The sequence below is a fragment of the Juglans microcarpa x Juglans regia genome, chromosome 5S (assembly GCF_004785595.1).
Source record: "Juglans microcarpa x Juglans regia isolate MS1-56 chromosome 5S, Jm3101_v1.0, whole genome shotgun sequence".
NCBI classification, from domain to species: domain Eukaryota; kingdom Viridiplantae; phylum Streptophyta; class Magnoliopsida; order Fagales; family Juglandaceae; genus Juglans; species Juglans microcarpa x Juglans regia.
Genome location: NC_054603.1, coordinates 279,498 through 341,041, shown reverse-complemented (window position 1 = coordinate 341,041; position 61,544 = coordinate 279,498). Strand labels below are relative to the sequence as shown.

At 38.5% G+C, this 61,544-nt stretch overlaps 8 protein-coding genes and 1 non-coding gene across 13 annotated transcripts; 5 read left to right on the top strand and 4 right to left on the bottom strand.

Annotated features, from left to right (window-relative positions):
- Positions 1 to 3,012: 3,012 nt before the first annotated feature.
- Positions 3,013 to 10,334, top strand: LOC121268020 (pyruvate kinase 1, cytosolic-like). The gene is made up of 16 exons (XM_041172120.1): positions 3,013 to 3,203; positions 3,354 to 3,450; positions 3,532 to 3,629; positions 4,255 to 4,410; positions 5,014 to 5,091; positions 5,265 to 5,396; positions 5,518 to 5,598; positions 5,699 to 5,770; positions 5,886 to 5,975; positions 7,148 to 7,292; positions 7,543 to 7,631; positions 8,117 to 8,212; positions 8,307 to 8,374; positions 8,715 to 8,814; positions 9,698 to 9,757; positions 9,964 to 10,334. The coding sequence occupies exons 1-16, from the start codon at positions 3,135 to 3,137 to the stop codon at positions 10,114 to 10,116; spliced, it is 1,584 nt and encodes a 527-aa protein (XP_041028054.1). The 5' UTR covers positions 3,013 to 3,134; the 3' UTR covers positions 10,117 to 10,334.
- Positions 10,335 to 10,521: 187 nt separating this feature from the next.
- Positions 10,522 to 10,594, top strand: TRNAR-UCU. The gene has a single exon. It is a non-coding gene; the product is annotated as a tRNA-Arg (tRNA).
- Positions 10,595 to 12,115: 1,521 nt separating this feature from the next.
- On the bottom strand, positions 12,116 to 14,212 carry LOC121268592 (trichohyalin-like). Its single transcript, XM_041172916.1, has one exon. The coding sequence runs from the start codon at positions 13,716 to 13,718 to the stop codon at positions 12,288 to 12,290; it is 1,431 nt and encodes a 476-aa protein (XP_041028850.1). The 5' UTR covers positions 13,719 to 14,212; the 3' UTR covers positions 12,116 to 12,287.
- Positions 14,213 to 15,183: 971 nt separating this feature from the next.
- On the top strand, positions 15,184 to 19,346 carry LOC121267804 (F-box protein PP2-A15). The gene is made up of 3 exons (XM_041171869.1): positions 15,184 to 15,738; positions 15,827 to 15,945; positions 18,633 to 19,346. Exons 1-3 carry the CDS (start codon positions 15,427 to 15,429, stop codon positions 19,075 to 19,077), a joined length of 876 nt encoding a protein of 291 aa, XP_041027803.1. The 5' UTR covers positions 15,184 to 15,426; the 3' UTR covers positions 19,078 to 19,346.
- A 9,184-nt stretch (positions 19,347 to 28,530) lies between these two features.
- Positions 28,531 to 31,291, top strand: LOC121267323 (putative homeobox-leucine zipper protein ATHB-51). The gene is made up of 3 exons (XM_041171181.1): positions 28,531 to 29,080; positions 29,568 to 29,902; positions 30,757 to 31,291. The coding sequence occupies exons 1-3, from the start codon at positions 28,990 to 28,992 to the stop codon at positions 31,006 to 31,008; spliced, it is 678 nt and encodes a 225-aa protein (XP_041027115.1). The 5' UTR covers positions 28,531 to 28,989; the 3' UTR covers positions 31,009 to 31,291.
- Positions 31,292 to 35,116: 3,825 nt separating this feature from the next.
- LOC121268483 (60S ribosomal protein L24) lies at positions 35,117 to 36,742 on the bottom strand. The gene is made up of 5 exons (XM_041172790.1): positions 36,590 to 36,742; positions 36,233 to 36,308; positions 36,041 to 36,142; positions 35,611 to 35,759; positions 35,117 to 35,436 (listed from the first exon to the last, which is right to left on the bottom strand). Exons 1-5 carry the CDS (start codon positions 36,598 to 36,600, stop codon positions 35,280 to 35,282), a joined length of 495 nt encoding a protein of 164 aa, XP_041028724.1. The 5' UTR covers positions 36,601 to 36,742; the 3' UTR covers positions 35,117 to 35,279.
- An 11,398-nt stretch (positions 36,743 to 48,140) lies between these two features.
- Positions 48,141 to 51,850, top strand: LOC121267974 (SRSF protein kinase 2-like). Of its 2 annotated transcripts, XM_041172067.1 has the most exons (6): positions 48,141 to 48,582; positions 48,780 to 49,757; positions 50,663 to 50,710; positions 50,793 to 51,226; positions 51,411 to 51,463; positions 51,614 to 51,850. In XM_041172067.1, the coding sequence occupies exons 1-5, from the start codon at positions 48,358 to 48,360 to the stop codon at positions 51,421 to 51,423; spliced, it is 1,698 nt and encodes a 565-aa protein (XP_041028001.1). In that variant the 5' UTR covers positions 48,141 to 48,357; the 3' UTR covers positions 51,424 to 51,463; positions 51,614 to 51,850. The 2 variants fall into 2 exon arrangements, with proteins under 2 accessions (XP_041028001.1, XP_041028000.1); XM_041172066.1 differs by having other exon boundaries at positions 51,411 to 51,850.
- A 453-nt stretch (positions 51,851 to 52,303) lies between these two features.
- On the bottom strand, positions 52,304 to 55,909 carry LOC121267378 (sulfite exporter TauE/SafE family protein 4-like). The gene is made up of 12 exons (XM_041171249.1): positions 55,654 to 55,909; positions 55,388 to 55,547; positions 54,793 to 54,993; positions 54,600 to 54,661; positions 54,455 to 54,503; positions 54,297 to 54,352; positions 54,125 to 54,211; positions 53,978 to 54,028; positions 53,623 to 53,862; positions 53,222 to 53,315; positions 52,974 to 53,114; positions 52,304 to 52,830 (listed from the first exon to the last, which is right to left on the bottom strand). The coding sequence occupies exons 1-12, from the start codon at positions 55,825 to 55,827 to the stop codon at positions 52,748 to 52,750; spliced, it is 1,398 nt and encodes a 465-aa protein (XP_041027183.1). The 5' UTR covers positions 55,828 to 55,909; the 3' UTR covers positions 52,304 to 52,747.
- A 2,524-nt stretch (positions 55,910 to 58,433) lies between these two features.
- LOC121268615 (late embryogenesis abundant protein ECP63-like) lies at positions 58,434 to 60,639 on the bottom strand. Of its 4 annotated transcripts, none has more exons than XM_041172939.1 (3): positions 59,364 to 60,636; positions 59,171 to 59,298; positions 58,434 to 58,834 (listed from the first exon to the last, which is right to left on the bottom strand). In XM_041172939.1, the coding sequence occupies exons 1-3, from the start codon at positions 60,555 to 60,557 to the stop codon at positions 58,540 to 58,542; spliced, it is 1,617 nt and encodes a 538-aa protein (XP_041028873.1). In that variant the 5' UTR covers positions 60,558 to 60,636; the 3' UTR covers positions 58,434 to 58,539. The 4 variants fall into 4 exon arrangements, with proteins under 4 accessions (XP_041028873.1, XP_041028874.1, XP_041028875.1 ...); XM_041172940.1 differs by having other exon boundaries at positions 59,171 to 59,286; positions 59,364 to 60,635; XM_041172941.1 differs by having other exon boundaries at positions 58,829 to 58,969; positions 59,364 to 60,639.
- Positions 60,640 to 61,544: the final 905 nt, after the last annotated feature.

The following is a 61,544-nucleotide window of genomic DNA, read 5'->3' as shown; positions in this document are numbered from 1 at the left end:
AAATTTGTTTCTAAACAAAAGTAACATGTTTGAAATAGATTTAAACATATAATTATCAAATAGTAAATAATCTTTTCATAATATAACTTATTACTTAATTTATAAGATATAAATCTTAAAATTATAAACTATATTTTCCATCGCATCCCAAACATGCACTTAGAGTCATCGTATAAGAGAAAAATAGCTTCAAAACTTGGAATTACGGACGTGCAAATTGTGCAGATATACGAGAGTAATTCAAATATAAACGCGGTTTAGTTGGATTGAAGGAGTGTGCAGTGTTAAGTCAAGTTTGGGCCAAACCAAACTTGTTCTGTTAGGCTTCTTTTACATTTATTTCGGATATTTTTTTTCCTTGAAAACTCAAGATCTTATACATGTTTGGATACAATACGCATTTATTTAATCTAATCTCATCTCATTATTATAATTTTTTCAAATATTCATACAAAATATAATAAATAAGTCAACTCTAAATACCTTAATTTGTACAACAGATCAGAAATAAGGAAAGGATTATCCGGCTCACGATAATGATTTAGGCGTCGATACGGTAGTCTTCGCATTCATTCATAAAATAAATAAAAAATAAGCAAATGGGAATAAATAAAGAGAAATAAAAAGATTTACGTGGTTCGGCATAAAAACTTACGCTCACGAATTGTTTGGGGGCGACATACATTATAATGAGTGATTTCACAATTTATCATGCCTCACACATCTCACAATACCGTGGAAGCTTGTGTGGTGGAATTTGGCATATGAAGCTTGTGTGGAGAGTGTTAACATTATGTTTCGTAAACCTTTGGGTCAAGTTCTAGCAACTCGAGTCTTCAGACTTTCATCTGTATGCTTAAATAAACACGGAGAGTGGGGGTCCTTGGTGGTGGCCAGTGAGTCTCAGATGCCAAAGTCAGTATATCTCTTTAATAGTTTGTGCATAAGTTTGGAAAAATCAGAAAGAGTTTTTCTTACCTGGGGACACACTTTTATACTAATTTTCGGGTGGAACACCTCGTTCCTGACTTTGAAGAACTTATGTCATTTCTACTGTTTATTTATCAGAAGTCATTAATGCGGCGTGAAGTCTAGGTAGTCGTGACTAGGGGTGTAACCGGTCCGGTTTTGGATAAAATTTAGGACCGAACCGGTATGTACCGGTTTTACATTTTTCAAAACCGATTACGCCTTGGTTACCCTCCTAAACCGGTATCTCCGGTCCGATTTTCCGGCTTTTTTAAAATGTAAAAATATATAATAAAGTGTTACCTCTTATGATAAAATGTTATTAATAATTTAATATATATTTTTCATGTTTAAAGCATATGATCAATTAAATTTTCATCTTTAAGATTAAACTTTTATTTTATAAATTATAATAACATTATCGTATATATAATTATATTAATAACATATAATCAAACAAGTTATAATGTTCATATTTAAAATTAACATTTCATGTTATAATTTATAAATTATAATATGAAATTATTTCATATATGATATATAATTATATATAAAAATTTAATATATAATTATATATTATAAATAAAACTTATATATATAATATTTTGTATAATATATAAAATTAATTTTTATATATATATTTTTTCAACCGGTCTGGTTCGGTCCGGTCCGGTCCGTTTTTCCGGTTTAAATTTACAACCCTAGTCATGACATTAATGCAGCGTGATTTCCTGACTCACTTTACCTTGTTGATGTTCCTTGTTAAGTCTCTTCAAATTTGTTGTTAGGAGATTGAAGATTCTCCATATTTCTAGTCTACCTGCTTGTGCAGGTTCCAGAGGGCAAGGTGTCATCGGGATGATGTCAAGGCGGTGAGTTCCCATTGCCCCTATCGTCCACTTTCTCTGTGCTTGGGTTATTTTGGGGGCAATTTTTGCTCGTGGACAAAGTATTATATAGATATTCATTGACTCCTTTGGAGAATAATCATATATATTGATTGGGTTTGAATGGGCTCTCCGACTTATTTCTAAGTGGCCATTTGTGGGCTTGCTTTAAGAATCGATGGGGGGAAGCCCCTTACAAAGAGTTCTCTTAATTTTCAAAGATCTCTTAATTTTATAGAGATCTATTTTCTTCATTTGAGTTATATAGTCCAATTTGTTTTACAAAACCTTTTCCTTTTAAGAGTATGGGACAACTTCTTTCAATTTATCTCTTCCTTATCTTATCTATTTCCTTATTATTAGTGATAGTTTTTCAATTAATTGGAGTCAGTTAATTTTATCCCTAATATTAACTTTTTAAAATTCTAAAATAATAATATTATTAAAAAATAATATTTAATTTAATTTTTAACTTTTATCTCAATTCAGTATGTGAAAAGTATAATGTAATCCAAAAACAAAAATTGAATAAAATAAAGATGAATTAAATAAAATAAAGATGAAAAACTACTTAATTGAATAAAAATAAAATGAGTAAAAATAAGGATAGACCGTAGTTAAGCGACAGCCCATTGGACTTTTATTTTTTTCAAAATTAAATTGTGGGTGTCAGCCCACAGGAATTGACCCACGTAAAGTTAGTTAAAACCACGTACTTTTTGACGGCCTTTACGAACAAACCAGTTGGCCGAAAAACGAACAGCAGCAGCCAACAGAACAGAACAGAACAGAACAGAACATGCCTTTGCCTCCAGTCCACTTCCAGAAAGCCACCCTACTGTCTCCAACATCCCTCCAATACATGCACGTGCACCGCACTCGTACAATACCATCCTCATTTTCAACTTACCCCCGTCCTCTACCTCCCCACCACGCGCGCTCTCCAAGTGGTTTGGTGGGGCTCATTCCCAAATTCACAATTTCAGGTGACTGCCACGTGTCCCAGTTAATTATATTATAGTCGCTCCTTTCGGTAGAATCTCTTTAATTAATTAATTATTTATTTATTTTTTTCTAATCATAATTAATTAATTAATTAATACGAGCAAAAGCATATTCCACAAGGTTCGTGAAATTAAAAAAAACTTACCTAACAACACAAAACCCTTCCGTACCCATCCCTCCCCTCAAAGCGCAGCTGCTCTCGCCTCACTCGGTCTTCTCCTCTTTTTAACATTTGCTCTCTGCGTTTCCAGAGCCACCGCTGTCTGATACAATATGCATTCCAATCACTTGCTTCTCGAGGAGCCCATTAGGATGGCTACTGTTCTGGAGCCATCCAAGGCCGTATGCTTCTTCTCTTTTTCTCCTTCTTCTTTGTCTTCAATTGAATCAATTTTCCTGGCCTGTTTCAAACTGAATCTATAAATTTCGAATTCAGTGTGTGATTATTTATCTGTTGATTTCTTTATGTTTTTTTTTTAATTTTTGTTGCAGACTTTCTTTCCTGCAATGACAAAGATCGTGGGGACGCTGGGCCCCAAGTCTCGATCCGTTGAGGTTCTTTCCGGCTGCCTCAAGGCTGGAATGTCAGGTACAAGGCTCTTGCTTTCGCGGAATTTTTGTTCGACTATATTAATGCTCTTGTAATTGGTTGGTGTTGTTTATTTGGCAGTGGCCCGCTTCGACTTCTCGTGGGGCGACCCGAAGTATCATCAGGAGACTCTCGAGAATCTGAGGGCCGCTGTGAAGACTACTAAGAAGCTTTGTGCCGTATGTTATGATATTTCTTTTTTCGTTTCTAAGGGTTCTGAATAACGAATTATTCATCGATTTCTTTTTGTATCTCTCTGTTTCGATGCTGAACAGATAGGCTCGAGTAGTTTATGAGAAAGCTATATATATTTAAAAGTAGAGAAAGCAAGATACTTTGTCTTGATTTATTTATTGTATAAGACTTTATAGAGGCCAATACATTGACCTCATTAGTTTTTTTTTTTTCCTTCTCTTTCGAAATTGCGTTTGTTTGTCGTGACTTTTTTGTGGATCTCTCTCTCTCTCTCTCTCTCTCTCTCTCTCTCTCTCCCCCCCCCCCCCCCCCCCCCCCCCCCCCCCCCCTTTTCCATTTTTTTGAAATAAAAAGAGAGACTCTTTGTTTAGTATTTTTTAAGTACTTCTATTTCAAAATATTCCGGGCATGTGCAATGCTAACCAAAATCGAGAATTTAGTTGTTTTCTAAGTGTTAGTTTTAAATAGCATTTGTTTATATCTGTTGAGTGAAAGATAGAAAACAATGGTTTTTCTCCCTTAAGCAGTATGCTGCCATGCATTTCATGTTAAATATATAATATAATCTCAGAAAAGGAATTGAGCAAACTATTATCCCTTGCGTTTCAGGTTATGCTGGACACGGTGGGACCTGAGTTGCAAGCTGTTAATAAAAGTGGAAAATCTATTTCGCTTCTGATGGACGCTTCTGTTGTTCTGACACCTAATCAAGATTTAGAAGCCTCTTCAGATGTATTGCCCATTAATTTTGATGGGCTGTCAAAGGTTTGATAAAATTTTTGACCTTATTATCACATAGTTGTTCTGTATTCTGGAAGTTTTTATTGTCACAACTATTTCTTATTTTGTGTATCTTTATATTTAACAAGAAAACAACCTAAACATTAGCAAATGCTTATCGTGGATATCCTATAGAACCGAAATACAGAATTTTGGGTTTTTAGAGGGATTGAGAGTTTGTGAAAGTTTTATTTGCAGTTTATATATTTAAGCTTGCAATGCATTAAGGTGCTTCCGGGAATGACAGAACATTCTTAAATCGAAGAATAGCGTATTTTTTACCAGAATCTGTTGAGAATCTTACATGTCCTTGTTTTGGACAGTGCAGCCTGCTTATAGTGAATAAAACACTGAATTGTAAATCTGAATGGATTCTTTAGCATCTACAGTGTGTTCATTTATTAACCAATGCCCATATTTAAAACCCTGCACGTGCTCCCAAGATTTCATTATACTCGAAATAGCAAGTCACTTTTATCTTCAAATAGATGAACTCTGTAATTACATTGTAACGTTGTCTCTTTGTAGTTATGCTCTTTCTTAGTACTTCTAGAATTTGAAACTAAGCCTTGAATTTGGTTTTTGCAGGCAGTGAAGAAAGGAGACACCATTTTTATGGGTCAATACCTGTTCACTGGAAGTGAAACTACTTCTGTTTGGCTGGAGGTGAGAGATAGATAACCTAGAGGGCTAATGTCATTTAAAAAGCTCCTTATTTTTCACCCCTTTTTGAATGTTCTCCCATCTTCTCTTATGAGGATAAGTATAACATATGGCACACTAACCATTGAACTGAATAACTCATGCACAACTGATTAGTTATATCTGAAGTTGAGCAGGTTTCTGAAGTGAATGGGGAGGATGTTGTTTGCATTATAAAGAACTCAGCGACACTGTCTGGCTCATTGTTCACTTTGCATGCCTCTCAAATTTGCATCGAACTGCCTACTCTCTCTGATCAAGATAAGGAGGTAAGTTCTGAACATGCTCTGTCTAGTGATTGTTGTATGGACTGCAGTGATCCTCCCCTCTCTATCATGTTTTTCAGTAACGTTAAAAGTGCATTTCATCATATTTTGTTGCTCATTTCAGGTTATAAGCACCTGGGGCGTGCAAAATAAAATTGATTTTCTCTCACTATCATATACCCGGCATGCAGAAGATGTTCGCCAGGCAAGTATTTTTTTCCTTGATGCAGTATCCTTTTACTGTGGTTTTCTGGTTTCTTTGTATTTGAGTTATTGTGGTTGTTTGATTTTTCTTCTGATATCAGGCCCGTGAGCTCCTTTCTAAGTTGGGTGAACTCAGTCAGACACAAATTTTTGCAAAGATTGAAAATATAGAGGTGAGTTGATCTTAGTAGCTCATAATATTGTCTCTGTTTTTTAGACAAGTTTAATTTGGTTTTGATAGCAATGCCAAGTGAATTTATATGGGTTCATTTATGTTTCTCTTTTTAGGGGTTAACCCATTTTGATGAGATCCTACAAGAAGCAGATGGAATTATCCTTTCCCGTGGGAATTTGGGCATAGATCTTCCACCTGAGAAGGTCAGTTTACCAACATGGACGAAATATTCTTTTTTAAGGTGTCAAGCTTTCATAGTACAAGTTTAAGCTTTTAAAATTAACAATTAGGTTTTCTTTACCTTATCAAAAATATTTACAATTAGGTAGCTTCTTGGGATGTGTAGATGTGCTTCAGTTTTGCTCATGGAAAAATTGCCTACATATGTAGATCAGAATTCATATACTTATCTTTACCTCTGTTATAATAATTTCATTTATGTAAACCCCTAGAGACTTCTTTTTTCATACATTTTTGCTTTGGGCTTTGGTTATTGTAATGGATGGGACTAGTCTTAATGACTTTTGTGCTGTTTTCCAGCTTTAGCTTGTAATTAGGGCCCGTTTGGATAGTGAGATGAGATGAGATAGTTTTAGATGTAAGTTGAAAGTTGAATAAAATATTATTAGAATATTATTTTTTAATATTATTATTGTTTTAGGATTTGAAAAAGTTGAATTGTTTATTATATTTTGTGTGGGAATTTGGGAAAGTTGTAATGATAAGATGAGTTGAGATGAGATCAACCACTTTCACTATCCAAACGGGGCCTAGATGTTTTTTCTCTTGTATACTTTTTGTGTACTTGGGCTATGCCTAGTTATGGGGGTTGGCTTAAGTGGTAAGGGCCTTGGTTTTGGTGCTGTGTTCCCTCCATGTCTAAGATTCGAACCCTTGAGTGCAAATAATTTTTAGGCGCAATGCCCAATTGGTTAAAATTTGATGATTTACTGGATTCGCGTGATGGGGACGCACTACATGGGTCTGAGGTTTAACCAGATAAAAGATTTGTTTGCATGGTCTCCAAGATACCTTGTCATCAAGAAAAAAAACTTTATTTATATACTTTTCTATTCCCCAATTATATTTATTCGTTCTTTTAATATTCCAATGTTTTGTTTTTAGCTTATCTTTTTGGTTCCAAGCCCTGTTTTGATAGTACCAGGATTATGAAAGCTTATCTTCCATACAAAATATATCTAGTTTCTTGCAATGTGCTATGATATTTCCTTCTAACCCTAAAAATCTGTAACTGAAGAAGCTTCATGTGAATCATGTCATAATTTCTAATTGTTTGTGTTGGCCCGTTTAGTTGCTGCTAATACTTCTTGTGTACCTTACTTATTAAAAAAATTATTTCTTGTGTACCTTGTAGGTATTTTTATTTCAAAAAGCTGCCCTTTACAAGTGTAACATGGCTGGAAAGCCTGCAGTGCTTACTCGTGTTGTGGACAGCATGACTGACAACTTGAGACCAACTCGTGCAGAAGCAACTGATGTTGCCAATGCTGTATTGGATGGTGTGTCTCTATTTCTATGTTTTAACACGTTTTGATTTATAGACATTGAGGCCAAAGCCATGAATTTCCTTCTTGTGGAATTGCATGTAATATTTGATTGTATGTGAAATACTACTAGTATGTCTGTAGGATTAAGTTAGTTTTTCGGTTCCACTACTCTCCTCTTAATATATGGTTTCTGTTTGACATTTTTACAAGTATCTCATGCAAAATGGACTTTCTTGTCTAACTCGTTTTCTAATGAGTATAGGAAGTGATGCAATTTTGCTGGGTGCTGAGACTCTACGTGGGTTGTACCCTGTTGAGACTATTTCTATTGTGGGCAAAATTTCTGCTGAGGTACATTGACAGATTTTTTGTTGATCAAGTAATTTGCTTTTGAATGTGAGCTTTAATTTTTAAACTTATGCAAGTTTTGAATCTGGAAGAATATTTTTCTCACTGTGCCTTCTACCGAGTTGAATTCTGAGCATTGGCATATGGAAAGTTTGGCTTTTATAGATAAATGTACAGTTACACTTACATGGTCCATCGAGGATTCTGTGGCACCGGTTATGTAAAACACTGAAGTCAGTTTGGTTTTTTACTGGTTGAATTGGTCTGAAAAAAAAAAAAAAAACCATGAATAGATGTGTTATCAGAAAGCATTTCTGTTTGGATACTTTTTGTATTGCTGTTATCTCAAGGAGTGATTAGGTTTGATTAATTATGGTTGACTTCCCAATATATATCCATTATTAGTTCTCCCAAGATTAAAAATAATAATATCATGCATCTTGAGGGTTTCCATAATGTATTTTTCCCCTCTGAAATTATCATTGCAGGCAGAGAAGGTTTTCAATCAAGACCTTTATTTCAAGAAGACTGTCAAATATGTTGGAGAGCCAATGACCCACCTGGAATCTATTGCTTCCTCTGCAGTAATTACTTTTCAATATTCCTCTTTATTCATTAATGCATTTCCTTGATAATTATATTAGGGATTACAGTTATGGTTGCTAATCACTTGTCTAGGTAAGAGCTGCTATTAAGGTGAAAGCATCTGCTATTATTTGTTTCACTTCTTCAGGAAGGGCTGCGAGGTACTTTCTTGGTGGATGGTTAAATACATATGTGCATTTAACTGGTATCCTTGAACATTGAATGTATATGTTTGTTCTTTCGTGAAGGGCATGCTCTTGTTTATTGTATATGGCTATGCCTATTCTTTGATCAATAAAATTTGTTTACTTATCCAAAAACAAAATATGTTTGTTCTTTTGTCTTATAAAAAAAAAAAAAGTTTGTTCTTCCAATTTTTAACCTGCAAGCTTGGAATTGTTTTTTGGTTGGGGGTGTGCGTCAATAATAGCATTCACATTGTAAGTACCTGTGCAGCTTTTCGTTTGATTCTTTCTAAATAAATTGTGTGAAAATGCACAGATTGATCGCCAAGTATAGGCCAACAATGCCAGTTCTATCTGTTGTCATCCCCCGGCTTAAGACAAATCAGCTGAAATGGAGCTTTAGTGGAGCCTTTGAGGTATTTTCTTGACTCTACTTTATATAGTGTCCCTTTGCTTCAACGAAGTTCCTCTTTTTTCTTTTTCTTTTTTTTTTAATTATTATTTTGCAGTGCACGAGCTCTGTTAAAAAATGGTTTTCACTTGTAATTCTTTTGACAATTTGAAAGAAGCCTTTTGTTTTATTCTAGTACATGAGGAGATTCCTTCTAGTAACTGTATTCTTCTTTTTCAAATAGTTTCTTGACTTGAGGCTTGGAAGGATAAATTTTGTTTGTTACCCTTGGGGTTTTTTTAGGACCGATAACTTATAATGCTCGGCATCTAAGTGTAAGCCAGATAGAACTATTTCAATGGCCATGTAGGGGAAGGAATGCTTAATCAAAATTTAAGTGGTATGCAGCTTTTGATGCTTATGTCATCTTCCCCTCATATTATTGATAAAAAAAAAAAAAAATGTTATCTTCCCCTTATATTGTTGGTTTGAAGCTCAGGATGTTATCCTCGTTTTTCTTACCCAGGACTAACTGTGTAGTCTGTAATATCCTATTTCAGAAACCTTTATCCCTTGAATGTAATATTCCTTTTTATGTAATTTTATTTAGTTGTCATTATGAATTATCACTATCAAGAATTTGTAGCTAAATCTAACATTGCCATGTTTTACTATTAATATTGCCTAAATTTACGCTAGAACTAGGATGTTTCGTCATCCATGCTTTTATACTGACTAATTTCCAGAAACACGTTGCTTTTTTTGTGAGGAGATTCAGTACAATTTTTTCAACTCTTTTTTTCCCCTTTAAATTATAATAATTTATTGGAATTTCATGGTCATTTTACTCTGTTCCTCCCTCTCTATATCCAAGCTAATGAATCTTTATATGTTTGCTTCATTGTTAGGCAAGACAATCACTTATTGTCAGAGGGCTCTTCCCCATGCTTGCGGATCCAAGACATCCTGTAAGTTCTCATTTTGCTTTATTTATTGTATTTTGGTAAATCGTTTTGTTGAAATCTAGCCCCAAAAAAAAAAAAAGTAATCGCTGTTGTTGGAGGAAGGAAATGCTATAATTTTTCTATGGTAGGATTCTCCTTCAGGATCACGATAAACTAGTATTGAAGTTCATATATTCGCTAAAACTCTGAATTTCGTTTTGACTTTGCAGGCGGAGTCAACAAGTGCTACGAATGAGTCAGTTCTAAAGGTTGCACTTGATCATGGAAAGACAGCGGGAGTCATTAAGTCACACGATCGAATTGTAGTGTGCCAGAAAGTTGGGGATGCATCTGTGGTGAAGATCATCGAGCTTGAGGATTAAATATGCATCTCTTCTCCTCAGTTTTGGGGTATAACTTATAATTTTGTTTTTAAGAAAAATGGTGCTGCATTGTTGGCTTGCTGTCACCCAATTAAGTGATGTATATCCATCCAGGTCACGGGAGACGTAACTGGCTTGTGCCCAGACATGTATTAAGAATGTTGTACACTCGGGGCAATTATTTTGGTTTATTGGAAGTTAGTCGTGGAACTGGAAAATATGCCTATGCTTTCCATTTTTACTTTATTGTCGATGGCATTCACATCTCATGCTCAGTTGGATTCAACTTCAAATAATCAATGTTTTTATTTTTATTTTTATTTTTTAATGTGAGAGGAACGTATTGGATGACAAGGAGAAAATGTTTGTTAAAATAATTAAAGATCATCACTGCAAGAGAAAACAGCGCCCGTGGCCTAATGGATAAGGCGTCTGACTTCTAATCAGGCGATTGTGGGTTCGAGTCCCACCGGGCGTGCGTCTTTAGCTACCAGAAGCCTTTTTGGCACAGAACAGCAGCTATAACAGCCCAGACAATCCGCGTCGAATGATGCGGGCTAGCGTTCTTCTTCTTCTTCTTCTTGTTTTTTTTTTTTTTTTTTTGAAGTATAAAAAAATTCATAATATCATCGCAAAGTAAAATTTTTTAATAATTTTTATTATTTTCTAATTAAGAAAGTGTTAAAAAAAATATATGTAAAAAATAATTTTAAAATAAAACACATAAAAAAACATATATTAGAGCGAGCGAGAGTTCAAGCGGTGGCTCTAGTATTGTCCCTCTCCGTCACCTACACTAGGAATAAAACAATGGAAAAATCTAAACGGAGTCAACCTGGCATACCACACGTGACTCGAAACTTGCACTAAAACAAAAGGAATCATGGTGAAGCTGCACACGACTAAAAAGAAATAACAGAATACTCATATTTCAACTGGAGATCTCTCTCAGTAATGGTAATAAAAAGATCATACAAACATTCAAATTTCACACATTTTAAGATTTAGTCATTTCAGAATATGCTACTGAAAAAGAATTTGTTCCTCATCTCTCTCGTCTGCAAAGAGACTTTATAAGAAATTAAGGAACTACAAACAACTAGCATACACAAAAAGGTTCATGGTAAACAACAAACATCATGCATACTTCATAAGTTCCAATATTCATACATCACCCAAAATATTAGATTATTGATTTCAAACGTGTGCTCACGTCGAGATTTGTAGCAGAGAGCCAATATTTCTCAGAAAAAAGCTTCAGGGCACAAGAAGTATTGTCTCGAAAAAGTTTCTAGCTAAACAAATCAAGAAAAATGAGGGTTCGAGGCCAGTAACAAAAGAAATAGGAAGATATCAATTGCAGAAAATGAATTCTAACAAACTCCGAGAATTTGTTGATATTTCAATTCGTATTTTCGAGAAAAAAGAAGAGCCAAGCTCGTATAGAGGTAGTAGGTCTGATCATGATCAATAAATACCACTCACTTGCATGCAATTTTAGTTCCAAGACTGTATTTTTATTTTGTAGGTAACAAGGAAGGATATATGCTCTCGGATCTCACCAACAATATCACCTCAGCCACTACAGATGGCGTAACTCTTTCCACACAGCTGTCTTTGGTTCCACCTCTTTATCGGCCATATTAAAACCAAATGCAGTCAAACTTCTTGCGGAGACGTGCCAGCAGAGACAAGAGCTTTTTCGTGGGCGGTGGGAAAAAATGAAAGTTTTTTTGTGGACATTTGTCAACTGTTTACGCATTTTCTCTATCCTTTTCTTTTTTTTTTTAATAAAATTATCTTGCCACGTCAGCAAGGGTGTGTTAAGCCGTCCAAACTTGCTGCGGCATTTCTTTGGTTCAAACAACTAGGCTGGTTTGAATGGTGAGATAAATTGAATTGTAAATAGTAACATTTTATGGATTTTATTGAAATGTGTTTAATTTTTTTTAGGTTGGATGACTTTTAACTTTTTTTTTTTTATGAGAAATTAAAAAAGTAATAAATTAGTTTGGGATGAGTTGAATTATTGAAAGGTTTTGCTGAATTGTTAAACGGCAAAGAGGAGAGCCTCAACAAAAATTAACCAAAAATCAAACAAAAGTGAACAAGAAAAACGCAACCTTTTGAACCATCTAATCTCTATCTTGTCAATTAACCTATCACACATATCAACCAGTGACGGAGGATGGTTCACCCCTCTTATTAGAAGAATGCTGCAGTTGCTGCAACTGCTGCTGCTGCTGATGAAGATCAAGCAGCTCCATCTCTTTCTGGCGAAGAAGCAGCGCCATTCTCTCGTTCTCAAGCCTTCTCCGCTCGTTCTCCAGCTTAGCTCTCTCCATTTCCCTCTCCTTCTTGCCGCTGAACTTTACCCACTTCAACCGCTGCTTCTCTAGCTCAAACGCTTGGCCTTGGTAGCTCACTTGCTGCTCCTCCAATTGTATCAACCGGGTCCTCAGCCACTGCTTTTTTTCCCACTGGCTTTTCTCCCCATCTTGCAGCACGCTCATCACCTCACAGCTCAGTTGCTGCACCAACTGCGATGACGCAGGAAACCCTACTTGTCTTGCTCTTTTCCTCCAAGTCCTTTCATCATTGTCGTCCTCATCCTCATGTCCATGCCCGCTGAGACCCCTCGAACCGCTCTCCACTCCATCCTCATCTTCATCCTCATCAGAATCATCATCAACATCCTCATCATCTTCCTCCTCCTCTTCACCACTTTCTCCTTTCAACATTTTCGAACCGTCACCACCCATACCAGGATTCTCCGATGAATGAAAGCAGTACTGTTGCTGTTGTGCTTGCTGCTGCTGAGTGTGAGATGCCTCGGCGGCCACCTCTGGGGATCGGTTTGCTCCTCCAGCAGCCCCGTCAGCAACTCCATGACCACAACTATTGTGATAAGCACACATTTCCCTAAAGAACAAGTGCTTAGAATTCAGCAATTTCCGAACTTCTTCTTTCATCTTAGGCGACAACTCCATTGTCTCAAGCAAGCTCTGATTCTCCACAACCTTGCAAGCCGTACCTTTCCCAAGAATATCATTCACTCTCTTATACCTCTTGTTCAAGTCATTGAACTTGTCCTCGCATTGCTGGGGAGACACATAGAATCCTTTCTCCATCATAGCGCGAGATACCGATTTCCACTTCCCTTTCTTCTGTAACAAGCCTGCAGACTTCTTACTACCCGTAGGATCGGTGATCCCTTCGGACCCGGCTTCGTCGCCCATGTAATAGACCGCCATTATGAGCAGCCTGACCATGGTGTCTGTCCACTTCATTCTCTGCCAAGGTGACATTTTTCTCTTGGCATCCCCCGAGTTGTCACCGTCCTCATCACTGAGAGCTATAGCTTGCTTGGGTTTGACCAGAGGGTATGGATGTTTTACGGATTGTTGAGACTGTGGAGGGTTGTGATCGGTTTCATGGTGCGGATAAGAAACACTAATTTGGAGGTGGTGGCGGTGGAGGTTTTGAGGGTTTGCAGGGCTCTTTTGTCGTTGTGGTAGTTGCTGTTGTAGAGGCAATTCTAGACCTAGCATTCCAGAATCTATGTTAGGAAACATTCCGCCGCCCACTCCATTTGGTTCCATCAGAAATTAAAATTGGTCACACAGGTTCTCTTTGAAGACAAAAAAGCGAAGGGCCGGTTGAAAAAACTGTCATCACCTACTAATTTCACATTCAGGAAGTAGTAACGGAAGATACCCAAATAACAGAACTGCCCAAAGCGCCAAATTATGGCATGATCACCAGGTCCCGAGCTGCTGAGACAGATATTAGTCCTTGTCGAGCTTTTACAGATATAGATGCAAGAAGGTATAGAGAAAGAAAGAAAGAGAGGAAGAGCAAGAGAGGGAGATGGTGGAAGTGCGTTAGATTGGGTGCATGATGATGGGATAGGTAAGGATGGAGTATATACGGAGCAGCCGGTGTTAGATTGGCAGATTTTGTTTGGGATGACAGAAAACTGCCCATGGTTTTGCTTCTTCCTTCTTAAGACGGAGAAACCCACAGGATTCTCAAAACCAAAACTGGAAGCCACCTAAAAGCATAATCAAATACTTTGGGAGACACTATGTTTGAATAAAATTTTCAAAATAATATCATGTTGGGATTTGATGTTTTTGTTAATTGGGCTTCCGTGGAGGGCGCATTTTGATATAATGGCTCTAGTTTAATGGAAAGTTGAGGCGCACGCGCATACAACTTTTAGGCTTGAGAGTTACAGGGACCCCACACCAGAGAAAGAGGACAACATTGACTTGGGCTTTTGGTTTGAGCCTTGAGATTTGTACTGTCTTGCAAGCTTTCATACCAAGCCCACAACTCCTCCTTTTCGACACCACGATTCACGAAGGAGGATTTGCAAGCGTAGGCGGTAGACTTGAATCATTCTCTACATCATATATTAATATATAATTTATTATTTTATTTAAATATATATACATTTAAATATTAATGTCTAAATATATACATTTAAATAAAATGATAAAAATGAGACATGTGATGTTAATATGTGGTATGACAACGACGAGTAGCATCTTCGAAAGATTTTTTGGGTGCAAAGATGAAGTTTGATGCAAGCACAGACAGGCCCACATGCTTAATTATCCAACTTCCGGAATTTTTTTTTCCTTTTTATCGAGTAAATAAATTCCTTTAACGGAGAAATTTTATTTATAATCTTAAATAAGAAACTACGTGTGCAATTTTATTAACAAATAAAGATAAAAAAATATTTTTAAAAAGATATTATTATAATTTTAATTTTTTTTAAAATATTATATGAGCAATCCCAAATGGAGGCGGTAAGACTAACTCATTAATTAGACTCTTCTATCTCGGAAAAATCGTATAATTTAAAAACGGAGTTGATGGTTTTGTTTAGGTGGGGTAGGGTGCAGCAAACCAATGTAATTGCCCAATAATAATAATAAAGCACAAACAAGCGGGCCCCTTGGTTTTTTAATCCACAAAGTTGGGTGGACTTTTTTGAGCAACCATGATCGGTTCCCCCGTATTACACGTGGACACATCCCTTCATTTCTGGACTTTACCTACTCATCATCTCGCACATCCTGACCCACAACATTTTCCCGGAAAATACGAGGGAAAATCGAATTACAGAATCCAGCCAATACTCACTTTCGCACTAACCAAACGGTTTAAATTAATCCCACTCTTGGAACAGACACGTAAGCAGCCTGCTACCATTTTCTCTTCTTTACCATCTGCCATGACTAACTGCGATACCATTTCCTAAGCGAAAGCGCATAAGTAAGCGAGTAAAGTTCGAAGATGGGGGCGACGCTATCGGGCTTGGAGTATGGGACGAACGGGTCGGGCATGGGTCCGGGGTTGGGGGACATACCGGAGAGCTGCGTGGCGTGCGTGTTTCTGTACCTGACCCCGCCGGAGATTTGTAACCTGGCTAGGCTGAACCGGGCGTTTCGCGGCGCGGCGTCCTCGGATTCGGTCTGGGAAAGGAAGCTGCCCCCTAACTACCAAGATCTGCTCGATCTGCTGCCCCCCGAGAGGTACCAGAACTTGTCCAAGAAGGACATCTTCGCTCTGCTTTCCCACCCCGTGCCCTTCGATCATGGCAATAAGGTTTGGACAAAATTCTAGATTGTCAAATTTAGGGTTTTAGAGAGGATCGGATGTTCAATTTTTTTGAAGGAATTTTGGGGTTTTACAGGAAGTGTGGCTGGATAGGGTCACGGGAAGGGTTTGCATGGCTATATCCGCTAGAGGCATGGCGATAACTGGAATTGAGGACCGGAGATACTGGAATTGGGTTTCTACAGAAGAATCTAGGTTAGAAATTCATTTACAAGCTTTCGAAGTTCACTTAAGATCGCATTTTATGCAGGTTTGTAGCACAAAATTGCAGTTTGAAATATTTTGGGAAAGTCGGTTATGTTCAATACATGGTGGTTTTTTTAATCTTCATTGTACTTGGTTAACTTGCAAAGAATTAGGGTTTAATCTTCTTGATATGGTCTGCTCAATAACTTCGTCTTATCAACATTGCATAATATCTATTTGTTTGTTAATAGATATGTGTTACTTATTAAATGTCCCCATGGAAGTTGTGTAGCCTTTTGATTTTATTAGAGGAGTATTATATTCTAGAACAGGGGAGAGTTTGCATATTTGACGTTATCAGGTTATGTTGGAGTGCTCTACGTCGGCTTTTCGAATGCCAATCTGACTTTCAAAGCTCTGGAAGAATATAATTATGCTTCTTGTTTTTACGGGCAGTTTGCACTTGGATTCTTTTGGTAAGAGGTTTGGAATCAGTGAACAGTTTCTGTGCAAGCTTTTCAATGTATAAAAACTAAGCAGCAGCAAATAATTGGCAGGATTTAATAGCCATTTAATTTTCCCTTGAAGACTTGCTATAAAAGGTGAAATGCATTTGTGAAATTTGCCAACTTTCTTGGCTACTTTGGATCTAAGTGTTCCTTTAAATTGGGACGAAGCCTGCTTATAAAAGGTGCCCTGAGTGGGGGACAAGTGGTGGTTTTGGGGGACAAAAGCCTTTTTAATAGGTAAATTAGAGAATGGAAACCCATGCTTCCGAAAAGATCAAACAGTTTTGTTTTTTGGGAAAACATTTTTTTTTTCATTGGCACCGCCACACTTGGTGTCCGAGAATAGCGTCCTGACTAATTCCGAGGGTGCACAGGCCCTCGGTAAGGAGTTTTCCGCAAGTGCACCTCGGGTAATTCAAGGGGAATATCCCCCAATTCGATGGCTCCTAAAGATTGTTTGCACCCAAGGGGATTTGAACCTTAGACTTGGGGGGAGCATACCCCCAAGCCCAAGGCCTTTACCATGCACATATGACAGTACCATAGTCTTTTTTTATTTATTTATCAGATTTCGTTCTTGCACATAGCCTAGCTGCTAAGATTGGGAGTTTTGGAGAGACGAGAAGAAAGGACATTGTCTATTCTTAGGAAAAGAAGAGAAACAGATGCATGTTGATTTCCCTTATTTTTTTGAGTGATTGATAGCAAAGAACGCAAAACAATTGGTTTATTGCTATGCCCTCTCCTTTACATTGTTTGAGTCAGCCAACCTCATTGGGCTTGACATTCCCAAAAATTTGTGTTACTTCTCAGAATGGTGGTGACAATGCTGCTGCTTAGGGGTGAATTTAACTTTTGAAGAGATTTGTAATATTTATTATATATATCGATGTGTGTGTGTGTGTGTGTGTGTGTGTGTGTGTAATATCGATTTGGAAAAGCATAATATTATTGTGGAAGGTGGTTTGTTGTGATTGAGAACAGTTATTAATCTGTTATCCTTTTAAAGTTCGCAGGTTAGTCTGTCTTATGATCTGGGCCTGCTTTGTAGTTGCCTTCTGTAATGATGACATGATGGCCGGCAGATTTGTTTTGTTGGATCTACTGAAGTATCTGTACAATAGAACTATATTCGCAAATGAATTTCAGAGGGGAGAAAAATAAATTTTGCATTCTGAATTGCTCACTTGAATTGGTCCTGATTTTAAGTTGGATGAGCTCTGAAAATGACCATTATGCCCCTTCTTGCAATATGGATTGCCTACTTTTGTACTCAATGGCATCTAAAATATTTCATGTAAAAGAAACATTAGCATTAAAGAGTTCGGTACTGCTTTTTGGAACTAGAAGAGGGCTTTCATATTTTCTCTCTTTAAAATCATTTTATTGAGATTTTGCTTGAGCTTACATCTGAATGAAGTTGATACTCATGACAATCAGTCCTTGTTCGGTTATTATGTTTGCTAACGAGAGTTTTGCATCATTTGAACCTGCTATTGTGGTTTACCTTGGTACTTTTGATTAGGAAAATCATTTTTTCCCTTATTAAAAAAATGTTTTTCTTGTCCTAAATGACTTTAATTGTAAAGTCATATGTGGTACTAGTGTCACTTCATGAATCCAATGTTTATTTATCATTTGCTTGACAGATTTTTGTTTTAGTTTTTCTTTGTTATTGTCATTGTTGATTTTTCTGTTTTTGGGATTGCCTCCTTAGACAAAGAAAATAAGTGAGTTGAAAATCCACATTTTATATACATTTCATGGGCAGTGGTTTCATGCACACTGTTGGCTTGCAACAACTCATTTCCCATCAACATTTTCTGCTTTGGGGAATATCTTGCTTAGTCCTTCTAAATGGGTTGGGAGGCCCGGTTTTACAATTAATGAGGATATTTTACTATATTATTTAGGAAACAGAGTTTTTTATTCTTGGGGCGCCTGTCGTTGACAAAAAACCATGCACTACTGGTCCTCACTAGCATTTTGAAAGATTTGATGAGAGTCAAGTTCTCACATGCCAATAATCTGTAATTAAATTCCTCTATTTTCTTCATTCCTAAAACTGTGCTGAAAGTGTCAGTACCTGCCTAGATTTTGAATTTCCGCTTATCCGTCCTTTGGTTGTATTGTTTTGGCTTGATTTTGCATGGTCTTATGCACTATGGTGCACCTGCTGGTTTGCAGGTTTCATATTGTGGCCTATTTGCAGCAAATATGGTGGTTTGAAGTCGATGGGGTGGTGAAGTTCCCTTTTCCCGCTGATATCTATACCCTGTCATTCAGGCTTCATCTTGGAAGGTTTAGCAAAAGGCTGGGACGACGTGTGTGTACCTTTGAGCACACGCATGGTTGGGATATAAAGCCAGTACGATTGGATTTTTCTACTTCGGATGGCCAGGTGGCATCATCTCAGTGCTGTTTAGATGACACCGAGCATGACAATCATAAGCGGGGATGTTGGATAGATTACAAGGTCGGTGAATTCATTGTTAGTGATTCCGAGCCTGCGACTGAAGTAAAATTTTCCATGAAACAGATAGATTGCACGCATTCTAAAGGTGGGCTTTGTGTGGATTCTGTATTTATTATTCCTACTGATTTAAAAAACAAAAAAGAAGAGGGGTTTTGAAGTAGCCATATACTCGACAGTGAGGTTGTTTAGTGGCGTCAGTGATCCCAAGAGGACTTTAGATGTGATTTAATCATACAGCTTATACATCTGAAAGGGCATTTGTTGTTTTAAAGAATGTCATCTTTTGTAGGTTTTTGTAGTACGTACGTGTTCTCTATCACTGTAAGTCTAACTTGTGTATTCCATTTTTTGTCTACTCTGTATACCTTTGCCCAGCTCAAAGATAATTGTGATGCGTCTCATGATGAGGTAGATAGCTTCCTTCAGAACGTACGGTTTTTGCATTCATTACTTTTCTTTTCTTGTCCTGGGAAAATACACAACTTTAGAATAATGTTTATTTATTTTTATCATGTTATAAATAATTGGCTTAATTTACGCGTAATAAATAGAACGTCGTCGTCGTCGTCGTGGTGGTGTGAACATATTGATTCTATAGAGTGACGCATGCATGCATGCATGGGGTAATGCCTTTTTTTTTTTTTTTTTTTTTCTTTTTTAGTTTCTGTGCACAATTCACAATTAATCACCTGCGTATATGGATCGGATCGGAGTTAGTTTAGAAGAAAAACAGAGGCAGAATTTGAGCATATTTCAACACCACCTGTGACTATTTGACGTACTCATGTGGTGTTCTACAGACTACCAGCTCGTTTTCAGATCTAGAATCATATATACATTTTAAATTTCTACCTGTAAAAGCAGCGGAATTAAGCGCTGTGCCGTTAATCATCATAACAATGTACGCACTAGCCTACGTTCTAACTTCTCCGCAAACATTGATTGATTTAGGTTGACTTGATGTATAGTTAATAGAATAGAGCAGCTAGCGGGTGACCTCCCTTTCTTTAGGGATCGATTTGGTTGAATTCTCCATCATGTTTTCCCCTCATTTACTGTTGGACATGGCCTGTATCAACAGGCTAGGAATTAGCTCTTCCTTCTACCAAATATTTAATGCCTTCATTTATAACCGTAATTTCAAAACATCTTAAATAAATAAATATATATATATAAATATATAGAACAGTACTAGTGAGTAGATCTCTGGTCTAAATAAATATTCATGTAGATACGCGCAGATGGTGAGTTAAATATCAGTTGGTCCGGATCCGGCGCCGCCTACGTACAGTTACCGCCATCTTTTGCAGCCACCTCTCATGATCTAATTAATTATATTAGGCTCTACATGTAGAGCGTCTTATATTCCATTTTCATTTAGTACTCTAGCGCTGGAAATTAATTAACATGTTCATTTTTACAAGATTCAAATTCAAAGCTTTACCCGCATCGATATTGGACCACCACTCATATATATATATATATATATATATATATATATATTAAAAGATTTTTATCTCTAACCTAAAGCTTTCTTTATATATAGGCCTCGCGGGCTTTACCAACGCCTTGTATAAATAACTGTCATGATCCTTGGCTGGTTAATTAAGCCGAGTTAATACTTTGCAACCTAATCAAATCAGGACCAGTTCTACTGGCTAGATCGATTGATGTATAAAAATATTCAAATTCCAATGTGTAAATGCTGCAATCTCGAGTTATGCATGCATTAGAGGTCAGTAACGCTGCTGAGAACAGAGAGAAAAAAGAAAAAGTCTTCTTATAAATGAGTTCACATACACATGTAAATTATCTGTTTAATAAAATTATGTGAATTGAAGACGAAAATAATTTTTGTGAAATAGAAAATCTTCTATTCTCTCAAAAAACTTAAAAAAAAAAAAGATAAATCAATATGCCTACGCGATTTGATCCGTGAAACCTTCTACCTAAGAGGACTCGAGAAAAAACCTTTTATGTTCTGGTTCGGCTTGTCGATCCAAAAGAATAATTGAGATTCAACTTATAAGGTTGAACTTGAGTTGAGTCTGAGTTTTAAATATCAATTTCCAGTCTCATCATCCAAACTATAACAAAAAACAAAAAAAAGAGGGGGCCACAATCTCTGTGACTTACCCTTTAAGTTTTCAGAACCAGTTCAACGTACCAGTCGATCAGTCCAAATCAGCTTTTGAAAGCAGTAGAATGGACGCTTTCATGAAATGACACAATTGGATGGATCGATGGTCCAAGATGCATCTGAGAATTTGATATATATATATATAGGTGGTCCAATTAATTAGCTCATTGTCCTGATGATCTGGATCATTCGTATACCTTTCGTGGACTCGACTCTTGCCGTGTCGGGGGCCATTTATCTCCGACAGCAGTAAGTACTTAAGCTGGAGTGACTTTTGTCATAAATAATCAGCTAGATATATAGAACTTGAGCAGGATATATATATATATATATATATAAGCTAGACGGTTTCCAACTAGGCCAGCTTAATTTTCGATCGGCTCTCATAAATGATTCTGGCCTTAATCACAAATTAGTACTACACGAGGAGGCCTCCTGCGCTGCAGATATGCCCACTACTCGATGCTTTTCACGCACATATATAATTATTTACTTTATTTATAAGATGCTATCTCCAGTAATTGATCATGATCTATCTACCTACGCACATCATCATCATGATAATCATCGATCCACTGCTACATACATATATACTTACAAACACTACTGCTGCTTGTATTGGGAATAAGTATAGTTAAAACTAACTCGAAATATAGTAGTGAAACTAAACGAAAGAAATTGATGACAATCAAACAGAAAGAACACCAAGAATTAAGTAGTTCGACTCAAAATGAGCCTACGTCCACTGGTGGGGTCGGTATCGAAGATTTCACTATCAACAGAGATGGAGTACAGATCAATACAACAAAACTTCACAAGGAAGTTATCTCTCAAACTCTCTCTAGACTTCTCTCTCAAGAAAACACTAAAACAAGAGCAAAAATGAATTCTGAAGTCCCAAGGGCAAGAAGAGGCGCCGTTTGATATTTATAAGAAAAGTGAGAATTCACTTTTGTGAACATTGACTCGAGCGAACGTCGAGCGAGTGTCGAGCGAACGTAGATATTCTGCACTTCGCTCAAGCCAATAGTTGTGCGAGAGTCGAGCGAAGCTCTCTGCCTGAACTCGCTCGAGCTGGGTGTCGAGCGAAGGTCGAGCGAAGCTCTCTGACTTGGATATTGCTCGAGCTGAATGTCAAGCGATACTTGAGCGAAGCTCTCTGTCTGAATTCGCTCGAGCTGAATGTCGAGCGAATGTCGAGCGAAGCTCTCTGTCTGAATTCGCTCGAGCTGAGTGTCGAGCGAATGTTGAGCGAAACTCTCTGTCTGACTTCGCTAGAGCTGAGTGAACCTCCGCTCGAGCGAACCTACGACACATGCACTGTTCAATCAGAATTCAAGCCACCTCATAACAAATCTCCACCTTGGCTTGAACTCTGCCAAAACACAAAAAACCTCCGACCACAAAACCAATCCCCACCACCAAATCCCTTACGGGAATAACAAAATGCGAACACCAATTAAGTCCAAACAAAGTTTGAACTTGTATACTGCAACTGGCTTAGTCATCATATCTGCTGGATTCTCTATAGTAGCAATCTTCAGAATCTGTATAGCACCCTCTATAACAATCTCTCTGAGAAAATGGTACCTGACATCAATGTGCTTCGTTCTTTCATGATACATTTGATTTTTGGTCAAATGTATTGCACTCTGACTGTCACAGAATACTGAGATCCCATCTTGTTGTAAACCCAAATCATTGACCAAGCCTTTCAACCAAATGGCCTCCTTAACAGTCTCTGCTGCTGCCATGTACTCTGCCTCAGTAGTTGATAAAGCAACAGTGGATTGCAGTGTTACTTTCCAACTGATAGCTGACCTACACAGAGTGAAAACATAACCTGTCAATGATTTTCTTTTATCTAAGTCTCCAGCATAATCTGAATCAACAAAACCAGTAACTTTGGAACTGAGATCGACATCTCTATCAAATATTAACCCAAAGTTCAGGGTTCCCCTCAGATACCTGAGTATCCATTTCACAGCTTGCCAATGAGTCTTACCTGGATTAGCCATATACCTGCTAACTACGCTCACTGCCTGTGAAATGTCTGGGCGGGTGCAAACCATTGCATACATGATGCTGCCAACTGCACTTGAATAAGGAACACTAGCCATGAACTGTTCCTCTTCAGTTGTCTGAGGAGATAGGCAAGCTGAAAGCTTAAAGTGCGTAGCAAGTGGTGTACTTACTGGTTTGGAATCAAACATCCCAAAATCTCTGAAGCACTTTCTCAATGTACTTTCCCTGGGACAAGTACAACTTTCCAGCTTTCCTATCTCTGAAGATTTCCATTCCCAAAATCTTCTTCGCAGCACCTAAGTCTTTCATTTCAAACTCATTTCTGAGTTGGGTCTTTAACAAACCTATGTCAGATATGCTTCTAGCAGCAATAAGCATATCATCAACATATAATAGCAAATAAATAAAAGACTTATCAGATAATTCCTTATGATAAACAAAACTATCATAGTTACTTCTCAAATAACCATGATCAATCATAAAGGAATCAAACCGCTTATACCATTGCCTTGGCGACTGCTTCAAACCATATAAAGACTTCTTCAATCTGCACACATGATCTTCCTTGTTTTCAACAATGAATCCCTCTGGCTGATGCATGTAAATGGTCTCTTCAAGTTCACCATGTAGGAACGCTGTTTTAACATCATGTTGTTGTAGCTCTAAGTCATACAATGTTACTAAAGCTAGTAGTAATCTAATCGAACTGTGTTTCACCACTGGAGAGAAGACTTCAGTGAAGTCGATGCCTTCTCTCTGACTGAAACCCTTAACAACTAAGCGTGCCTTGTATCTTGCATCTGTATCACCCTGGATTCCCTCTTTTCTTTTGAAAACCCATTTGCAGCCAACAGTCTTTACCTTCTTTGGCAACAGAACCAAATCCCATGTTTGGTTTTTGTGAAGAGACTCAATCTCTTCAGTCATAGCTGCGCACCACTGTGCAGATTCTAAGCTCTTGACAGCTTCTGAATAACTGGAAGGTTCCTGACCAACAATATTCTCTGCCGTAGTAAGAGCATACATAACCATATCTGCATGAGCATACCTCTGAGGTGGTCTAATCTGCCTCCTCTGTCTACCAGTCGCTATACTGTAGTCTTGCTCACCTTGTGCACTGCTACTTGAATCAGAATCATGCTCATCTTCAATAGCATGATCTTGGGCGCCGTTGGGCAGCCTTTGTGATGCTTCCACCTGAAACTCCACCTGCTTTCTAACATCCTGTTCTTGTCCTGTAGACTCAGAATTCTCCTTCTTCGGACTAAGCATGGATTTTTCATCAAAAGTGACATCCCTACTGATTACAAACTTGGGTGATTTAAGATCAGTATACCACAATCTGAATCCCTTCACCCCACTGGCATACCCAATGAATATGCCCTTCTTTGCCCTTGGCTCAAGTTTTCCATCATTAACATGGAAATATGCAGGACAACCAAAAACTTTCAAATTTGAATAATCAGCAGGAGTATCAGACCATACCTCATTCGGAGTCTTCAAACCAATCGCTGTGGCTGGAGAGCGATTGACCAAGTAACAGGCCGTGTTGATTGCTTCAGCCCAGAAATCCTTAGTCAAGCCTGCATTAGAAAGCATGCTGCGAGCTCTCTCCAAGAGGGTCCTGTTCATCCTTTCAGCTACCCCATTTTGCTGTGGAGTATGTCTAACTGTACGATGTCTGGCAACACCCTCATTTATGCAGAATTCATCAAACTCACCTCCGTAGAACTCCATACCATTGTCAGTGCGAAGTCGCTTGATTTTCTTGCCCGTCTGATTTTCAATCAAAGCTTTCCACTGTTTGAAGTTAACAAATACATCATTTTTCTGCTTCAAAAAGTAAACCCAAACCTTCCGTGAGAAATCATCAATGAACGTAAGCAAATATTGAGCTCCACCTTTTGACGGGACGGAAGATGGGCCCTAAAGATCAGAATGAATATAGTCCACAGAACTTTTGGTTCTGTGAACCCCTGTAGAGAACTGAACCCTGTAGAGAACTGAACCCTGCACTGTTTGCCAAACACACAGTGTTCACAGAAATCCAGTTTCCCTATCTTCTGATTACATAACAAACCCTGCTTACTCAGAATTGACATTCCCTTTTCACTCATATGACCCAAACGCATATGCCACAAACGAGTGACATCTGTATCTGGATCATCTGAGATTGACACTGCAGCTGCACCTGTCACTATAGAGTCTTGAAGGAAATAAAGACCATTTGTCTTATCTCCTTTCATCACAACCATAGAGCCCTTACTGACTCTGATAGCTCCACCTTCACCAGTGTACTTGTAGTCCAGAGAATCAAGAGTACCCAAAGAAATAAGATTCTTTTTCAAATCTGGAATGTGTCGAACATTAGACAATGTCCGGACAATTCCATCAAACATCTTAATTCTGGCTGAACCAATTCCAGCAATTTTGCAACCCATATCATTCCCTAACAAAACAGAACCTCCGTTGACCGATTCATAGTTAGTGAACCAGTCCCTCTTGGGACACATATGGAAAATGCAAGCTGAGTCCATGACCCACTTGTCACTAAAGCGACTATTGGAGTCGCTTATTGCTAGAACAAGATCTAGGTCGTTAGACCTATCATCAGCAACACTAACGGCATTAGATGAACTAGTGCCGTCCTCTCTGTTTTTCAATTTTGGACACTCGTTCTTGTAGTGACCAAACTTATGGCAGTAATGACATTTGACGTCTTTCTTACTAGCCGTTGTTTGTGAACTGCCCCTGGATTTTCCCTTATTCTTCTCTAAACTCCTGTCATTCGATCTACCCCTGCTTGAGGACCCTTTAACAAACAAGCTACTAGCTTGTTCATTAGTGTTCTTCACACTCAATTTATTCCTCAACTCCTTAGAATTCAAAGCAGACTTTACATCTACCAAGGAAATTGTATTTCTACCATACAACATGGAATTCACAAAGTTCTCAAAAGATGTGGGTAATGAACATAAAATAATTAACGCTTGATCTTCTTCTTCAAGCTTAATATCTATGTTCCTCAGATCCATAATGATTTTATTAAATTCATCTAGGTGTTCATAAATAAGAGTACCTTCCTTCATTTTGAGAGTGTATAACCGTTGTTTCAAATACAATCGGTTAGTGAGAGATCTCTTCATGTACAGATTCTCAAGTGCCGACCAGAGACCAGTTGCAGTCTTCTCGTCAGCAACCTCTCTTAAAACTCCATCAGATAGTGACAAAAGAATAGTACTGTGTACCTTTTCTTCTTCTTCTTTCGAAGGAGCTGGAGAATCTTCAGATACCGAGACTTCTAATACTTTTGACAAGCCCTGTTGTCGCAGTAAAGCCTTCATCTTGATGCGCCATAGACTGAAACTGTTTTGACCGTCAAATTTCTCCACTTCGAACTTAGCCATAGCCATCCCTCCAGATCCTGAGCCAAGCTCTGATACCAGTTTGTTGGGAATAAGTGTAGCTAAGACTAACTCGAAGTATAGTAGCGGAACTAAACGAAAGAAATTGATGACAATCAAACAGAAAGAACACCAAGAATTAAGTGGTTCGACTCAAAATGAGCCTACGTCCACTGGTGGGTCGGTATCGAAGATTTTACTATCAACAGAGATGGAGTACAGATCAATACAACAAAACTTCACAAGGAAGTTATCTCTCGAACTCTCTCTAGACTTCTCTCTCAAGAAAACACTAAAACAAGAGCAAAAATGAATTCTGAAGTCCCAAGGGCAAGAAGAGGCGCCGTTTGATATTTATAGGAAAAGTGAGAATTCACTTTTGTGAACATTGGCTCGAGCGTACGTCGAGCGAGTGTCGAGCGAACGTAGATATTCTACACTTCGCTCAAGCCAATAGTTGTGCGAGAGTCGAGCGAAGCTCTCTGCCTGAACTCGCTCGAGCTGGGTGTCAAGCGAGGGTCGAGCGAAGCTCTCTGACTTGGATATTGCTCGAGCTGAATGTCGAGCGATACTTGAGCGAAGCTCTCTGTCTGAATTTGCTCGAGCTGAATGTCGAGCGAATATCGAGCGAAGCTCTCTGTCTGAATTCGCTCGAGCTGAGTGTCGAGCGAATGTTGAGCGAAGCTCTCTGTCTGACTTCGCTCGAGCTGAGTGAACCTCCGCTCGAGCGAACCTACGACACATACACTGTTCAATCAGAATTCAAGCCACCTCATAACAGCTTGTTCAGATCAAGTGGTAATTAAGATCACATGACGGCCAGCCGTCTAGTACTTATATACCCGAATTGGTAGTTAATTAAATTAAGAGATTAATTAACTCACTACACATAACAGGTCGAGGATTAATTTATATATATATATATATATGATCCTAAAATAAATATTTCTCATGAACAAATTATAAATGAAGATCAAATAAATCATAAGTTACTGCATGCATCATGCATGTGGTTAATTAATTAATATTGCTTGGGATATATGATATGATCGTTGCATCATATATATATATATATATAAATTATATATATATATATATATATATATGCAGGTTTAATCGTTTTACAGTATTCATGATACCAATAATGGCCGGATGACATGCAATTATATACATATATATATATATATATATATATATATATATAAGCGAGAGTTTGAATATATATATATGTTGTTCATGTTTTTAAAAATTAAAATAATTAGATTGGGTATAATATATCAAGTAATATACTGATCATGACTCGATCAAAAAGTTAAAAAACCATGCCGTGTAAATAATAATCCAAGTATTTTGTCTAAGATTCCATCGGATCTGCCGCTATTAAGTATGAGGCGTAGGTATCATAAATTCAGAAATCACTTTTTGCTAACTGTACAGGAAGAACAATTAATATCAAGGGATCAGCCCTCTGCTTCACAATATTGTGCGCGATGCCTTTGTTTTACCGTTAAAACAATCACGTTTTGTTTTGGAAAGATAACCTGCACAATAGTACGTACGAACTCTCTCACCTTAATTAGCTTGATGGATCTGATCCATGCATTAACCTGCACTGGCCTCATGTATATTTATATATATATATATATATAGAGAGAGAGAGAGCTCATCGACCCTCTCATTCAATTTCAATTTAACGAGACCAACCCAACCCCATGGACAGGCATGCAGGAGTATATACTGGTAAGCCGTGGGGAAAGAGCTGGGTTACTGTTCAGCTTTTGTCTCTGCTAGACTGCCAGGTTTTTATGAAGGACCTAAGGACCTAGGATGAGCCCCAACTTCTTTTTCCTTTCTCTTCATTTGTTTGTCTTTTATTGGTGCAGAAGAGGTGGCAGGTGGTACTGATTGTGTGCCACCCTCTCATTAATCCACACGTCTCTTTATATATATATATATATTGTATGCTGAGTTTTGGCCCGGCCACCTAGATATATACATCTACGTATTTATAATATTGAGAGAGGGAGATCAGAGTTGTCGGTTGGATAGTAGATCCTGACGTAAATGGAAGAGTGGGAAAGGGTACTGGGATCAAAGGTCTCCATCTGGTCCCAATAAATCCTGCTCCGATGGAACTGACATATGCCTGCCCTTTCTCACGCCTCGGCTGACTTCCTTTTACTACTAATGTCTCTCTCTCTCTCTCAAATTAAAGCAGTACTTTTGTTGCTCCCAAAAGTGAACTTGGTGAAGTACGTAGAACCTCACAGTTTCTCTCTCATCAACGCATTCACTTTTTTGGCACCCCAAACCAGAGTGATCAGCGAGAGAGAATAAAACCTTACAAGTTACACCACTCATCGTCACGCCTCCCGAACTCCAAATTTCATCTCCTAGCTAGTACCCCGGTCTCTCTCTTTACCACTCAAACCAGCTCCTTAAAACACACTGATATTTTGGGTCGATTCGGAGCAAGAGTCACAGAAAGTGAAGCCAAATATGGACTGGAATGGGAGCTCAAGACCCTTCGTTTCCCAACCAGAGTCTTCTTTAAGCTTCCTCTACAACTATAACTACGACCACTTTCCAGGTAAACTCACTCTCTTACTATTGACTATTTTCTCAATTATCGTCTAGCAATTTGTACTGTTCCTTCGGCTTTTCTATGTATGCTTAATTGGAAGAACGGAGGAGAAGATTCAGTATCCTTGTTTATTATTATCATATTACAACAGTACTTACGTATGTCTTAGGCTATGTTAAGGCTTCTCGATCACTAATATTTTTATTGGCGCTGAAACCCTGTTCTGCATCAACTCATTCAAATCCTGAGTTGCTAAACAAATTATATAGTCTTCTCCTCTTCTTCATGTTCTAGTAACTAATTATCTATGGTTTCTTGGAGAAGTTACACGTAACAGACATATATATGTGGGGTTAAAAATGTGTCTACATGCCGTCGGAATCGAACCTTTGACAGTTTGGGAGGAAAAGTACAAAATGGGCAAGTATGAAGCGTTATTAATTTTTAGCTTCGTAGCACGTCCCTAATTAAGTAATTTTCTGTTCTTGTGCAGTGATGGAAGTGAAGCATCCGGCAATGGTGGACTTAGAGCATGGGATGGTGCCAGCAATGGACAAGAACAACTATGGCAGCTTCCAGGACAAGAAGAAGCGGTTGACGAGCGATCAGCTAGATTCACTGGAAAGGAGCTTTCAGGAAGAGATAAAACTTGACCCTGATAGGAAAATGAAGCTGTCCAAGGAGCTAGGGCTTCAGCCTCGCCAAATCGCTGTTTGGTTCCAAAATAGGCGCGCTAGGTGGAAGGCTAAGCAGCTTGAGCAACTATACGATGCGCTTAAGCAGGACTATGATGTTATCTCTAGGGATAAGCAGAAGCTTCAAGAGGAGGTATATATGGCAAGCTCTCTTTTATTTTACATGCAAGTCATATACATGCAATCTGCACCAAGAATATTCATGATCATCTCTTTACTTTAGACTTCTGAATGAAATAATCTTAATAGCGCGCATCTGTGTGGCCTTGGGTGAATCTTTTTCATCATTCCATTTTTCTTTCACTTGGGACAAGTACAGTACTCGTTAGACAACGACATTTTCTTCTTCTAGTGGAGACAGGATCTGATCCAAAATACTTGGGAGAGATTCACCAACTAGCAGCTTGCATCCAACCCCCCGCCCCCCCCCCCCCCAAAAAAAAAAACCCATTTAAAATATTTTCTTGATCGATCCATTCCTCGGTAAGCATAGAGTATCTTAGTTGTTTGCTTGCCCTGAAGTTGTCATGAACACATGTTAGCCCATTTGCTGAATCAAGAAATCAAAATTCTTATGCCAGACTTGGTTATATATATTAATAAATCCTAAGAATGACAATCCCTGCATGCAAATCTTACATACATACATATATATATATATATTATATAATGGGTTAAATGACATCAATATTTTCTTAAATAAGTGGAGAAATCTTATTAGATTCCGGAGTCATAATTAATTTGTATGTTAAATATATACATGTTAGCTAGGCAATTGTTATCAGTATAGTGAAGACATGATAAGAATGTTTGCTTGCCAACAACGAGCCGCGCGCTCCTTCGTATTCAATAGAAGACATTAATTAAAGACGAAAATCTCACATATATATGTTGGAAAAAGTAAAAACAAATAAGATCTGACTTTAAATGTTTATTGATCCAGTAATTAATAAACGAATTAAATTGGCTGGTCGTACGTGCATGCAGGTTATGAAATTGAAAGCTATGCTGAGCGAGCAAGCGGCAGGAAGGAAGCAAGTCTCCACAGGTTACACAGAAATCTCAGGGGAGGAGACGGTGGAGAGCACGTCGGTTGCCATTAATGGTTCTAACATTAAGCCAAAGCCACGAGGAGCGAGTCAGCATCAGATTTCAGACTGCAACTATCTCTTTAATGTTGAGGAGTATAATCCAGTTTCCCCGCCTTACTGGGCTACCCTTCCTTCTTATCCCTCATAACTAGTCTGTTAATTTTTCAAGTTTTTTCACAATCTGTTTAATTAGAGTACTACTGCATGCAAGCGTCTTTAGCTAATTAGTATAGAATGAGATGGAGTACGTACGTAGTTTCCTAGCTCGATCGCTCCGTGCGCGGGGGTTGAAGAATTTGTCTACAAAATTCAGATGGGCTTCTCGGCACGATGATCTGACTGAAAAGACGCTTTCGTCTCTAGCATTTTCATTTAGTTAACTACCTATTTACTTGCATAATCATGCTCTAATTAATTGTTATTGTTACTAATCTTATCATCTTTAATTAGTTTATTGAGCTTCTTTTTCCCCTTTTGTTGGCCGGCTGGGCGGTATTTATATTTTTTGGTTAAAGAATTAAACACCTAAATTAACCGTAAGCATGATCTTGTATTGTTGTTTCAACACTTTGTATATCAACCTGCAGACACACAACGTTGATGTCAGGATTCTTCCCAACTTGGGTTGGCTCCCATCTCTCTCCGTTTTTTTTTTTTTTTTTTTTTTTTCCTTAATAAAACTAATTGGTATGGATCGCAAATATATACGAAGGGGGATGGCTTTATCTATACGTCTCAAATATACACTACATTTTTTTTTAAAAAAAAAATAGGATAGGCCACATGTCTAAGAGTGGCCTCTAGATTTATTAAAAAATAAAACCCTCACTTATAACGGAAGAATACCAAAATTACATGCCATTCCAACAAATAACAAATTACTTTAACAACTAATAACAAATTACTTTAACAACTAATCAACTCTCAATATATGGAAGCCCACTTTTATCCAACCTGACCCAACCTCTAAATTTCAACTGCAACTCCTGCAGATTATTCCAACCATTAGTAACACCATACGCTTCCATCATAGCCAAGAAATCTGCTGGAACATTACCTTCGATCCCTAAGAATGTGGCACAAAGAATAATTCATAGAACTCAGAAAATACAAAACTTCATCCCAATAGTCTTCCAAATACCAAACACCACATTTACCCTTTTTTAACCAATTCAACAATACCATGGAGTCCACTTCAATATTCACATCTTTAAAGCCCATCCGTTTACAGTGTTTAATTCCTTCCAACACACCCAACATTTCCGCATAATTATTCGAGCCTGAAGGCAGCGACACGGAATATGCAAACCGAAGATGCCCTTCATGATCCCGAATTACCCCTCCAGCTCCCGTACTGCCTGGGTTCCCTAGACTGCATCCATCTGAGTTTAACTTGAACCTTCCCATTCTTGGTTTCACCCATTTCACTGCTCTGAAGCGTCTGGGCCTTGGCACCACCGATGGGATATGCAGCTCCTGAAGAATGAGCACATCTGTTTGTGTTAATTTCTCCACTTTATTCATACTAGTGGCTACCGTTGAAAGCCAAAACTTGATCTCCATCCAGATCTTCTCCACCGTTTCGTACCTGCCCTCCATGCGTGCCAAACATCGATGGGACCAGAGCTTCCAGCTCACAATTATCGGCAAAACACCCATTAACATCCCTGTTTGTGTTGTTTTCGAAGCCCTTCTAAACCAGTAGAAGACATGCTCCTTCCAACTTAGTTGCCTAACTACCGTACCGAAATGTCCACCACATATTTGCCAAATGAGAGATGATTTGTACAAGTATCAAATAGATAAGTTTCATACAAGTCTTTGTAAAAAAATAGATCCTACTTTAAAAGTGTAAAAACAATTATTATTTATTAATAAGATTCATTATTTTATAAAAGGTTTGTACGTAGTATTACTCTTGCCAAATTTCCTAGCAAACTCCCCTTCATACAGAACGTGATTCAGATCCTCATAGCCACCTTCCTGACAACAATCACACCTAGATACCATAGGGATTCCCACCCTACGGATTCGATCATCCACACTTAAACAATCATGTAATGCGTTCCACATAATAATAGAAGCTTTCTTTGGGATAAAATTATGCCATATCCATGTCGACCATTGTGATTCTGGTTCTCGCACTCTCACACAGTCCCAGGCACACTTTGATGAAAAGGACCCGCCCATACTCTGTCCAGACCAGAACATCCTTTCCTTCTCGACGGCTTGCCAAATACGAACACAACTCCTCAGTTTTATTTGCTCCCACCAGACTCTGTAGCAAATCAATATCCCATCCACTCTCTATTTTACAGTCCATGACTTTCAACTCAGGATAAGCCGATACCGGAAATTCATAACATATTGGACCATCCTCCACCAATTTGTCATACCAAAATGAAACATCCCCATCTTTAATCAGCCACTTCGAATGTTGAAGGACCATTGGAATACATTTAAGAACTGCTTTCCAAAACCGAGTGCCTTTGTTAGGATCCACCAAAGAGAGATGCCCAGCACCCACATATTTTCCTCTAAAGAATTGTGCCCAAAGTGAATCCTCTGTTATCATTTTCCATGCAAATTTCGAGTGAAAAGCCATTTGCACATCTTCAAATCTTCTCAGCCCAAGTCCTCCTTCTTCAAACGGAACACATAATTTGTTCCACGCCAACCATTTTCTCTCAGCTTTCCCATTCGTTTCACCCCAAAAAAAGGAACTAAACATTCGGTTCAGCCTTTGTAGAGTAACCTTAGGAAGCTGCATCGCAGCAAGCAGTTGAGAAGGCATACTAGATAAGACATATTTCAGTAAGGTGAGTCCGCCTCCCGCAGAAATAAGCCTCATTTTCCAGCCCCCGATTTCCCTCCCTACTTTATTCACCATCTCATCCAAATCTCTAGCCTTTAACCTACCCGTGACTACAGGAACTCCCAAGTATACACAACGTTTGCTCTTGCTTCTTGAACTCAACTCGGTGAAGACAAACTTTGCTTAGTTTGTTTGGATATGTAGCCCAAAAACAAGCGAAAGATTCTTGAATAGGGTATAAATTTAGTGAAGTGAAATAAAAAGTAATTTGCCAGAAAATATAGAAATATTTTTTTTCTTGATTAATGAGACAAAGGAAGTGTTTGATAAAAGGTCTCAACCAAGGCATTTGTATTTCAACAGCTCTGTATTCTTTATAACTCCCTATAATACAATGTACAATATCATAGCGTATTTATAGATCACAATAGCCAATAGGTGGCAATCAGAAAACAGAAAATTTTATTCTAGAATATTCCATTGAAGTGCAGAATTTGTTAGGCCACTGCTGCACACGAATCTGGTGGTTGAGTAATTCTCCCAGACGGATCTGTGTGAGCACCATGTGCTGAGACATGTGCCTTAATACTGATGAAGGAATCCAATTCCACCAAACCACAACAAATGGGGCCTTTAAGGTTCTAGGACATATCGGCATAAGAATGGCCTGGTCTAGGCAGAGACTTGTGGGTTAGCGGCCCGAAGTGGTGTCAAAACCCTGAAAATGGTAGCCAGTTCAAAGGGTACACTTTCTACGATAAAACCCGATTAACGCAGGTTTACAGTTCCAAGCTAGCATCCAAAAAATTAATTTCCCCGCATTCACATAAAGCAATGTCTCGATCCGACTAGTAAAGTTATTGTCTGAAATCGAGAATCTTTCCAGAGCCGGTAGAAAAGGATATGAACGAAGAAAAGGATATGCTATTGTCAAAACTTGTTGCATCAAGCATTAAAAACGTGTACGACTTTCATCAAAACAGAACTAATGTCGGGGCCATAGAAGTTACGAGTTATCTTTCATTAAGTTCTGTCATCTACAGGGTAACAACGAAGTACCTTACTGGTCTGATGCATTACAGGCAGCCAAAAACGACTTGCATTGACGCGCTCAAACAAAAGCTCTTTTTAACAATAAACATCACAGCACAAAATCTCGAATATATGCAGATCGTGCACCATAATACGAGCCACTATGAATTACTGATTTTATGTGCATCCACAAAAATTATTCTTTTATTATATCCTATCCTGCCTCAACACACTAACAGACCAACACTCCAACAGCAATCACATTTTTAACTCCCTTCCTGCTGGTTTCATATCATTGTAGCAACTCCAAGGCAATATTTCGTCAAATTCAACTACATGACTAGATATCTTCAAGCACGTGGTGCCAGGCATGTGATAAAACCAGTAAAATAATTTGGCAAAACAAGCCGAGGAAAACAAAAATTGGCACGACAAGGCCAAGGCCATCAATCCTTACACAGCATTTAAAAGTGAGAGAAAAAAAAAAAAAGAAAAAAAAGAAAAAGAAAAAAGTAATCTAGTAAGTAGTAACCGACTCCACCAGGAAATTAAAATTAGAAGAAACCAGTGGCTCAGCGCTTTCCACCTCCGCCTCCAAGCTTAGAACCCTTTGGAGCAGCTCCCTTGGGAATGTTACCCTTACCCTGTGTCTTCTGTGACTTGGCCGTTACTTCAGCCTTCTTAGCCTTCTTTTCATCCTTTGTTTTCTTGATCCTTTCCTTAATCTCACTGCACAATGCATTCAACGAGTAACTCAAAATCCCGGCATGAACAATAATCACCGAGTAAACAATTTCCTCAGTTGTGAAACAAGTTAAAAGAACATTTAAGACATTAAACGGTTTACAGAAAAGGTGATAGAAAAGAAATATAGAACTATCCCACAGTTGCGAGAAAACATACCGTAGAGCAGCCTCCCTAGCAGCATCACGCACTTCTGGTTTCTCACCTCTCTTTTTCTGGATAACCTCTAAGGTGGCACCAACTATAGACCTAGAGTATGGCTTCTTGGTAGCACGTCGCCTCTTCTTCACAGCCTCTTGGGCAATATCCTAGGCATGTCAAGATGAGAGGCTCGTTAAATCAATTTGGCCACGAATTATAATAAGGTATCAAGCATTAGGAAAAAAGTGAGGGCAATGCCCACGAGCTTCGTGGGTCAACATCGTTCATTATTATTTCAAATGCTCAAATAAGGTTACTAGCCAATACTTCTTAGAATAAAGAGATCAACACATCTCATCCAAGTCCAAGGCCAACTCTGACCTAAGGGCAAGTATAATGAAACGAGATTCTCAATATAAATACGTCGGAAATTTAAAAGCTTGCTCACCTTCTTGTGTTGCTTCCTGAACATGGCCGTCCAGGTAAGCTTCGACGGCTTCAATCGGTTGTGGAAGTACCTCTTGCATTTCGAATTAGCAAACAAGAATACCTAACGGAAAAAAAGGTTTTATTTTCAGAGGCGAAATCCAGAGAAACAATGTGAGATGTAAGTTCAAAACTTTGGGAATAAAAAATTTACCTGAGAATCGGAGCGAACGAATCTGATACCTTTCCCAGGGTATATCTTGGCTCCGCTGAAACGACAGAGTTCCGTCCTGGCATTTCAACAGCAAGTAACAATTGCAAGATTCAGAAACTCTACGTTCGCAACACGTAAAAGGCGAAATCGAAACATAATATTAAACACCAATCAGAAGTGTACATTTCTTGTTAAGCATTGATAAAATCCTCTGTTTGGATTTTAAATCAATAAGCATTGTCAAAATCATTGAGATATAGTAATTCCCAAGCCAGCACAAAATGAAATTATTTCAAATTTTCTATATAACGTTATAACGTGTGTGTGTGTGTGAGAGAGAGAGAGAGAGAGAGGTACTTGAGAACCATGGCTGCCGGGTGGTTGTGTTGCTCAGCTGCGGCTCACCTCCGATGCAGAAACCCTAGATTCAGAAGACGAGAAATGGTGGAAACGCCGTATGTATACGAGGAAGGTGAATAATTACAGCCCTCATACTAGTAGAAGAACCACGAAAATGCCACCGGTCAGGTTTCGTGGGTGGCCCAATTATGTGAAATTTTAGTCCGAGTGTAAACCGAAGTTACTTGAGCCCGTTTAAGCATCTCATCCAAAATTCCGGCTTTATGTTTTGGAAGGGCCCAGTTTATTGCCACCTTGAACGTAAAGTAAAAAGTGACCATGTTTGTTTTTCAAATCAATTCAAATGCTAATGCCATGTCAGCTGCCGATGTCGCAAGCCTTAAAATGCCGTGTCAGCCAAGATGGTAAGTAATTAATTAATGAGTAATGCTACATATACTTATAACTTTTACTTATAAGATTTATTTTGTTAGTTTTGTTTTTAAATTTAAATTTTAAATTTTAAATTTCATACATATCAATAACTGACATGTGAAGAAATAAGTTTTTTGTAAGTACAAATATCATTTTTCTTAATTAATTAGGGATTCAATGAACAAATTGAGTACAAAAACGTCATCAAATATCCTCGTTTGTTTCTAGAAGATATTTCATCTCATTTCATCAAATCATTACAATTTTTCCAACTTCTAATACAAAATAAAATAAATAATTTAACTTTTTCAAATCTCAAAACAAAAATAATATCAAAAAATATATTCTAACAATATTTTATTCAACTTTTTAACTTTAATCTCAACTTATCTCATCTCATATGCGAAACAAAGGAGGTAATGTCAATCGACACTTTTATGGGCCAAAACATCAAGACAAAAAGGCCAACCCAAATACTAAAACGGTTTAAATTCCAATACAAAATATAATAATAATTCAATATTTTTAAATTTTTAAATAACATTAAAATTAAAAAAATAATATCCTATAACATTTTATTCAATTTTTAACTTTTATCTCAACTTACTGTTTAAACCTAACTTAAGAAAAGTGGCAATATGATCAGTGCAAAATTGCAAGTGCACAGTATCGTAGTTTTATAGTAAAGTGATAAGAAAAGTATCGTTTTCAGGGATTGGTAACTTATTTTTGACAAATACTAAAATTATACTAATCTTGACTTTATTTAAAGAAGTCATTAAGATTTTTGTAAATTGCAAATTAAAATAAAATTAATTCAAAGAAAATACTCAAAGGAAAAGAAAGATATTATTCGAAAATCAAATTAATGGAAAAGAAAACTTCTAGGAAATAGATTTCACCTAATCCCTCACTATTCTTTACTCATCTAACTAATTGAATTTAATTACCTCTATTTGTTAGCAAATCTCCACAACATCCAAAAGCCTATTTTGATAGTCAATTAGAAATTATTCTTGTTCATCATTTTACATAAGAGTATGCAAATTAATGAAGAAAGAAAGTAATAAGATCAATGATTTTAATACTACATAGGTTCATATAAGTCTTTCGATCTCTATATTTACCTATGCCGAAATATACAAGATCTATCCGATAATTCCTTCTTTTGCAGCAAATCACAAGATTAAAATCATATAATTAATGACCAGTTAATTAGAAGCAATAAACCAGAATAAATCAGACAAACATAGAAGAGAATTACTTCAAATTAGAATAGAAAAACAATTATAGTTCAGAATTAGATTACATCGTTTTTCTAGAATAAAGAAAATTTAATTCATGCTAAAAATTAAATTCAACATAAACGAATTCACCATAATTTTTCTGAGAGAAGAATAGAAGAAAATGAACACTGAAAATACTCCTTGCAGTCCGCAGTAGCATCCTCCAAGTCGCAGCGTCTTTCAAGTCGTAGCCCGTGTGTGCCTTTCCAAGTCGTCTGAAACGAAACACTCCAAAGAAAATCCAAAAGCCGAAACACTCCAGCTTCTCGACAAATCCAATTCAAAAACCAAATTTGAATTCAAATTTCGTACGTTACGTCCGCATGCCAAAAACTACTTTTTCCTTTTCGTGCATGTCTCAAAGTCAAAGATCAGACTAGCTCACGCAAGCTATAAAATAATTGCCCCTATTGCATGCATTTTTCTTTTTTATTCAGCAGCTTCTATATTCAAATAATGTCTTCATTTAAATGAAAGAGTTCCTAGATGATAGACTTGTAAAATTGGATCTTCATTTTCTTCAAATCTAAAATAAAATTTAAATAACAACTATGAAGTAAAAAATCAACAAAAATAAATAAATTTAGACTAAAGTTAAAGTTAAGAGGTGATAAAATATACTAAATTATGCAAGTCATCACAATATGAGATTTAGCAATAATGTAACGTCCCATTTTTGAAGGTCTGAAAAGTTAGCTCCTATTACCTAAAATTATTTCTCATAACACAATTATAAATACTTCAAAAACTCTATAAAATATATATTCACTTGTTCAAAACCAAATATATGTTCCTCCACAAGAACACCAAAGAAAGACCTCAACATAACAAACTAATATCTCCATAAAAATTTAAAATATTCATGTCTCAAATACTAAAATCCACATAAAATAATATATCTATTGAATAAGACTCTCTAATAATTATTTGTACCCTATGGCACCTATTCCTTTACGATCATCTAATCTTGTTCTTGCTCATTACTCTTGATTTTCAGCTGAACCGTCAAAATTATCTAAAAATATTATGGAGATAAGGGGTGAGTTATCAACAATTCAGTAAGCAAATAACATATACTAATATATAAACACAAGCATTTACAGAATTCAGAATGTAGAACAAAACATCTTTAGCTTCATAATGCAGAACTATAAAATGTTATAAAAAAATATCACAACGAACGTATGGAAATATTCTTATTCAAAACTATGATTTGACATAGCATAACTGAGCATTATCATCATATCAGAGTATCATATCAGGATATATATCATGTTTAACCCTATGGTAGGGTTATGCATCTGCGGATAGTCAAGTAGAACATAAATCATCCTGTCACCAAAGTGGTGTGCACTCAAAGAAAGACCACTATTATCACCCATGGCAGGGCCGTATACCACTATTATCGCCCGTGACAGAGCCGTACACCATTATTATTACCGGTAGTAGGGCCGCATTTCACTATTATTATCTGTGGTAGGATTGTATACCATTATTATCACCTATGGTGGGGTTTTAACTGAATAGAACAAAAACATAATCGGAACCAGAACATAATTGGATATAGAATCAGAAAGTCATACCAAAACTTTTTCAGATGCCACATCATATCAAAATAGAGTACTGAACGAATTCATATCATCTTCACAAAATCAAAAATAAATTCAGAGCATTTTCACGATGAGATGTCTACATAATGCAAAAGTTTTATCTCAACTCATCTCATCTCATTTCAAATCATGCAAAAGTTTTCATATTTCATTTTCGTTCATTTTTGCATAGTTCACAAATATAATGTAAAAAATAAGCTCATGTCTACACCAATCATGATAGAAAATATTTTCTTCTTATACAAAGTTTTCATGACTAATGCAGAACACATGACTGGAGTTGTTTTCAATTTTTTATTCAAAACATATAATGCACATTTTTCATAAAATCAACTCGAGTCTATTTTCTTTTATTGCAAATTTTAGTATAAGAATCTCACTTACCTGAACTTTTTAACTTTTCAGAATTTTCCTACAATAGTATCGATCGAATATTAATCGTTACCTATAAAATAGTCACATAACTTCTGCAAATTTTCAATCGAACACATATTTCAATACTTAAACTTGAAATACTAAAATAACCTACTTTCTTAAAATTATAAAATTTTCATAACTCTAAAATATCGTAACTTTCCAAATTTATCGATATCTACTTAATATTTACTTAGCTTAATCCCAACTCAATCACAAGTCTATTTAAAGTCGAGCTTAATTTAAAATACATGTCAAATTTTTAGAGTCAAGCCCAATCTAAAACTAAACATCCCAACCTAGAATGAATTAAGAATAAGCCCGTGTAAAAGCCCACCTATTAAAATATAAAGGCACTTTGGTAATGGTCACTTGACCTCATGGGCTTGTGGCCAACGACCCATCTCCATTTTAAAAGATTTAGGAGTTTTAGGTACAAGAGTTGCATGACAGAGGGGGCTTATTGTGCGGGAGAAGGCAGTGCAATGTGGGTGGCTAAGTTGGGCACGACGGTGGTAAGTGTGGTGGCATGGCACTGAGAGAAAGAGAAAGTGATGCGCGAGAGAGAGAGATAGCTAATGTGAGGAAAAGATGGACGAAGAGAAATAATGGGGGAAGGTTCAGGTGTGGCCTTACCAAGAAGAAAACAACAGAACTAGGGTGGGGTGAAGTGTCCAGCGACACTTTCTGTGCAGGTGGTGATGACATGGAGGGAGGGGGTGTTAGAGACCCCGGTCTTGTCCTTAACACTAAGGACCATGAGTTTGCCTTGGTGAATATGATGACCGAGTAATCTTGCTATCTTGCTTGGTTTTCACCAAAGGAATGATATTTGAGTAATGGAATGATGAAGATGATGCACTTGGGTAGGTTAAGTGTTTAGGCTAAGGCAAATCAATGTGGGTGGCTAGACTTGTTTTTGAGTGAGGTGCCAAGATGATGGAGGCTAGGGTTGAATGGAAGAGATGAGGTTAGGGCTTGTTCTTGGAGAGTGGCGCCAAGTTGATGGAGTGAGAGTGTTCTAAGAGTTGATTAGGGTTGTTTGATGCAATGGGGATAGCTTGGGGGTTTCCTTTGATGTTTGGGCCACTTGGATGGTAATTAGGGTTGGTAAGGTGAAGTGTAGCTAGGGTTTTATGAGGTGGTTAGGGTGGATTTCGAGATTTGGAAGAGTTGGCTTAGGGTTGGAGTTTAAGATGATGCTAGGGTTTGGAAATGAGATGGAAGAGTGAGGCTAGGGTTTGGTGGCTAAGGTGGGCGGATTGGGATTGACTTGATTTTAGGAAGATTGGCTAGATTTGGTTGGTTTAAGTGTAGATATGGGAAGTTTGTAAGATGGAAAGAATCTTGAGTGAAGAGGGAAAGCTGAATTTGAATTAAGATGACAAGTCAATAGTTGACTTAGAGAGATTGTAGGAAGAGTGATTTAAGTAATTTGCAATTCCTTAAATTAAGGGATTTGTGTTGAGATTTGAATTTAAATTTGAATTTGAATTTGAATTTGGTAAGAGGATGAAGATATTTTAGGGATGTGATTGGGATGAATCAACTTTCCTAAAATTAAGGAAGTTGACTCAAGAGGAACTCTTGATGGATGGATGACTTTAGGATGACCGAATTTGGTAAGTGGGTGGTAGGGCTAGGGTCTTATGATGGGCGACTTTGGTATGGTTAAATATGGTAAGTGGACATTATGGAAGTTGATAGGAAATATGGGATTGGCTAGGTCAATGGATATGAGGGATGAATGGCAATTATAAGAATGTGAACTATTATGAAAAGTAGGGCAACACTAAGGTTGGTCGAGTATGGTAAGTGGGGAATATGGCTAGGGTTTGATGGAAGATGGTGGCTAGGTATTTCGGCTAGGGCAAGTAGGATGGTGGGAAGGCTTTATGTAAAGTGTGTCAATTTATGAAAAGAATGACAAACAAGGTGGTGGTTGAGTATGTGGTATGGAATGGATCAAATGGATGAATGCGTGGATGAAGGCAATGAAGAGTGGATGAACACTATGAATTCTCAAGAACAACTCAATAACAATTCAAGAACAATGCACATAAAATAATCATATCAAAGGATATAAAATGGAAGATAAAAGATGGAATGGAAAATACTCATAAGACTAATGGATTCTTAGGGATTCACGAATTGTACCCTAAAGATAAAAAGAACAAGATCAATAGATTGAACCACACCTATTCACGAATTGCAATGTGTGATCCTCTCTTAGGGGATTCACATATTGCATCCCAAAGAGCCCAAGTGTCTTAGCACCGAATGGTGATCTCAAGAACAAAATAGTCTACCCACTAGAGAATTTGCCAAAAGATGTCAATGCAAAGACTAAGGGTTCTATTTATAAGAATTACAACTTGAAAACCCTCAATAGATCCCTTGAAAAATAAATAATTAAATAAAAATAAATAATAAAAAATAACATAGTTGACATGGGCTAAGTTGACCCATGACATGCATGAGCCCATGGGTGGGCTAGGCTGGCCCATGGCATGAGCCATGGGCATGGCTAACATGGTTGGCATGGCTGTTGGCTTGTGGCTGACAGGGCCCTAGAATGGTCTGGGTGCTGGCATGGCTGGCATGGCCCAGGCAGGGGCCTGGGAGCTGAGGCTACATGCTGGGGCTGCTGCCTGGACGGGCTGTCATGGCTCAGGCAGGGGCGCGCGCGCGCTGGGCGTGCGCATGGGGCGCTAGGCGTGCACGTGGGCGATAGGCGTGCACGTGCTGCACGGGTTGGCCTGGTCACCAGCCTCACTGGGTATCCTAGGCATGTCTTGGCAGGCCCTGTGGCATGCCCATGGGGTTGCTGTGGGGCTGTCCAGCCTTGTCATGACATGGCTAGTGGCTTGGCCATGGGCCACAAAACATGGGGTCCTACTAGGGGGACTAGCGAAGTGTGGTGGCTAGTTTGTGGCTCACGGTGGGGGAATATAAATCTTCTGTTTCGGTGCGGTGCAAATAAAGTACTCCTGTTAGAAATCTCAGGTAGCTGAGCATGGAGGTGTAGGGAGGAGGTTTAAGAGAAGGAGGTATGGCTTGTTGGGCTTGCGTGAAGTGGCTCGCATTTTCATGTGCGATTCATGTGCTCGGTGTCTCATGTGGTACTACCCGTGGTGGTGATCGCCCTCTGCTGACCGTGGGTGGTGCATTGCAGGAGTGCACGGTGGGGAGGTGGGGAACGGTGGTAACTATGGCTGTGTTGAATGTGGGACTAAGCCTTGCGTTGGTTTCTTTTCTCTCAGCCTGTCTAGGTGCTGCGACGGAGGGTTTTGGGTCAACGACAACCTGGGATTGGTGGCTTGTGGAGGTGCAACAAGGTAGGACTTGGGCAATGGCTGGCATCAATAAGGCTTGGGCAATTTCTATATGCAAGAGAGAAATACATGTGCATATAGAGAGAGAGAGAGAGAGAGAGAGAGAGAGAGAGAAACATGCGTGGGTGTGGAAACTGATCTCTGGGTTGTCACGGGTTTGGGTTTTGGGTACACAAGGTTTGGGTTTTTTCCGTGAGTTATGGGCCCCTACTCAGCCTCTAAAAATAATATGACTTATCCTAGAAATCTTTCGGTCAATTCTCACTTGATTCATTAAAAGATTTTAATCCAACTATCAAGTTTAATAAACTCTATACTCTGTCAAAATAAATTTTAGACCCATAATCTGTTCTAAAATTATTCATTGAATCTTAAGTGCGTTTTTCATATATATTAATTCAAATAAAAATTTTATAGAACTTACTATTAACTTGAGCTTGCTGCTCAGCCTGGATGTTACAAACAGGGTGAGGGTACATACGAAAAACTAAATGTAAATATTTGTTGTTTGATGTTTTGAATTCAGACATTGGCATTTGAGAGTCGCAAAAAGTAGGGAATTTATCCAAGGAAAACACTATAAACACAAAGGGATTCCACAAAGGAATTCCACACACTGACATGGCACACTGGTAGTGTGCCACGTTTCTCCTATTTTTTTTTTCCTTTCTCCCCCTCCCTCGTTCCTGCCCGCTGCCATCTCCCCATGCCCGCTCCCCGCGTCGGCTATGGTGGTCGGGGACCACCTCATGGTGGACAGAAGACGCCGGCAGTCCAAGCGGCAACCCCGACGTGGAACGCCGATAAGGGAGAGAGGGAGGCGCTTTACCGAGAGAGTGAGACGCTGCTCGGGGAGAAGGGAGAGAGAGAGAGGCTGGGTGCGGTGGCTGGGGGAGAAGCTTATGCCGACGAGGGGCTGGGTGCGGTGGTGCAATTGTGCTGTGACAGCTGCACTGGTAACGGCGAGAGGGAGAAGCCGTGTGAGGGGCTCGATTTCGGGAGGAGGAGAGGGATAGGGGTTGCACTGTGGGGGGCTGGGTCCGGTCGAGAGGTGACCGATGAGGGGGAACGGTCGCCCGCTGGTAGTGGTCGGCAAGCGGCGGCGGCGACACTGTTGTGGCTGGGAGACCGAGTTAGGTGAGACGCACGGTTGAAGCGCACGACTGAAGGGGAAAAGATGAGAGAGAGGGAAATGGAGAAACGAGGAATTAGAAAAAAATGGACACGTGGCATATTGATAGTGTGTCATATCAGTGTGTGTGGGATCCCTTTGTGTCTCTAGCAATCCTCTTTATCCAATGATATCTGAATTGACAATAAATGGTCAAAGTATTTCAATGAATAAAGAATATTAATAGAGAAGTCGGATAAGAATATTAATTTTCCATTCTTAACACCAAAATATGTCGATCTGTTGTTTTTCAGCCTCCTTTGACCAACATACACCCCACCACCAGATTCTTCAGCTGCTGATCTACTAGAAGGTAGAATAAAACAATTTAAAAATCCGGTGCGTATGTCTCATGCACCACTGCACTTTGGAGAGTCTGATGTCGCCACGTGCTGCCACAACTAGTGACGGTATTTCGCCGACGATTCGACACAATTTCTGATTGTTACTATCTTATATTTTGTTTTTTTCCTGACCAATGATTAAGTTGAAGTAGTTGTGAAAGTCTCATTCAACAAATCAATACTAACAAAATGCAGCACACAAGTCTCTATTACATCTTCTAACCGTAATTTTATAGTTTGTTTATCAGACTATATAAAAATCACTTCAAGTGGCTTCCTCTTGTGGAAAATGGATGGGAGTGTAACGTCCCGACCCCAAGGGTCCGGAGAGTTAACTCATAAAACCTGATAATCAGTTCTAACAAGGCTAAAGTACTTCCAAATTCAAGAATATATCCATTTTCCAAACCTCAAATCGAACGTAAATACTTCAATTAAATAAATCAAATAAACTCATTTATCCAATATTCCATCCAATAACCCAAATAAAATCAACTCTTCTTCATATCTCAAATAACAACTAGAAATAATAAAACATTAACATAGTCTCCATAAACCGTCTAAATCCATTGAAGCAAACTTAAGAAAGATAATTAACCTCCAACACCAACACTAATATCATGAGATACCCAACAACAAATCAATGCAAATCTTCTCCATAGATTCTAATACTGATCTTCAGTTGAGCCATCGATGTCATCTGAAATATTATGAAGATTAACGGGGTGATTTATCAACAACTCAGCAAGCAGAGAGCATATACTAGCATGTAAACATGAGCATTTATAACATCTGATAAGCCGAACAAAACATTTACTTTCAGAATGCAGAAACAAAACTTATACAAAAATTTTAGAGCGACATTTTTAAAAAAAAATAAACTTATTCCAAAAAGAACATCCGTTGGCATTTCCAAACTGAAATATTATAATCTTATCATCGTTTAATATCACATCGGGACAATACCATGTTTAACCCCCGTGGTAGGGTTATAAACCACCATTATACCCGTGGCTGGGCCATTTTCCATGTTTCACCCCCGTGGTAGGGTTATAAACCACTATTATACCCGTGGCTGGGCCATTTTCCATATTTCACCCCCGTGATAGGGTTATAAACCACCATTATACCCGTGGTTGGGCCGTATACCATGTTTCACCCCCATGGTAGGGTTATAAACCACCATTATACCCGTGGCTGAGCCTTAACATAAACAGAACGGATTTCATCGAAAATCCGATTACAATCATATACAGAATCAGAACTTCATGCTAAGGATTTCAAATGACACATCACATCAAAACAAAACACTGAAAAGCTTCAGATCATTTCACATGTTCGAGATAAACATAAACAAAATATTCTCATTTGTTCATAACAAAAGTTTTAGAATTCCTTATTCGCTCTTTTACATAGTTCAGAAACAAAGTGCACAAAACTAGCTCATGTCTACACCAGTCATGACAGAAAAAACACTTTCTCTTATGTAGAATTTATGCATATGCAGAATAAACATCTGGGGTTGTTTTCAGATCATCTCTTTTCAAAAAAAAAATAAACACATTTATTCTCAAAGTCAACCTCCTTTTATTTATTTTATGCAAAACTAGTATATGAACTCCGCTTACCTAACTTCTTCGTATTATCAACAACTTGAGCCGGAACTCTAATAGTAACACCACCTAAACAAAAGAACATATATCCAACATTTAATAACCAATCTAGTAGGCTGTTATTTATTAAGTAATAAATCAAAACAATCATTTCACAACTCAATAACTATCCTAACAATTAAACCCGAACAACTCTCTTCACCCATTCACATTTAAAACCCAAAACAACCACCTTCTAAAACACCAAACCAATTATAATTATTTCCAAAACCAACAACAGTAACTTCATTAATTAAAACATAATCCAACCCAAACTACCTCCAACCTTTGAATAAGACAATTTCAGTACATGCATCATTACTCTAATCATTCAACAATTCAAAATTTGCACGAAACTTCAATACAACCAGTTCCAAAACATCCATTGTTCACACCGAAGAATCTGAAATAATATTTCAAACACCGACTCACAAAACACCCAAGATTATGCCCATCCACAACCTTAATTCTAACACACTCCACTGCTTTAACAATTAAAAACATCAATCCGAAATAAAAGTCACAAAATTTTCTACTGGAATAAATTAATGGTCTACGTAAAGGGGGAGAAAAATTGACTAAATGATGCACGGCTAAACAGGCAGCGTGCGTGTGTGCGTCAAAGCAGAGTAAAACCGAAAATGGTAGTGAAGCCCGTAAGAGTAGGACCGGAAAAAGAATGAAGCAGAAGAAATAAAATGCAATAAACAAAGGAGAGGAGTTACCACTCTGTTCAAGAAGCCGAAAAAAATCTGCAATGGAAGAACAATTTGAAGTTTCAAAACCTTGAGTTGAGTACACGGTGAAGAGATGAAGAAGAAGAAAAAAAAAATACTGAGAACCCAATTGAGTAATCTGAAAAAAAATTGAGTAAAAGCTGAACCTTGAGTGTAAAAGGAGATGAAATACAACTGCTGGAGTCGTGGATTGGTGCGCACGGGTGAGTGAGATCCGGATTTGTAGAGAACTGGGGGAGGCAACGCGAAGGAGAGAAACAATGTTTCCGTAAAAGGGAAAAATAAATCCCTTCACCAAACGGCGTCGTTCGGTCCTTCTTTATCCACTCGTGGGCTGGGCTTCTCCAACGGGCCGGGCTTAAAGCCCGGTTGTTACAGGGAGCCACATTTTTTGCTCGAGATCCCTATTTTCTTATATATCTTGTGTTGTATCTATTAGTTTTGGAAAGATTATAGGGGCTCCCACCTCATCAAGCTTTGTAACTTGTAATCCTTTAGTTCATCTATAATATTCCTATTTGTTTAAAAAAAAAAAAAAAAAAAGGTGGGAGAGTAGAAAAACAATAAAGAATAAAAATGTAAAAATTTTTAGTAAAAATCCAGAATCGAGTATTTTGGCTCAAATTTGGCAAATGCAGTCCCAGTGCTACCAAAACTAGGTGAAGTTTCATTCCCTCTCAATCACTCTCGCTCTCGTCGCAGAATTCTAACCCAGAACTCAAAAGCCCCAACATCGCAAGCCCCTAAACCATAGCGATTTGGTGACAGATCGCAAATTTTGAAGGGGGATCGAGAGGAGGGGATGGAGATCGAGGAGAAACAGCAGCATCAGTGTTGTTCTTCGGAGGATGGGAGGGAGAGCAACGACTACACATCGGAGGACGAAGGGACGGAGGACTACAGGAGGGGAGGGTACCACGCGGTCCGAATCGGCGACGCCTTCAAGAACGGCCGCTACGTCGTCCAGAGCAAGCTTGGCTGGGGCCACTTCTCAACCGTCTGGCTCGCCTGGGATACCCATTTCTCTGTACCTTTCTCTGTCTCACTCTGTACTTTTTGCTTGATCTCCTTCACCCTATTAATGTTTCCATTTTTAAGCAAATATACACACATACATGCTCACGTTTTGGAAGAAACTGAATGGTTAATGAAATATTTTTGTTTTATTCTTCTTCCTAATTTTTTGCCGCCTGCTGCTTTTTTGTTAATATGCAAACTGGGCAGCGATTTGTAGCTCTGAAAGTGCAAAAGAGTGCCCAGCATTATACTGAGGCGGCCATGGATGAGATAACCATCCTGCAACAGATTGCTGAGAGCGACCCTGATGATAAAAAATGTGTAGTGAAGCTCTTGGATCATTTCAAGCATTCGGGTCCCAATGGGCGGCATGTTTGTATGGTATTTGAGTACTTAGGGGATAATCTTTTGACCCTTATCAAGTATGCTGATTACCGGGGTATGCCCATTAATAGGGTGAAGGAGATCTGTTTTCATATTTTGGTGGGGTTGGATTACTTGCATAAACAACTTTCCATTATACACACTGATTTGAAACCAGAAAATATTTTGCTAATGTCCATGATCGACCCTGCTAAGGATCCCAGAAAGTCAGGTGCTCCTCTCGTTCTTCCAAATAGCAAGGATATGGCTGCAGTAGAGTATGGGGCTATAAAGGATAACGAGACCGTAAACGGGGATTTGACCAGGAACCAGAAGAAAAAGATCCGAAGAAAGACAAAGAGAGCAGTTCAGGAGTGTGCGGAGAAGGAAGTCTCTGCGGAAACTGAGGCAGATCCAGAATCATCCGGTGCTGTGGAGTCTTCTCCTAATTCGAAGTTGAATGTGGGTTGTGGAGAAGACCAACCTACTAGTTCTGTTAATAGATTGTCAGATGCTGACGTAACAAAGGGTACCGGGCAAGAAAAGCACTGTGGTAAGAAAGGGGACCGCTTCAATAGGCAGAAGCTGTTGGCATCAGTTGACCTCAAGTGCAAGTTGGTCGATTTTGGGAATGCATGTTGGACGTACAAGCAGTTCACGAATGATATTCAGACAAGACAGTATAGGTGTCCAGAGGTGATCCTTGGATCCAAATATTCTACTTCAGCCGATCTATGGTCCTTTGCTTGCATTTGTTTCGAGCTTGCAACTGGTGATGTGCTCTTTGATCCTCATAGTGGCGACAACTTTGATAGGGATGAGGTACAGACGTTATTTAGCTAACTTATTTTTTTTCCCCTTTTCGTGCCATCTATTATAAATTTATATATAAATTTATATGTAGGTAATTTCATTTCCGCAAACAATTGCATGCCATTGTTTCAAATGGTAATATGCATTTAATAATGCAATGAGTGGGAAATAATTTCATGCTACTCTAATGGTCGCTTTGTGCGGATAAGATTCTTGCATTACATTTGTGCTCCACTCTGGTAATGAGTAGAGCAAGAGATGAAACTTAATACATATGTTCCTCTACAAAAGAACATTGAAATGATTATCTTCTTAGGAAAAAGGAAAGTTCAGCTAAGATTTTCAATTATGCACTAGAATTCATATGTTTTTCCGGAGTTCATTATAGTCACAGTTCTAACGTTAGTATACTATTTTATTCTTTGTTTCGTTGCGGGTAGATCTTCCTTCCCTCCAAGCCTTCCATTTGGTTCGTCTCTACTTGGAACTTGGAGAAAGAGGGAGGGGGGGGGGGGGGGGGGGGTGAAAATGTATCTTGATATTTGATTCTTATGTTGATTCGATATATCTGATTTCCCATGAGGATCTGGGTGTTTGACTGCCTACAATGATGTTTTATTTGGCATGTTTTCTCATAACGAGGTTTGAGTTTCCTTATAGGAAGATTGTCCATAGCAAATCTTTTGTGGTGTTCCATCTGTTCTCTCTATATATAAACTGTTTCATTTTGCCTTTGATCTCTGTTTCATGAATGTTGTGGATGAATATGTAGGTTTTAAGCGAAGGAAGAAAGTTTTTTTAATATTTTTACTGGTTAAGTGTTCCCACAAGTCATCCAAAATACTTCTCTTTTAGCTTCCAGCATATTCCACTGTATGTACTCTTTTCTCAACAAACTGAAAAATTTATTTCAGGATCACTTGGCTTTAATGATGGAGCTTCTTGGAATGATGCCGCGAAAGGTGAGAAAATTCTCTCATTTTTAAGTAGTTCTCTTAGTGAGACACTTAAGCCTAACTTCCAAAGTGCCCTTAATTTTCTCAGATTGCCTTAGGTGGCCGCTATTCGCGGGATTTCTTTAATAGATATGGCGATCTGAGACACATTCGCAGGTTGCGTTTCTGGCCCTTGAACAAAGTTCTCATCGAGAAGTACGATTTCAGTGAGCAAGATGCAAATGACATGACTAGTTTCCTGGTTCCAATCCTCGACTTTGTCCCTGAGAAGCGGCCCACTGCAGGTCAATGCCTTCTTCATCCATGGATTGATGCAGGACCTCGTCTTTTGGAGCCATCTATGCCCTCTAATCAAAACCAAGCGGTGGACAGTGTCATTTCTGAAAAAAAGAGGGAGAAGGATGAGAGGGAAGCAATGGAGGCTGGAATGGGGAATATTGTCATCAATTCAGAATCTAAACCAGTCAAAGATTCTCCAGGTAATGGTAAACCTTCCGAGGGAGCGAGTAGTAGTTCATCTAGGTAGGCCGGTGGCGAATGTTTCTTAAAGGAACCTTCGTTGCCATCATCTTCCATCAGTTTTGTTTGATAGCTGCTGGCATTCTAAATAGGCATGATTGCTTCCTCCTGTTTTTTTGTTTTTTTTTTTTTTCCTTTATTTGGTTTGCATATTGGTTTTATGAATGGCCGCTCGTGGGGTGGAAAGCATTTGGTTTTGATGTGTCCAAGAAGTTTGGGCGAAGCAATAGCTTGAACGAAGTACATTCAATGATTCCGAGGAAACTCTCTTTCAAACATAATAGCATGGTCACAGCTAACTTGTTCATGAATATTGTTAAGTTGAATCATTTCAATTTAATATGAAAACCATTGATACATTGCTCAAGTCCTATAGATTATCCCGAGCAGATTACAGAGTGGATTGCATTATCTGCATGACGAGGATCTGTCTTAAAGTTGTTGGAGGTATCTTAGTTTTGTGATGGTTTGGCGCCCGTCTGGGACCAATGTAGTTGCCGGATTTGAGGTAAGTAAGATCTTTCCCCGTGCACTGGACTCAAGATGGAGTTTCTTAGAACCTTGCTGTGGAAATGATATTGTTCTTTATGCGTTAATTAAGCCATGTACGTTCTCCTAGTGAATTAAGCCATGTTCTCTCATATTTCATACTGCCGACTGAAGGCGGAAAATATTATGACACGTTCACATCAGAACCTACATTTGTCGAAACGACATAATCTTTATCTATCTTGATCACTGATCAAAATTGCATGGAGCCCTTAACTATTGTGGAATGAAATCTTTTATCATATATTTTTTGGATAAAGTTCGAATAACGGACTAAATTTGCGACGTAAAATTAAACAATGCGGGTTATATCGAATTAATGCGATTAAAACCTCGCCTCCACAAATTTATTAAGTTTATTAATTTTAATTTTTTTTAAGACTAAGGTAATCAATCATACGAGTGTCCTGACAAATGGTGTTACCTATCATCGACTTCAGTCGTAGCCAATTCTGAATAATCGCTAATCTACTTCTCAAGCTTAACATATATCATTTTGCAAAAGTCATGCATTAATGAGAAACATACATATATTCTAAATGGCAATATTTGAAGATATATCTAAGAGTATTGATACATCCACAAAAGAATTGTACAAAAGCAATTCTACAAACTGATTTAGCTTCATCTAATTCGGTTAGATTTATAATAAAAATAACTTTATAATCTGATAAATCACGTCGGTTTGTAAGATTGTTTTTATGCAATCTCTTTATCGCTAGAGGCAAGGTAGCGGATGGAGTTAGCCAGTAGCTAACACACACAACACAGCCTCCACCCTGATCTACACGCTACACATGAAAACCATACCTTTACTGCTTGATCATTGCAGATTCTATGATTTTTGTTTTTTGGAGGAGAGGGTGGGTCAACTAGGTATTGGCCAAGGCTCCTCCGCTACTAGCTTCTTCTTGTAACTTTCACCTCTGTTTCTACCACTTTCCGTTACCATCCATCTCTAAGCCTTGCTAGGGATCACTGACTGCTACAGAACCCTAAAAATCCCATGAACTCGTGATTGCGTATCATTTCGATGCTAGTCTCAATACCAATGATCCCTGCGGAATTTCTCCACAAGAAAAAGAAAGCTAAGCTCATTAGCCATGATAATCTAATTAATAGACAATGGTAAAATATATACCCCAAAAAACTTTAGGTAATTCAAACATATACAATCCTAGGCATAGGAGATTGTTTTTACCCATTGTGAGAGCGCTAAGAAAGATGACGCCAGAGAGAATGAATATAATAACTGATGCTCTTCTAAGAATTGTGATTAGTTTTCTTATGAAGAACTGTCCCCAAAAGCCAGCTAAAACAGACACCGACGTGAGGTATAGAGCTGAAAAAATACAAAAAAACAGTGGTCAATATTACTAGTAATACTTTAATAAAAAGGTGCTAATATTAAAGTGGACACCATTGAGATACTGCCATATTCATGTATACCATAGGGAATAGGGAACCTCTTGAGAAGGTAAAACTCCACCACGGACAAGGATGAAGAGAACGTCATGACAAATGTTGCTGTTGCACTTGCCACCTGTGAATAAAAACCATAATTTTTGTTGAACATCTTGCGGTTTCATCGTTACTTCTGTCAAAACTTGGGAGAATCCTTTTTAGACAATATGCTACAGAACATTAATTTTCAGTACTTAAACAAGAACCATATTCCTTCCCGGAGGCTCAGACTGTCTGAGGATTGAGTTCTGTAGCCCAATAACACCATTGCTTGGCCACACAAAGCCATGATAAACGAGTCGTGATTTTCAACTGTTATCCAGAAGTACAATCATACACGCATGGAATATTTAGTGCGCACATTATATAGTGATGATTGTACGTACCTGGGGGATGACACCAATCTCAAGGAGTAGCGGACCTAGAATGAATCCACCACCAGAACCAAGTAGGCCCCCAACGGTGCCTCCCAAGATCCCACAGAGCGAGCAGAAGGCAATGTGCGTTACAGTCCATTCGATGGAAGCCTCGCAAATTGATTCAGCATTACCCGTCCTCTTCCTCTTCTTGTGTTCTCTGTACAGCTTGACTGCTTCATACCCAAACACTCCGAGTGCTATGGGAAACTGATGCAGAAGCGACCAACAAGTACCGGTGAGGTCAACCCCACAACAGAAAAGTAAAAAGAAAAGAAAAAGGTAATGATAGTCAAGTTTGCTGGAAGCTAGTCATGCGCATTACCTGTACGCAGAAGAGCACCCAATACCATGCACTGCAAACCTCTACATCATTCTGTTAGATACATTTAATAGCATAATTAAGGACATGGAGTCTCACAAACAGAGAGAGAGAGAGAGAGAGAGAGAGGGGGGGGGGGGGGGTACTTGCCTTGACGATCTGCAAGGCTAGGAAAGATACCCATACAAGTAGTAGCACCAAAATCCTTTTCCACCTGAGGTTGAGACATAATATTTGCTGAAAGATATGGACCATCGTATCAGTTAGTCTCGCCATGCAAAAGGGGGGAACTTCAAAGATTATGAAGTAAACTTTTGCTCACCATTTGAGCTTTGTCTTCTCTAGGCACCAATGACTCATACTGGGTGTCTATCAGAACTGCAGATTACAAACAAAAGAAAGTAAAATTCATCATTTCCATTCATTTCAGATGGTTTATGAGATTTATACAAATCTATACATGTGAATATGCTTTCTTACGTTCACCACGAGAGTTGACCACAGTTTCTCGTCTATTGGCTATTTCTTTCTGCAATTTTTCCCCCAACAATCATTACTTTAAAATGAGCTACTTTTGTAGAAAAAGGTTATTGTAGGAAAGAATTGAGAAATCATAGAAGGTCACCTTCAAAACAGTCTCTTCCTTCCACATCTCAATTCCCTTGAAGAAAGACCTTGATGAGGTTCCTGCTCATTGAGGGGGGAAAAAGGCTCTCTGTCAGCACGGACACATTTAAATTCATCTAATAGCTATTTCTTGTACAAAAGCGAATGGAACATAAAAAAAAGTGGTGGATATTCATGATTTTTAAACAAACCCAAGAAGAGAATAATGATGAGGACGGTAATGAGCCAGTAGGGGAAGACGACGCTCAGCGCGACACCAATGGTGATGCCAAGCATGAGCATGGGCTGGAAGAGAAGAGCAAGATCGTAATCTATGATTGGCACTTCCTTTGTTGGATGTAGAACTCTTAGATTGTACCAGACTGATGATGCGGATGCCCCCATTATCATACCTGCAACCATTTATTGGCCACATGCAAGGAACCTCGAGCGTAAGCAAATTCCAAGAACCATATGATATGGTATACATCTTAAAAGAAAATAATTATATGATTGGCCATTCGATAAAAGTGGTACATGTTTTTGCCAGTTATAACTGATTCCTTTTCCTACAGGGAAAGGAAAGAAAAAAATCGCTTCTAGGGAACAGTGGGAAAAGCGAAAAAGTACGAGGAACAAGCACAGAACTTTGAAAATTAGGACCAAATGGGCAACGTACAATTCAAATGAAATCCACCAAAGATCAATAAAACCCACTTAAATGACAAGAATGAAACGAATTTGACAGAGACAGAGAACAGAGGAAGAGAGGAAATTGAGAGCAGACAAATGGATGCTGGGGGTTACATTTAGAAAGCGCAGCAGCAGACTTGGTATCGAACCCAACGATCAAAGTAAGCATAGGAACAAAAATGCCTCCCCCTCCCACTCCACCCACAGTTCCACAAGCCGATCCCAGAAATCCTATCACCGTCGCCAACACAATTCTCCAACTGAACTCTAATTCCTGCATCGAGAAACGAAAACCCAGTAAACAAATAACAAGTCCCTGATATAAAACAATTACAAACAGAGTTAAAATAAATGTGAATGATTCCCTAACAGAGACATACGGGCCAAACAGTTTTGGTGATGGATCCATACAGGGAGTGCGGTAGAGCGAGGTTTGTAGATGTCAACCCGTTTTGGTACGAGTTATTATAATTCGGATGGCTGACGAATAGAACCGAGAGAATAGCCATAGAGAAACCCGATAGGAGATAGAGCACCAATCCCCTTGGGGCCATTGTTAAGAACTTAAGACGTTGGCTCTAGGAACAACCGACTCCCTTATTGGCTATTTCTCAGAACACCTACCCCAACCACGTTATTTTCTGCCTCTCCCGAGATGTATATATAAGATCAGCGTCTACTTCGGGTACGTTTGGCATGAATAGACCCCATGCATCACGCGCGGGCATCAGAGGAGGGAAGAGCCGGAATATAGACTACTGCAGAAATAATAAATTAATTTATGGTATTAATTTCTTAATTAATTGCATAAACATAGCCTCGTTCTTAGTTTAATTACATTAATAATTATGGAAGTATATATAGTAATAGAATAATTTCCTTCCATGTAATCGTGACAGCGAAATTGGCATAAAAATGGAATTAAATTTACAAAACCAGCACAAGATTGTCATTGACAGATGAGAACATTTAAGTGGTGTACGTGTACTGCTCCGTCGGAGTTGAACAATATAAATGATTTTCTTAGCTCTGAGGTTAGATAATTGGACGTACGACGCAGTGCTGCACAAGTGGCAGCCTGGGCATGCATGTCAGAAACAGACGTGATACACATAAGGTGCCGATCTAATAGAACCTCGAAATCATGCCCACAGTCTTGCTTAAGGGTGTGCAATCGGAATCCGTAACCCAGAAATTCGGGTAGATCCGGGTGTATCTGTCCGGATTACACCCGGGCGGTAGGAAGCATCCGAATCCGGTTGTTTCAGTTGAATACGTAACCGTTCGTTTTCTTTATGGAATTAAAAATTAGAGGACGTTTTCTTTTTCTGCGCAAAGGATTAGGCCGGAAAAAGATCAAAATGGATATCAATAAATTAATTAAGTTGGATTTCACGTAAGTAATGAGCTTAATGCACTTTTACACAAAGATAAAAGAGTAGCCTTGGAAGGAAAACAAAGCTGAAGGAAGCCCAACTCCAAGCATGCACACAGTACGTTCTCTAAGATGACGTTAAATTGTAAATTACGTAGTTCCATACATATTAATGTTGTTTAAGGCAAGCAAGCTGCAAGTTAATTCGTTTATATTACAATACAACTATTTTATAATTTTGTGTTAGCTAGGATCAGATTATTATTATATAAACAAATTAAACTAGTCGCTCTAGCTTAATAAACCAGGCAAGTCATGGTGCGTAATTAATTAATTTATAATATATAGCTGCCAATCTGCCATGATTTTAATTAAGCTGCAAGGTCGTAATTGTATATATGCATGGTACTGCTGCATGCATGGGTACGTACTAGTACTACTGATTCATGCAGTATGTACATGATCATCATTACCTTAAAATTAAATGGCCTTAATTAATATTTATGAGTACAAGCACAACAACGTCTCTATTATCTACGTGTTTTTTGGATGAAATTAGCTGCATAGTTAAACACTACTACAAAGAATCTAATGCTGCAGCGGATTACATGCCAAAAATGGGTGCTAAAAGGGAATCGGTTATTACATACTCTGCTACACAATTGCCGTTGCTGATGCGAGGAGTAATAAGACTGGATAAGCTTGGCCAGCCGTATTTGAGGAGAAAGTAATTTGAGGATGTTTAGGTTGCTCTGCTTTTTTGGTCTTTGTATAGTTTTTTTTGTTTTCTGTAAGTAGTTTTTGTCACACGGGTTGGTTTAGTTTGCATTATACTTGTTCTTTTCCTAGTTAGATTGGATGGATGCTACCATGGTATTCTTCCACCAAAATGACGGTATCAATAAATCTCAAGATATCTGTCTTAAAAAACGTCAGTTTCATATATGCGCATCACCTTTATTCATAGATATTTTAGTACTCAACTCGGGAGCACCAACAATGGCTTATCCATCTTTATTTTTATCTTCATATTTACATAATATGTCTTTAAATTCATCTATATTAACTTATGTATCTTTAAATTTTTACATAGATACGAATAGTGCTTCTTCATTAATCACTCTTAAAACATTATTTTTAATATATTTTTTCTCTCTCCTACTCATTAAAATCAACTTTTTGAAATTTATATTAACATGATTTTGATATATGAAATTTGCATTAAGTTGATGATATAAAATATTTTTTAGTACATATTAATATTTATTGATAAAAGTGGTTATTTTGATATATGAAATTGGTAATATTTAAATATATGAAATTTATATTTTTGAGCACATGGAGCTAATTGTAAAATATATAAATAATAATAATTTTAAGAAAAAAAATAAAAAATAATAATATTTTATTATTATTTAATTCAAAGATACATAATATAATGTAAACATTTTTTTTAATACGCAAAATCAAGATGCATATAAAAAAAAATCTAATGCTAGTGCTCAGCTTGATGATCCAATAATTTCAATGTGACGGGAGCAACAGAAGAGAAGGTAGAAAACAAACTGAACCAGCTGCTAGTGAAGTTACACGTACAGCTGCCTGAAAACAAACTGAACCAGGCTTGGTTTTCAAAGCTTTGTCCAGTTTTTCCTTTAAAAAAAAAAATAATCTGGTCGAAACTGTTATAAAGAGAAGAGAATTTCTCCCCGAACAAACTTATTAAAGCCTTAAAAGAGGGACTCGGGCCACTCGGCCCGTACACACAGCGAATCAAGAACGTACCCAAGAAAACACAAACTAGGAAGTAGGAAGACTTACATAAACAGAAACAAAAATATACAGGCAATAGCCCACCCACACCCTGGGACCCGGTGGGCGTACGTGATTACTATTTTTCCCGGCAATCCAAACGTATGGTACGGGTACCCTCATCCTCTATACGGCCCACCTCGTTGAAAGTCTGACCGCTAATCTGATCACCCTCTTTCAGCTTTGCCGCCACATATCCTGGTCGGGTCTCTTCAACGTCCACCTCGATCTCTCCTTTCTTCCTTCCAGAACCGCCGTGCTCGCCGGCCGCGCACGTCTCTTCCACCACATCCGATGGTTGAGTGAGCCTTCCTTTAATGGCCTCCGTCACACTGCCAATGGCACTGAAAATGTTGCCCTTAGCCGCGATCCCCCTTGTCAAAACAGCAAGCTCTCTATTAATTGTCACGCCCACAAATCAAAGAGAAAAAAACCCCCTCATTTACAACCCTCACGAAACGAACTTTAAACGGAGCTCAAAATAGTATTGCCCCCAAGCCACAGTCATCCTAACCAAATCAATGAGTCATATACGTTGCTCGTATCAAAATAAAATCCATAACTTGCATGCACAGCACACATTAATAAAACATATTATAGAGGCTTCATGTATATCCTAAGCGTAATGGTAAAGATAGATGCCTGGCCAACTCAATCTGTGTTTCCTAGCAAAATGCGTACATTTTTCATATCTTATATAAAGTTGTTACCTTTCAGCTCCATTGACCTCGTCTTCACGGTCCTTCTGGGCATCTTCATCCTTACCTTGAAGCTTCAACTCTTCCATCTTCGGTCTTGCTTCCTCCTCCTTTTCGCTCAACTTTTCCTGCAAAAATAGCTTCTCATATTTCAATAGAATCAAAAGAAGCGCTCTAGCTGGAATTATGATGTGTCATTATATACCTTGGTTGCCTCTTTGGTTTCTTCCGCCTTCTGTTTGGCTTCCTCTTTCTTACCAGACAAGAGATCCATAGCTCTTCGGGCAGCATCAGCAGCCGAATCTTTCAGCTCGCCAAGCTTACCTAAAGTAGTATCCTTCCCTTCTTTTGCTTTCTCAGCAGTGTAATCCTTGTACTCCTCCATCTTCTCCGCCGTAGCATCTTGCCCCTGTTTTGACTTCTCGGCTGCCTCCTTTGCCTTGTCTTCCGTGTCGTCCTTTGCTTTCTCCGCTACATGATAGTCTTTGTAGTCGCTCGCCTTTCCCAACGTCTTGTCCTTCGCCTCCCTTGCCTTCTCCGCCGCATAGTCCTTATACTCTTCTGCTTTCCCCAGTGCCGAGTCCTTAGTCTCTTTTGCCTTCTCCGCGTAGTCACTCATCTTCTCCTTAGCCGACTCCTCCGTCTGCTTCGCCTTTTCGGCAGCCGACCCAGTATACTCCTCCAGCTTCTGCCTCGCCGCATCTGTGGTCTCCCTTGCCTTCTCAGTCGTACAGTCCTTGTACTCCTTCGACTTCTCCGCTGCAGTATCCTTAGACTCCCTTGCTTTCTCTGCTGCAGCATCCTTTGCCTCCTTAGCTTTCTCAGCAGCTTTTTCTGCGGTCTCTCGCGTCGACTCCGCAGTTTCCCGACTCTTGCCAATTGCAGTTTCCTTGGCATGCTCAACTGCCTTCAACACAGACCAAATGATACCAGGCGTCTCTTGCTGTTGCTGTGACTCTTCCCTCTCCATTTCATCCCGTTCTTCCTCCATCTTCTGCCTCGCCGCATCTTTGGTCTCCCTCGCCTTCTCAGTCGTATAGTCCTTGCACTCCTTGGGCTTCTCCGCTGCAGCATCCTTAGTGTCCCTGACTTTCTCTGCCGCAGCATCCTTAGCCTCCCTTGCCTTCTCAGCCGCTTTATCGGCGGTCTCTCTCGTCGGTTCCATAGTTTCTTGACTCTTACCAACAACAGCTTCCTTGGCATGCTCAACTGCCTTTAACACAGACCCAATGATACCGGGCGTCTCGTCCTGCTGCTGTTGCTGTGACTGATCAGCTTCCATTTCCAATTTAGCACGTTCTTCATTCCCTCCCTCTCTGTCAACGTCTCTCAAATCGGACGCTGCAAGCCTCAAGGCCGCCTCGGCTCTCTCTTCCTTGAATTCCTTCCACGATGCCATGTGTTTTGATTTTCACAAAAACTCGCAAAAACTCACTGAAATATTAAGGTTTCTAAAAAACTTCTCGTTTGCTTCTTATCTGCCGGAGAAGCTACTTAAAAGAGTCAGCAAGACTATGAGTTGATTGCTGCTGGATAGGGGTGAAACGTGGTGGTTAATATTGTTGGAGATCGCCACCTGGATGTGTACGATGCTTTATGGACGCGTGGCGGATTTTATGCTTGATGAGAAGGAACACGTCGTCTTGCATGCACATCTCCGTGGTTTGCATGCGACTGTTTGATGTCTGTAGCGAGAGAGGAACTTCAGGGCTCATGTCGGTGGTAGAGGGGTTCTTTGTAGTATTAAGCTTCCACGTGTATGTAATAGTGGCAGATTGGGCTTAGCTAATGGCTATGATCTCCATCAACCGGATGATGAACAGTGGCCGAGTCAGATTGGATGTCCCTATGGTGATCAGGGTCACCGAATCTTTTTTTTTTTTTTTTTTTTTTTTTTTAAAGAGTGAAAGATTTTGAATCCAAATTTTTTATTTGAAACACCGGGTTTTTTTTTTTTAGGTGGATTATGGTAACCCATTTTATTGATAGTTTTCACTTTTGGTGGAAGAAAATTGTAGTTACAACTGGACACTTAAAAGTACAAATAAGAATAAAGACCAAAATCCAAGTATCAAAACCAAAAGACTCAATCACAAATTAAGAAAAGCAACAAATTACAAACTAAATAGAGAATAAACTAAGAAACCAACTTGATAGAAATCACACTTATAAGAAAATTGAAATTATCCAAGTACCCATGTAATGCAGCGGAAATATCTACCAATTCACTCAACAAATTGGTTAGTTGTCAAGCATACGATTAATTTGATAAACAATCAAATATATAAAATAAATAAATTGCATAACATTAAGATTGGTATCGAAGGGAAACCCTTTAAAGAACTCTTTAAAGTTAAAACCCTACGGGACAGCCAAACCCAGGAAA

Bases quoted from the DNA above. Each gene is read 5' to 3' on its own strand.
- LOC121268020 (XM_041172120.1), top strand. From the start codon at position 3,135: ATGCATTCCAATCACTTGCTTCTCGAGGAGCCCATTAGGATGGCTACT. The intron at 5,092-5,264 runs GTGAGAGATAGA...GAAGTTGAGCAG, and splicing joins CTACTTCTGTTTGGCTGGAG to GTTTCTGAAGTGAATGGGGA. The intron at 5,976-7,147 runs GTCAGTTTACCA...TGTACCTTGTAG, and splicing joins TAGATCTTCCACCTGAGAAG to GTATTTTTATTTCAAAAAGC.
- LOC121268592 (XM_041172916.1), bottom strand. From the start codon at position 13,718: ATGGAACCAAATGGAGTGGGCGGCGGAATGTTTCCTAACATAGATTCT.
- LOC121267804 (XM_041171869.1), top strand. From the start codon at position 15,427: ATGGGGGCGACGCTATCGGGCTTGGAGTATGGGACGAACGGGTCGGGC. The intron at 15,739-15,826 runs GTTTGGACAAAA...GGGGTTTTACAG, and splicing joins CCTTCGATCATGGCAATAAG to GAAGTGTGGCTGGATAGGGT. The intron at 15,946-18,632 runs GTTAGAAATTCA...GCTGGTTTGCAG, and splicing joins GTTTCTACAGAAGAATCTAG to GTTTCATATTGTGGCCTATT.
- LOC121267323 (XM_041171181.1), top strand. From the start codon at position 28,990: ATGGACTGGAATGGGAGCTCAAGACCCTTCGTTTCCCAACCAGAGTCT. The intron at 29,081-29,567 runs GTAAACTCACTC...GTTCTTGTGCAG, and splicing joins TAACTACGACCACTTTCCAG to TGATGGAAGTGAAGCATCCG. The intron at 29,903-30,756 runs GTATATATGGCA...ACGTGCATGCAG, and splicing joins AGCAGAAGCTTCAAGAGGAG to GTTATGAAATTGAAAGCTAT.
- LOC121268483 (XM_041172790.1), bottom strand. The intron at 35,760-36,040 runs GTGAGCAAGCTT...TGACATGCCTAG, and splicing joins TCAGGAAGCAACACAAGAAG to GATATTGCCCAAGAGGCTGT. The intron at 35,437-35,610 runs GTATGTTTTCTC...TGCATTGTGCAG, and splicing joins GCTAGGGAGGCTGCTCTACG to TGAGATTAAGGAAAGGATCA.
- LOC121267974 (XM_041172067.1), top strand. From the start codon at position 48,358: ATGGAGATCGAGGAGAAACAGCAGCATCAGTGTTGTTCTTCGGAGGAT. The intron at 49,758-50,662 runs GTACAGACGTTA...AATTTATTTCAG, and splicing joins ACAACTTTGATAGGGATGAG to GATCACTTGGCTTTAATGAT. The intron at 50,711-50,792 runs GTGAGAAAATTC...TAATTTTCTCAG, and splicing joins TTGGAATGATGCCGCGAAAG to ATTGCCTTAGGTGGCCGCTA.
- LOC121267378 (XM_041171249.1), bottom strand. From the start codon at position 55,827: ATGGCCCCAAGGGGATTGGTGCTCTATCTCCTATCGGGTTTCTCTATG. The intron at 54,994-55,387 runs GTAACCCCCAGC...AAATGGTTGCAG, and splicing joins TGCTGCTGCGCTTTCTAAAT to GTATGATAATGGGGGCATCC. The intron at 54,212-54,296 runs GTGAGCAAAAGT...CATATCTTTCAG, and splicing joins GAGAAGACAAAGCTCAAATG to CAAATATTATGTCTCAACCT.
- LOC121268615 (XM_041172939.1), bottom strand. From the start codon at position 60,557: ATGGCATCGTGGAAGGAATTCAAGGAAGAGAGAGCCGAGGCGGCCTTG. The intron at 59,299-59,363 runs GTATATAATGAC...AAATATGAGAAG, and splicing joins AAACCAAAGAGGCAACCAAG to CTATTTTTGCAGGAAAAGTT. The intron at 58,835-59,170 runs GTAACAACTTTA...TGTTTTGACAAG, and splicing joins GAGGTCAATGGAGCTGAAAG to GGGGATCGCGGCTAAGGGCA.